Genomic DNA, 58,734 nt, shown 5'->3' with positions numbered 1-58,734 from the left:
CAGAAGAACCAGAAGGTTCCCGGCTACTGTCGCTGAACATTTTGATCAAAGAGTCCCTAGCAAAGCCCTGATCAAAAGGGGGAAAATGCAGAACAGAATTTCAGATTCTCATGAACCCTAGACTTTTTGGAGCCATTGAGGGTGAATGAACTCCTGAAACTATTGCCGTGAGATAATCTTTAAACATTACACCAAAAGCCTTCCCTTGAATCATCTTAAAACTGAAGTATAAAAAAGAAAACACCATACTGTTGCCATTGAGTTGATTCCGACTCAGAGACCCTGTAGGACAGAATAGCACTGCCCCATAGAGTTTCCAAGGTGCAGGTGGTGGATTCAAACTGCTCTTCTTTTGCTTGGCTACCGTATCACTTAACCACTGTGCCACGAGGGCTCCAGAACATTAGCTACTTAACTAATAAAAATGGTCTACCTTGAGCATATGCTCTTTTAAGAACTGTCTATATGGCATCAGATTGCCAACAGCTACTGAAAAGATTAGATAGGAACCTTAAGGAGCAGTGGGTTTATGCTAATGACAGAGGAACTACTCAGAAAAGGAGGGTAAGAATGGTTGCACAACTTGAATGTAACCGATGTCGTTAAATTGTACAGGTAGAAACTGTGAGTTGGTGTATGTTTTGCTGCATATATTCTCAACCACAAAAAATACATTTACAGGTAATAATTAACAAAAAATGTCAAGGAGAGCTAAATATTTTGAAAATAAGACAGAGTTGCATGTGAGGGAATGAGTGGGGTGAGCTGTTTTAGATTAATAGTTAGTAAAGGCTTATGGGATCAGGATATTTGAGGAGATAACTGACCTATATCAAAGGAGAGAATAGCTGTATGAAGTTCTGGAGGGAGGATATTGCCAATAAAGGAAAGAGTTGTTTCTGAGGCCCTTTAATAACCAAGTGTTCTGGCATGTTTTGAGGAAGCTCAGGAAATAAGTCATGGCTAGTGTGGAGTGAACCGAGGGAAGACTGTTAGGAAATGAGGTTAGTATGGTGGGCAAGCCCCGCATCATGAAAGACCATGGGAAGGATTTGGGAATTTTTCCTAATTGCCATGAGAAGCCACTGAGGTGATGCTGTTATGTAGACTGTAAGAGGGAAGATCGGTGCACGGAGTCCAGTTTTAACCAAGAGATGATGGTGGCTGTAAGGTGGAGGTAGTGAGAAGTGGATAGAGTCAGGATTTATTTTAAGGTAGAGCCAAGAGTCCAGAATATGTGTCAATGGATTGGATGCAAGATTTGAATAAAGGAGAGAAATCAAGGATGATTTCTAGGTTTTTGTCCTGAACAATCCAGAGGATAGTGAGAACATTTGCTGAGATAAGGAAGACTGGGAGGTAGGTAAGACACTTGGACGAAGAATTTTATTTGAACCACATTAAGTTTGAGATGCCTAGTAGACATTCAAGGGGAGATGTGAGGTCACCATTGGTGAAGGAACAGGGCAGAGTATGTAAATGAGGGTATCCTAGGGCTCAGGTGGAATTGACTGCCATGAATTGGCTCAGATAACCTAGACAGTGAGAAATGATGAGTGATGTTACTTAAACAGGGCATGGAAATCAATGAAAAAGGTGTGGGAGTGGCAGGGAGGCTAAGGTAGAGAAGTTTCTCTCTTCCTAAACCTGATTGGCTGGATTTGAAGACATCATAAGTTCCTGTATGAGAAATATCCAGCAAATTACCAGTTGATTTAATAAATTGATAACAAAGTCTACCTTTCAGCCAAAAATTGAAAAACAAACAAACCAATTGCCATCCAGTGAATTCTGACTCTTAGCAACCCTATAGGATGGAGTAGAACTACCCCATACGGTTTCTAAGGAGCAGCTGTTGGATTCAAACAGCAGACCTTTTGGTTAGCAGCTGAGCTCTTAACCACTGCACCACTAGGGCTCAAACCAAGAATAACACACATGAGGAACTTACTCCTTAGTTCAATCAAGTATGTAGAAATTGAAATTTGTAATTTTGGAGATTCCCCCTCTTTTTTTTCAAAGTGGGGGGCATTGAGATGCAGGATTTTCCTATGCCCACCATCCTAAGGGATTTAATTAACCCATAGTTGAGACATTGTAAACATCTCAAGAAATTATTACCTTTGAGAAACTTGAGGGTGAGTAGGCATATCACCTGGCTCCTCTTAAACTCCTTTTAAAAACCTGACTTGAAGACTCACCTGCCTTTTTGAATAAGTGCCAGCTTGAATAGGCAGGGTTCAGGGAATTGCCAACCAAAGGTATGGTTTCTCCAGAGGCCTCCAAGGGGTGTAAAAGAAGAGCGGAACCAGACCCCGTGCTTGGGACACACCCTTGGTAGGAAATATTTGAGTGTGTGTGTGGTGAGGGGAGCACTCGGTGTGGGAGAGTGGGGTGGGTGGGTAATAGGGAAATGCCTGTTTGTTTTTTTTTTTTCTGGTTTTAAGAAACAGTTTTTTACTTTTTTTTTTTTTAATTACAACGAACAGTTCAGTGGAGACATGTTCCTTATGTGCAGGGGCTAGTGGAATTGCTGATAGCTGAGAATGTAGCCTGCTCCCCAAGTGCGAGTTGGCATTTTAGAGAGAAATCTTGATGTTTGGAGCACTGACTGGCCCTGCCTTTTCTAAATAATTAAGGGTGGTGGGGTGGTGGTGAGAGAAAGAGGATGGTCTGTGAACACTGACCCTGGAAAATTAACTCCCAAGTGTGTGGGTTGTGGATAGCAGGAAAAGAACATCACCCGCAAATGACAGCAGTGCCTTTATTTATTTATTTATGCTTCTTTTTAGTTCTGAGTTGTTTTTAAGCCACAAATTAATGGGGCCACCATGAGTTTTCAGAGAATGAGTTTTACAAAAATCTAAGTGTTTTAAATATTGCAAGGATTTACTTATATATGCTGTATATGAGAAAAGTCCTTACAGTTACAGGGAGGAGAAAGAAAGTATATTCAGGAATTAAATTTTCACAGTTCTCTGAATTCTTATATTTCTCTTGTTGTCCATTTTTCTTTTTTTGTCCTTCATCCACCCCTTCCACCTTTACCCACTGTCTTCATCATCTAGTGCTGCCGTAACAGAAATACCATGAGTGGATGGCTTTAACCAAGAGAAATTTAATACCTCGCATTAAAGTAGGCTAATAGTCCAAGGCATCAGCTCTAAGGGAAAGTTTTCTCTCTCTTTCGGCTCTGGAAGAAGGTCCTTGTCCTTAGCCTTCCCATGGTCAAGGAGCTTCTCAGGTGCAGGGACCCTGGGTCCAGAGGACACGCTCTGCTCCTGGTGCTGCTTTCTTGATAGTCTGAGGACCCCAACTCTCCGCTTGCTTCCCTTTCCTTTTACCTCTTGCCAGATATAAGGTGGTGCAGGCCACACCTCAGGGAAAGGTGACCTGAGTGAGGGTGGTGTTACAATCCCACCCTAATCCTCTTACAGTAAAATTACAATCACAAAATGAAGGACAACTAGGCAATAGTGGGAATCATGGCCTAACCAAGTTGAAACACACGTTTTTTAGGGTCATAATTTAATCCAAACCAAATCAAACTTGTCACCATCAAGTTGATTCCAACCCGTACAGACCCTAGTTGATATTAACTCATAGAGACCCTATAGCATAGAGTAGAACTACCTCATAGAGTTTCCAAGGACTAGTTGGTGCATTCGAACTGCTGACCTTTTGGTTAGCAGCTGAGCTCTTAACCACTATGCCACCAGGCCTCCTCTTGATACACAGTCCACCCTAATTCACCACTGTGTTAGAAAAAGGTTTTGCTATTCTGAAATAAGAACTTTTTACTATACTTTTGTGTTCGTGGTTGCTTTGGGTATGTCTTTAAGCACTGAACAGTTAACTCATACCCATTAAAAACCCATTGCCACTGAGTCTATTCCAACTCATAGCGGCCCAATAGGGCAGAGCAGAACTGTGCCATAGACTTTCCAAGGAGCGCCTGGTGGATTTGAACTGATGACCTTTTGGTTAGCAGCTGTAGCTCTTAAACAGTACACCACCAGCGTGGGAGGGGTTTAATTGATAACAGGATGTCTGGGCTCCAGGGGAGATGGAATGGATGTGCAGGAGAAGGGCATGCAGAGTCAGCCTGTATAGTCCCCTGAACTCTGTTCAAGATCATAACACACCTCAGTAATCACTTGAATCTAAACATACAACTTTAACAGTTGATGTAAATGACTTTACACATGAATTTTGGAACGCAACTATTTCTCAATGGAAGTTTCTTCAACTAAGCTGTTTGTATTCCCTTAATAATTATGAAAGCTAACATTTATTGTGTTCATTCTGTGTGTAAGGCCTTTTTCTAAGTGCCTTGTGTGTTTTATTTAACCTGCGTAACAACCTTTTGAATAAGACCCATTTTAGAAATGGGAAACTGAAGCAGTGAGAGGTAAAGTAACGTGCCCAGATCACCCAGCTGATAGATTGAGTTAGGATTTAAACCCAGGCAGTTTGTTTCAGAATTTGCTTATGTAATCACTGTACATGACAGCAGTGAGCCCTAGTGGCTGTGTGGCTAAAGAACTTGGCTGCTAACTGAAAGGTCAGTGGTTCGAACCCACCAGCCTCTCTGCAGGAGACAGATGTGGCAGTCTGCTTCAGTGAAAACCCTATGGGGCAGTTTTACTCTGTCCTTTGGGGTCACTATGAGTTAGAATCGACTTGATGACAGTGGGTTTTGGCACATAATACTAATGTGCAGTGTATTCTGTATGCCGTGTATATGTTCAGAAACTAATTTTCCGAACATTTATGCCATATATAGATTACCAATCCAGTTGTCGTTGAGATTTTCACTCCTGACGACCCCGTGAGTTTTCAGAGTAGGACTGCCCTCCATACGGTTTTCAATAGCTGTGACCATTTGGAGTTAGATTGCCAGGCCTTTCTTCCAAGGCAACTGAGTGGATTTAAACTGCCAACCTTTCAGTTAGTAGCTGAGCACTTAACTCTTTGTGCCACCTAATACATATATATACTAGGAGGTTTTCCTCCTTATTTGTACTTTAATGTTTTGTAGACTCTTATGAATAGTTGTTCCTGGCAGTGAACTAGATGCTAAAGAACAGAATAGGCACATGTAACCCTCTCTCACCTTCTCCCTCCCCTTTCACAGAGATGAAATGAAAAGGAATTAATGAGGACAGATTATTGGATTAGGGCCCATACTCAGGGCTCTAACAGCATGGGGAGTTTCTCCTGTCACTTCAGTTCTTGTTCAGGAATTGGCACCTGCTTTTTGTGAATCACAAATACCAGTGCTTTATATCAAGCCATTTAGATTTGGGCTATGGAGCAGTGACTTAAAAAAATTAAATTTTATTTTCAGAGATTTTTTCTATTAATTGTTTACATTTATTTTAATTGTATATTCTGAAACTGCTACAAAAGGGCTTGAAATAATTGTTTAAATTTTAATTCGTATGGGTCAAAATGTATGTTAAACTACCTATTGTCGCCTTCACAGTCGTTGTTATGTTTGAGCCGGTTGTTGTGGCCACTTGTTACCAAGTATGACTTTCTTCTCCAGGGACCGATCTCTCCTGACAACATGTCCAAAATATGTGAGATGAAGCCTCGCCATTCTTGCTTCTAAGGGATATTCTGGCTGTACTTCTTTCAAGACAGATTTGTTCATTCTTTTGGCAGTCCGTGGTATATTCAATATTCTTTGCAAATACCGTAATTCAGTGCCTTCAATTTTTCTTTAGTCTTCCTTATTCATTGCCCACCTTTCGTGTGCGTATGAGGTGACTGAAAACACCATGGCTTGAGTCAGGCGCACATTAGTTTTCAAGGTGACATCTGTGCATTTGAACACTTTAAAGAGGTCTCTGGTAGCAGATTTGCCCAATGCAATGTGTCGTTTGATTTCTTGACTGCTGCTTCCGTGGGTGTTTATTGTGGATCCAAGTAAAATGAAGCCCTTAGTGATGTCAACATTTTCTCCGTTGTCATGATGTTGCTTATTGGTCCTGTTGTTAGGCTGTTGGTCTGTAGTCTTTGATTTTCTTCAGTAAATGCTTTAAGGCCTCTTCACTTTCAACAAGCGAGATTGTATCATCTGCATATCTCAGGTTATTAATGAGTCTTCCTCCAATCCTGACGCCTTATTCTTCTTCAGACAGTCCAGCTTCTCGGATTATTTGCTCATCATACAGGTCGAATAGGTATGGTGAAAGGATACAATGGAGATGCACACCTTTCTTGACTTTAAACCATGCAGTATTCCTTGTTCTGTTTAGATGACTGCCTCTTTTTCTATGTACAGGTTTCTCATGAGAACAATTAAGTGTCCTGGAAATCTCATTCTTCCCCATGTTATCCATAATTTGTTATGAGCTGGAGTAGGTCTCAGAAATAATGTGCCATTTCTTCCAGTTGGTCCTGCACGGCTGCCTACTTCCCTAGGTGGTAGCAGGTAAGGCCTGTCTCAGAAACACTCCCCTCCTCACTAAGCATGATTCTTCACACTGCTCCATCTTCTTTCCTGTGTGTGTCTCCTGCCCTCCTCAGTGGCTGGGGAAAATGATAGTAGTCCACTATGAGATTTATTCTTTTATTATACTTTATCATTTGTTTTTATAACATAGTTCCGTTAAAATCAAGGGTAATAAAAATGTTTGTGTGATGGAAGTGGATAATCCCACCCATTGTGTCCATCTAAAGTTTCATGAGAAAACTGTGCCCACAACAGAGGGCTCCCACTCCTCTGGCTCACTGTATTTTCTCCTTGTTTATTTGCTCTTCCCTCTTTCCTGATGCATGCATGGAACCACTGAGCTTCAGGACTCCACAATTCTCCTTTTCATACCAGTGTTACTGTAATCTTGGGTTCATGGGCTGCCTTGCCACAGATTTACTCATTCTGTTTCTGTTAATTATTTCATTACTTAAAAATCTCTCATGAATTTTTCCAGAAGTACATTCTATTCCTCAAAAAATTGGAAGCAATGGGAAAGTATGCAATAAATAACAAGAAAACATACGTAATGCATAGAATAAATTATTAACGTTCCGATATGTCTGTTATCTTACTTACATTGGCATGTATGCGTATTAGAGTCTCTGGTTGATGCAAATGGTTAATATCTTGAGCTGCTGACAGAAAGTTGGAGTTCAGGTCCACCCAGAATTGCTGTGAAAGAGAGGTCTGGCAGCCTACTTCCGAAAACTCAGCCACTGAAACCCCTATGGAGTACAGTTCTACTCTGGCACAGTGGTGTCATCATGAATCAGAACTGACTCAGTGGCAACTGGTTTCATGTGTGTATTAGCGCACACATTTATGTATATTAACACGGATATTATATCCTGATATTTTCATTCATCATTAGTCTTTTCTCATGATAAATTTTTTTTTTTTAATGAGGGCATTAAATTACTTTATAATATTCTGTGTGCATGTAGTATATGTTTTTTAACGATTTGACTATAGTTGCAATAATAAATGTGCATGTTTCTAGTAATCTTCAACGTATACTTACATCTTTTTAACATACATCTCTGCCATTAAATCTCTTTGTTTAATTATTGTTTAACACTCTTTACGCCTAAGAGATGGTCTCAGAAGCAGCCCTGATCAGTTTTTCTCCCTCTTACTCATGAAGCCCCTTAATGTATCCCAAGGTATCAACTACGAAGGATTTTACGTACTTATCGTTTGTTTATTTTTCTTTCAGTCAGTATATTCCATGGGCCAGAAATAGTCTATGTTATGCAGATACAGTGGTGAAAGGTACACACTGTCCCTGTCCTCATGAAGGGGACAACCCAGTGCAGGTGGGAGGAGCACTGGGGAAATGCAGCTGAGAGCAAGGACAGACAACCCTCCAGGAACCACACTGGACTTCAGAGAGGCTTGTTGGCTGCTGTTCACCTGGCAGGCTTCTAGATACCCGAGTACCCTTGGGCTTGGTGCCTGCTCCTCTCTCTGTTGACACCCTCCCTCTAGGATGCCTCAGTGAGTTTACTGCTATCTATTTGTAGCTAAGGACGTGAGGTTTATACCTCCATCCATTCAAACTCCTCCTGGGTCCAGACTCATATATTCAAATGTGAGCCTAACTCTCTGTATTGACCTCTTTATGCATTATAATGATACATTCCTCATATGGCCATCATGAAAGCAAACATGAAAGGAAAAGCACAGGAGTGCCTGACACCAGTGTAGGTACTCAATGAACATTAGCCGTTGGTATTATCCTTGACATCCCCATGTGGGGTGAAGTTTTATTACCTGACATCTCCATGTGAATATCTAACACCTACACCATGTTATCTAGGCTATGAAACAATTCTTGGTTCCAACCACCATTCTTTTCTTATCCATGAATTTCTCAAGGCTTTGGTGATGGGAGTGTGTGTTTTTCCACACAATGGATGTGATTAGGAATGGTTGGCCAGGTCCTACACAATAAATTGCTCCAGCATTCCTTTGGGTGACCATTGAGACAAGTTTCAGCCAACGAATGTAGCAAAGAATTGGAACCACTCTCAGCTGTTCATGCGAGTACTCTCAATCCAGAATATCTGGTAAGTCGACTGTTAGGGATTGAATTGTGTCCCTCCAAAATGTATGTGGAAATCCTAACCCCTGTACCTGTAAATCTGACCTTGTTAGGAAAGAGGGGGCCTGCTTTTATTATGTGAATGAGGTCATACCAATGTAGGGTGGGTCCTAAGCCTAACTCTTCTTAGTTATAAAAGGAGCAGAATGCACACAGACAGAAACAGGTGAAAAGGAAGACAGACAAAGAAGACAGATGCTTCTAGAAGGCCAGGAACACAAATGATTGCTGGCATCTACTAGAAGCTGAGGTAGACAAGGAAGGACCTCCCACTACAGCCATGCCCTGAATTCGAACGACTACCTGCTAAACTGTGAGAAAATAAATTTCTGTTCTTTAAAGCCATCCAGTTGTGTTATTTTTTGTTATGGAGGGACTAGGTAACTAAGACACATACCCGTTCTTATAAGTTCAGCCCAGTGCAGAATAATTTTCTTCCCTCCTTGGTCTAGACCACCCGAACCTACTCTTTCCCTATCAGTGTCCTTTGCTTTCACCTAAGAGCTATGATAGAGTCAGCTTGATGCTGATGCACTGAAATTTCAATTTATTTTTTATTTATGATTACTATTAATTCCAGTATTTTCTACAGTTTTCAATGGAGACAGTCCTATAATCTATGAATAGCAGTTATACTTTTTCTCTTTTTGTACTAGCTTACACTTCCGGTGTTCAATGTTTAATAAAAGTAATGATAGAAGCACCCTTATTTTATTGTTTATTAATTTTAAAGAGAATGTCCCACACGTCACCATGAACTATCATGCTAGTTGTAGTTTTCCACGTTCGGGAACTCCTTTTCTGTTCCATATTTGCTCCTAGTCCTTATCTCTCCGTGTGATTGGATTTTATCAACCTGCTTTGCCCCCATCTCTTGAGGTGAGCATATGTCTTCTCTTCTTTCACCTATGCATGTGGTGAGTGAAATTACTAAATCTTTAACGTTCACTCAAATTTGTATGCCTACAATAAACCGCCTTGATCATGGCATGTTACGTGGTTTACCCTTTGCTGGATTTCCTTTGCTGGCATCTTACGTAGGGTTTTGCATCTCAGTTACTGAGTGTGCTTGTCCTCTAACTCTTCTTCTACCATCCTTCTCTAAAATTTGTTATCATTTTTAAACTAGGCTTAAGGATCAAGTTACGGGAGTATCTCATGGTTTTCTAATCTCTGTTGACTATGTACAAGATTAAAATGACTGTTTCTTGCATGTTTGCTGGAACCTGACTGGAAACGATCTAGGTCTGCCGTTTTCTTTGTAGGGAGATCTTGAACTACTGACCCATTTTATTTAGTGGTTAAAGGCATCTTCTGGTGCTAATTTACTTAGAAAAAATTCTGATGCATGTTCTAGGTTGCTCGAATCTCATCTTCAAATATTGATTATCAGGGCTTGTAGCCTCATGCAAGGCAATTCATCAATCCCAGATTTCCCCAAAGTCAGGCTCTGCAACTCTTCCCGGTACCAAATTCCCTCATTTAAGACTTATTTGCAAAGAGACAACAGTATGCTATCTACGCAGTTGTTTATCCGCAACCTTCTTGAGTCCATAACGTGAGGATACAGTCTTCTAATACTTTTTTTGTAATTGTTCTCTTTCTTATTTTTTTTTCCTTTTTTCACTGCCAATACCCCCCCCCCCAGTCTAGTAGTTTTAAAGTTGTGCGTTTCAGGTTCAAGTCTGTAATCCAACTGAGCTTCTGTGTGTGCTGCATGTGTGCATCAAAAGAACGCGCTTCTAGAAGCAGAAAGCAGGCAGTGCGACTGCTGGGCGGTTGGTGGGGTAGGGGGAGGGGAGCTGCTGCTCAGAGAGGGCGCCCGAGGGAGGCAGGAGATGCCGGGCTGCCCACCGCAAGCCCACAGGCTCCAAGGAGGAGGAACCTGCGTTCGCCATGAGCCTTTTGAGACAGGCCCAAGCCCACCCAGCCGGGTGCTAACCTCGCATCCGCCAGGCTTGCAGGTTCCACCAGGACTAGGGGAAGCCTAAGGCCGAGGAGGGCAAGGTCTAGGGTCTGGACCTGAGAACTGGTTCTGCCACTTGTGATCGCAGCGCTTATGCTGGAAAGGAGGGCAGGAAGCATATCGCAACGTGTGTCCGGACGATGACCCAAAACGGGGGAGTTGTGGTCACCCACGGACTCTGGGTCTGCATATGGAGGCCCCCAGGGTGCAATTCCAGGAGCAGAAGGCAAAGCCACAGAGGCCAAAGTGCACCTCGCCGATGCTTCCCAGGGGCATTTCCCCAAATATGGGGAGCAGTCCCTCCTCTGGGCTAGGGACTTTGTTTCCTCCATTGTCATCACTGACTGTGAGCAGACTCTTGTCTAGGCAGACTAATGAGGAGTTATCAAAATGAGCTCCAAACTCCGGATTTGAGTTAAGGATCATAAATTAACACAGAGAAATACGACTTTAGCAATAAGTGACTGTTTGAAGCCCAAGTTGCCTTAAAACACGGAATTTCAGTCTTTCAGCTCCTCTGCTAATCTAGTGACTAAGAACAGGATCTCACTGGAGCTCAAAGATGTGGGGCACTGGGAATACTCTGGGTCTGTCTGCTCACGGCTGATTGCCTGATCCCAGTTTTATTATACAGCTTAAATACAGACCAGAAGAGGAGTTTGGGGCTTGACACCTGACATCTTAACACCAGTTCCTGTTTCTTGAGGAAGGAAGAGGTAAAATAAATCAGCGTTTACTGTGTCCTTCTCCATCCCCGGAAGTCCTGATGAAGACCCTCTCAGGTAAGGATTGACAGGGAGTGGCTTGGTTTACTATTCGACTTTGTCCTTCAGTCACTTTGTTTATGTCCTGTATGTAAACTATTATGCATTGACAGAAGCATTCTAATTCTTATGCAGAATGACTAGACCTGCTGCAGAATGACTATATTGTGCCTCCCTTGGGCACCCCTGTCTGCGCAGCACCCCCCACCCCCAACTGCCCAACCGCCTCTCTCCTGGCATTCTGCTTCTAGAAGCATGTTCTTTTGATGCAGAGATGCAGCACACACAGAATCCCAGCTGGATTACAGACTTGAACCTGAAGACCTTATGCAGAATGACTATTTATGAACCCCTAAGCTTTTTAAGCTTAGTACTAAAGCAGGTACTTACTCCTCAGAGAAGGCCCTGGGGGAGGTTGATACATGCATTCCCCAGCGCTCCTGCTGCTCTAGAAGTGCCTGAAATGCCTCTCTGGGAAAGGCCTTCAGATTAGGCTCATGGCCCACGTGGGAATTCAGGCCTATTTTTCTGTTAGAACATCTCATTTCGCTCTGAAAATGTTATTATCCAGTTTATTCACCAGACATGAGTACAGACATCTCATATTTTCAAAATAATCCCATTCTCTAATACTAATTTGCCACCAAGAGTATATTCCAAAGTGTTTCCAATAGGCTAGAAAGTCTTTCCAAAGAGGGGAGTCCTGCGCCATGTTGTGCAGTGACATCAGGGTTGGCATAATATGTTTACCCAGATACCTACCACTTTTTAAAAATTTTTTATTGTGCTTTATTTGAAACTTTACAGAGCAAATTACTTTCTTGCTCAGCCATTTATACACAATTGTTTTGTGACATTGGTGGCAATATTCATGATGTGTCAGTATTCTCTTCTATGCTCCAGTTCCCCGTTTCCATCCGCCATGATTCCTGTTCCGTCCTGCCCTCTTTTCTGTGCTTTTGGGCAGGTTTTGCACTTTTGGTCTCATACACACGATTGAACTAAGAAACACTTTCTTCACGTGTGTTATTGTTTGTTTTATAGACCTGTCTAATCTTTGGCTGAACGGCAAACTTCAGAAGATACTTTCGACTTTGTTGCTTTCCATAATTCCTGAAATTCCAAGTCTACCACCTGAAGAACTTCCTTTAGTGTTTCATTTAGAACAAGTCTGGTGGCGATGAATTCTCTTAAGCGTCCTTCACCTGAGAATGTCAATATTTTTCCTTTACTCATGAAGGAAATAACAGCCTATAGAACACTGGGTTAATGTTTCTTTTCTTTCAGTGTTGAAAAAATGTTGTTTTCACAGCCTTTTGGCCTCCATGGCTTCTGATGATGAACACAGAGTCATTCCAATTGTTTCTCCTGTGTGAGATGAGTTGTTTTCTCTCTAGCTTCTTTGAAGATATTTTCTTGGTCCTTGTTATTCCACAATTGACAGTGAGGCATTTGGGCGTAAAATTATGTGAGTTTAACTTGTTGGAGTTTGCATAGCTTCTTGAATCTGTAAGTTTACGTCTTTCAACAAATTGGGAAAGTGTTGAGCCAGTATTTCTTCAGATACTTTTTTCTACACCACATATTTTCTCTACACCATATGGAATTCCAGTAAATAAATGTTAGATATTTTTGGATTTTTTTGAGGCTCTGTTCATTTTTTTTTCAATATTTGTCCTCTGTTTTCACATTGGATATTTTCAATTGAACTATTTTCATCTCATTGATCCTTTTGTCTGTCAACAGCATTCTGCTGATCAAGTGAATTTTTTATCTCTATTTTTCCTGTCTAAAATTTTCATTCGTGAATGGTTTCTATGTATTTTTCTATTTTTCTAAGGTGTGCCCGTTACTTCTTTGAGCGTGGTTAAAGTAGCTTTTTAAAGTTTTTGTCTATGATTCCAAGACTATGTCTTACTTCAATCTTACAGAAAATGTCGATGTTGTTTGTTTTAGCAATCACTTGACCCAGTTATGTTCAGGCTGCAGGTTCTTTCCCAACTTCTGGATGCTGTGGCTCAGATGTCAGTTCAGATTTTGAAGACTTTGCGATGATATTTGGTTGTAATCTATGGGAGTGTCACTCAGTCTGGGACCTTGTTGGTGTTCTAACCCATAATGCAGTTCTCAAAGGATTGATCTACTTCTTAGGGTCAGAGCAAAGCATATGCAACTGTGGGAGTGGGGAGGGGTATGAAAAACAACTTTATGGTATCCCTCTCTTGAGCCACCTGGTCTCTGTCTCTCTGAGGCTCTCTGATGTCTGAGCAGCTACCTTCCTGGTCCACTGGCAAGAATGTTGGGGCTTTAATCTCTTCATTCTGCTGTGCAATTAAGTGACTGGGTCTGCCTATGAGGCCAAATAATGGTAAGATGGAGAAAATGTAACAGAGATTCCTCTATATTATTTGGTCCTTATATACTTAGGTCAGAGAGAAGGCACACTGTTTCTGGTGATACTTCCAAACAGGTATGGAGAAAAAGGCATTAACAGGTCGATAGCTGCATACTAGGTGTTACGGATTAAACTCTGTCTTCCCAAAATGTATATATCAGCTTGACTAGGCCATGCTTCCCAGTATTGTGCGATTATCCACCATTTTGTCAGCTGGTGTGATTTTCCAATGTATTGTAAATCCTACCTCTATGATGCTAATGAGCGAAGATTTGAAGCAGTTATGTTAAGGAGGCAGGGCTCAATCTACAAGATTAAGTTGTGTTTTAAGTCAGTCTCTTTTGAGATATAAAAGAGAAAAGAGCAGAGAGACAGGGGGACCTCAGTACCACCAAGAAAGAAGTGTCAGGAGCAGTGCATCCTTTGGACCTAGGATCCCTGTGTTGAGAACCTTCTTGTCCAGGGGAAGATTGGTGACAAAGACCTTCCCCTAGGAGTGACAGAGAGAAAGTCTTCCCCTGGAATTGGCACCCTGAATTTGGACTTATAGAGCCTCCTGGACTGTGAGGGAATAATTTTCTTTGTTAAAGTCATCCGTTTGTGGTATTTCTGTTACAGGAGCACTAGATATCTAAGACACTAGGTACCAGGAGATGTACATTTCCCAGCTCTTTCACTCCCAGGGCCACTATGACTAAGTAGCCATTGCCATAAATCCATGTGAGCAGACTATTCTGATTACTGCTTTGACTCTACTGTCTGTTATGGTAACCACACCCACCTTGTCTTTGTTGATTGAGTGCCACCACTTGGCTGCTACCACCACGGGGTCCAGTCAACTGCATTGTAGTTATGTGTCTTAATTCAGTTAGGGCAGTTCTCACTGTGGACTCTTACTTACATAAAATAGCAACCACAGAAGTCTTCAATAATGCTGGGGCTTGCTGCACAAATTTGTACCTCACCGCTATGGTACAAAGAAAGCCCTCTGGGCACTCTGTGTGTGGGTCTGTGGGTCCAGCCTAATAAATCCATTCTAACCTGCCAGTTTCCCTCAGCCTTTGGTTACCTTCTCCTACAGTATACAATGGCAGATCTGCCATTTCCACTTGATTTATTGTAGGCCACCACTTAATCCATGCTTCAGTAAACCAACCAAATAAACTATGAGATCCTTTTCTAACCTCTCAAGCTGAAACACTGAATGAAGAATCTATGCTTCCTGGGTCTATATCAATAAACTCAGACTAATCCACCTTTATGTTGCTTGCACCATTATCCCACACCCATAATAGCCATTCCCACACATATTCACCAGGTTTCTGTATGTATGTATATATTAGAAAAATCAAGCAGTTCTTTTGGAGTTTAGCATACCGTCTCCTGGGTCACACTTCATAGTTCACCTTTTGGGGCTTGTTGGGACTGAAGTCTAGGTATAGGTCTAGAAGCAAAAATGGGCAGTGGCAGTGGGATGTTCAGCCGTGTCTTATAAGGCATCTGCCTAAGGTGATGCCCCAGGCAATGCCCCAGATACGACCCTAGGAGATAACTCAAACAAGACACTTCAGGCACAGCTGAGGGTAATCTCATTAGATGGAGGTGGAAGGGATAATTGTTTTACTGGGAAGGGTGCCTTAGCAGGCAAAGTTAGAGAATCTCTTCAGATGGGAGTAAGAGGTCTGGTTCTGTTAGGAAGAGCGATTCAACAGAAATTGGAGGTTCATTGTCCCCCGCTTCCTGACTGTCTGCCCATATGTCCTCATCCCAAGTTTCAGGATCCCATTTCTTCCCAATCAGTGCCCTCACTCTAACTTCAGACACCATTTGAGGCTGGATATTCAACTGGCGCTTTAATTCAGTCACTCTTATGATAAGAATCTGAGTTTATTTTTGGCAGCATTAGCCTTGTTACTATAAGAAATATGATTTTCTTTCTGGGCACAAGTGGCAGCTTTCAGATCTTGTATGTGGTGCTTTAGCTTTGAGCCCATTTCTTTCATTCACCAGTGTGACTAGCAAAAGCAGGACTAACCAAGCAGCTTCCTTATTATTCTTATTCTGACAAAATTATAGAAAAGTATCAAATATGTAATCAGGCAGAGCCTTGTCTCTCACAAATATTTGATCCAGTGGTAGTAGTATTTTGCGTATTTCTATTGTCACCTCCCACCATGGATTAGCAATAGCCTGTTTACTACTGGAGACGGTCATCAGTGCCTTTAAGACTAGCCAGACTTGAGAATAAATTCAGAAAACTCATCCTTAAGATTTGGTTCCTCTAGAACCACAGTAGGTACCAAATGTCTTAACTGGGATCTCTAGAGATGCAAAACTAGTGAAGAGAATATATATATATGGAAAACCTAGTCGCATAATGGTTAATAGCTATAGCTGCTAACCAAAAGGTTAGCAGTTTGAATCCACCAGGCGCTCCTTGGGAACTCTGTGGGGCAGTTCTACTTTGTCCTGTAGGGTCACTATGAGTTGGAACCGACTCTATGGCAATGGGTATATATATATATACACACACACACATACACACATACATATATATATGCATACATATGTTAGTTGTGGCTGTTAGATGCCATCGATCCTGTGTAAAACAGAATGAAACACCACCTGATCCTGAACCATCCTCACAATCATTGCTATGTTTGAGCCCATTCTTGCAGCCATTGTGTCAGTTCATGTTGTTGAGCACCTTCCTCTTTTTTTCTGACCCTCAGCTTTTCCAAGCATGATGAGCCTCTCCTGGGACAGGTCCCTCCTGAAAATATGTCCAAGGCACGTGAGACGAAGTCTCGCCATCCTTGCTTCTAAGGTGCATTCTTGGTGTACTTCTTCCAAGATGGTTTTGTTTATTCTTCTGGCAGTCCATGGTATATTCAGTATTCTTTGCCAACACCGTATTTTAAATGAATCAGTTCTTCGGTTTTCCGTATTCATTGTCTAACTTGCTCAAGCATGTGAGGTGATAGAAAATATCATGGCTTTGCTCAGGCACACCTTAGTCCTCAAAGTGACATCTTTCTTTCTCAACACTTCAAGGAGGTCTTTTGCAACAGATTTGCCCAATGCAATACATTGTTTGAATTCTTGACTGCTGCTTCTGTGGGCATTGATTATGGATTCAAGTTAAATGAAATGCTTGATGACTTCAGTATTTTCTCTGTTTATCATGGTGTTGCTTACTGGTCCAGTTGTGAGAATTTTTGTTTTCTTTATGTTGAGGTGTAATCCATACTGAAGGGTGTAGTGGTTGCTCTTCATCAGTAACTGCTTCAAGTCCTCTTTACTTTCAGCAAGCAAGGTCGTATCAGCTGCATATCATAGGTTGTTAGTGAATCTTTCTCCAAAACTAATGCCATGTTCTTGTTCTTCGAGACCAGCTTCTCAGAATGTTTGCTCAGCATACAGATTGAGTAAGTATGGTGAAAGGATACCACCATGACACATAACTTTCTGATTTTAAACCACACGGTATCCCCTTGCCCTACTCAAATGACTGCCTCTTGGTCTATGTAGATATTCCGCATGAATACAGTTAAGTGTTCTGGAATTCCCATTCTTTGCTAAGCTATCCATAATTTGTCATGAGCCACACAGTTGAGTGTGCTTGTATAGGAAACAAAAATAGGTAAACATCTTACTGATATTCTCTACTTTCAGCCAAGATCCATCAGACATCAGAAATGATATCCCACGTTCCATGTCTTCCTCTGAATCCAGCTTGAATTTTTGGTAGTTGCCTGTCTGTGTACTGCTGCAACTGTTTTTAAATTATATTCAGCAAAATTTTTCTTGCGTGGGATGTTAATGACATTGCTCGATAATTTCCGCATTGCGTTGGACCACCTCTCTTTGAAACGGGTACACATATAGATCTCTTTCAGTCATTTGGTCAGGTAGCTGTCTTCCAAATATATTGGAATAGTCAAGTGAGCGCCTCCAGCACTGCGTCCCTGTGTTGAAACATCTCATTTGGTACTCCATCAGTTCCTGGAGCCGTGTTTTTTGCCAATGCCTTCAGTGCAGCTTGGAGTTCTTCCTTCAGTACCATCAGCTCTTGATCCAATGCTACCTCCTGAAATGGTTGAACGTCGACCAATTCTTTTTGGTGTATTGAGTCTGTGTATTCCTTCCGTCTTCTTTTGATGTTTCCTGTGTTGTTCGATATTTTGCCCATAGAATCCTTCCTTCAGTATTGCACCTAGAGGCTTGAATATTTCCTTCAGTTCTTTCAGTTTGAGAAATGCCAGGTGTTTTCTTCCCTTTTGGTTTTCTAACTCCAGATCTGTTCACATTATTATTATCATACTTTGTCTTCTCCAGCTTCCCTTTCAGGTATTCTGTTGAGCTCTTTTACTTTATTTTTCCTTCCATTCTCTTTAGCTACTGTACATTCAAGAGCAAGATTCAGAGTCTCTTGTGACATCCTCTTTGGTGTTTGCTTTCTTTCCTGTCTTTCTAATGACTTTTTGTTTTTTTCATATATGATGTCCTTGCTATCATCCCACAACTAATCTGTCTTCGATCATTAGTGTGCAGTGCATCAAATCTATTCTTGAGATGGTCTCTAAATTCAGGTTTGATATACTCAAGGGCATACTTTGACTCATGGACTTGTTTTAATTTTCTTCAGCTTCTACTTGAACGTGAATATGAGCAACTGATCATCTGTTCTGAAGTCAGCCCCTGGCCTGATTCTGACTCATGGTATTGACCTTCTCCATCATCACCTTCCACAAATTTGATTCCTATCTATTCTGCCTGGAATGGTTCACGAGTATAGTCACCATTTATGTTCCTGACGAAAGGTATGTGCAATGAATAAGTCATTGGTCTTGCCAAATTCTATCATGTAAGCTTCATTGTCATTTCTATCATCAATACCTTATTTTCCAACTGCTGATTTGTCTGCTTTGTTTTCAACTTCGCATTCTAATTACGTAATTATCAGTACATCTTGATTGATGAATGCATCACGTTTGATCAGTTTCAAACTGCGGAACTTGGTAAAAACCTTCAACTTCTTCATCTTTCACATTCATAATTTGTGTGTAAATTTGAATAATAGTCTTATTAACTGGTCTTCCTGGTAGGCCTGTGAATATTATCCTATTGTTCGTAGTGTTCTACTTCAGAAAAGATCTTGAAATGTTCTTTTTATCGATGAATATGATGCCGTTCTCTTCAGTATCTCAATCCTGGCATAGTAGAACATATCATTGTCTAGTTTAAAATGTCCAAAACCAAGCTATTTCAGCTCACTAATGCCTTGGATTACTGACCTTTATGCATTCCATTTCATTTTTGATGACTTCCAATTTCCCTAGATTCATACTTCCTTCATTCCACGTTCTGATTATTAAAGGATATTTGCATCAGTTTCTTCTCATTATGAGTTGTGCCCCATCAGGAAACGTCATTAAAGTGGGATCTACTTTGAGAAGGTAGCTCTTCCCCACTTGTATTTTGAGTGCCTTCCAACCTAAGGGGTTATCCTCTGTCATTCAATCAGACAGTGTTCCAGTACTATTTGTAAGATTTCACTGGCCAGTTGTTTTTAGAAATAGGTCACTAGGTCCTTTTTCCTAGTCTGTCTAAATCCAGAGCTCCACTCAAACCAGTCTACCATGGGTGAACCTGGTGGTATTTCAAATACCGGTGGCATAGCTTCTAACATCACAGCAACATGCAAGCCACCACACTACAACAAACTGACAGAAGAGTGGTGGGAGTTAAAAATAGGAAGAACCAAAAAGAGTGCTTCTTCCATGTCTGCTGATTTAGAGGAACCATGAGAAATTGTCAAGTGAAGAGTGATTCAGAGAAAAACATGGGTAGAGTGTGACCTAATTTCCATAAAAACAAACAAGTGAATGTACTTACATGTGTCCCGGCAAAAAGAAGTGTGTAAAAGGGTACATATGTATCTTTGGACACTGGACACTTTGGGGGAGCAGGTACAATATACTTATGTGGGGATGGCTCTTATTATAACTTCTGTATACAAATCTCTGTTGTTAAATGTGTTATAAGAATGTAAAACTTTTTAAAGTTTAATAACATCATACGTGTATGTGTGTGTATTTGAAACTTTTTTTTTTTTGACTATTTTATATATGTGTTTTTTCGTTATCTAGTGTGGCTATAGCAGAGATTCCACAAGTGGATGCCTTTAACAAACAGAAACTTATTCTCTCACAGTTTAAGAAGCAAGAAGTTTGAAGTCAGGGCACCAGCTCTAGGAGAAAGCTTTCTCTCTTTGTGGCTCTGGGGGAAAGTCCTTGTCATCCATCTTCCCCTGGCCTAGGAAATTCTCAGCACCTGGACGCTGGGTCAAAAGGACATGCTCCACTCCATGCACTTCTTCCTTGGTGGTATGAGGTCCCTCTCATTTCTGCTCACTTTTCTCTTTGTATCTCAAAAGAGACTGACTCAAGACTCACCCTTATCCTGTAGATTGTGTCCTCCCTCATTAACCTAACTGCCTCTAATCCCGCCTCATTAACATTACAGAGGTTAGAATTTACAACACATAAGTAATCACATCAGATCACAAAATGCAGGACAACCACACAATACTGGGAATCATGGCCTGGCCAGGTTGACACACATTTTGGGGGACACTATTCAATCCATAACAATAGAGAAAATACTGTCTTCAATGCCAGATTCAGAGACTTTTATCCATCTAAGAAGGGCAAACACAGAAATTGAACAAAATTCAGACCAGCGAATTATTGCTTGCTCTTGTAACTAATGACTTCTTCTGGTCTCTATGCCTCGAAATGGCCAAAAAGAATTCTGTGAGGATTAATTCAGTTATTGCTAAAACATCTACTGAATTTGCATGTCTACAGGTAAGGAAGAATGCTGGACACCATGTGTGATTCATTAAGTAACACAGGGACCCTTAGACTATTGTTCTCCTTCTCTGATATGCCACTATCACCTTCTCCCCTTGTTGCTCTCCTGAAAAACCCACACTTGTATATTCTAGGCTTTTTTTCAGGATTGAATTTGCAGGAAGTTAAAGATATATCTTTGAAAGATAAAGAAGACTTTGGCCACATTGTCTTTAGACAGTCGAACTTCCCAGCCAACCTCTGTGCAGGATGGGAATTCACAATCCCTCCTACTCAGTACCTCTGAGCAGGACGGGATTTCTGTTTCATTATCAGGAGACTGTGGAATTCACCCCTCTTCAGAAAACTTACTTTCCTTTGCCTCAAACTGTCCCTCTCAGGATCTGTCACGGTCACTCTGAGAAATTCACATGGGCAGCCTGTATGGAAGTGCCCATCCTAGAGGCCCTGCCCTCCCTTCCTTGCTCCATAGGGATTCCTCTGGCACTTGGGGTCGCATCTCCCAGGGAGTACACACCTCTGGCACTTCCAGGGATTCCCAGGCCCTGGGATACTGTGGATGGGACTTGGAACTCAATCTCTTTCTTCCCATCCTCACCTTTGGTTATCTGTGTTCTGTCTTCACCAGATTTAGGAGGCCTTGTCTTCTCTTTGCTCGTTTCATCTCAGTCAGGCTTTTCTATTCCAACTCTCTGATCTCAGAACAGATCAGGTTAGACCACAGAAAAGAGAAAGAGCAAGCAAACATCACTGATCTGTGCAGAAGCTGCTGGGAAGGGATTCGATTCTCATTGGTTTAGGGTTTTATGCCCACTGCTCACCGGCAGGCAGGTTCCCCCCAGAGTCTGGCTTCTGTCTAGTATCTTGTACTACAAAGAACTCAGTGACCAGCCAACCTTCACAATCACACCTCCCTTAGAGCTATCTTTGCAGAGGCTCTTTGTCAGACTTCCATGTCCCACTGAAATCCTATTTCTCTTTCCTTACAAACATTATGCTCATTCTCAGGGCCCTGAGACCTCATCTGCAGATGAGTCTTGTCCTCTTCTCTCCTTGGCGGGGGAAGCTTTTGAGTGGACCTCATGTCTTCAGACAGCTATCCTGGGGCTTCTTCCACCCTGGTGCCGTAGGGCTGCATCTCTCTTTGTACTAGAAGGGGCGTGGAAGGGGCACAAGGCTAAAAGAGGATGGATTTTCCAGGTGAGGTGGGTTTAAGAAGCTTGAATGAACTTCTTCCCTGAAGGGTGCATATTTTGCAGTCCAGACATCCTGCTTCTCTCAGTCTAAGAGTCCTAGCACGTCTTCAGGTGCTTTCTCCTTTGACCTTGAGGCCATGCCTGCACCCTCTGCAGCCAGGTCTCCGACATGTGTAGCAGCACCAGTAGGTGTGGTAGCCTCTTCAGCCCCTGTCTCCTCCTCCAGATGCTCCTGGAGGTGCCTGGCTCTTCTTGCCAGGACTCCAGGATGCTGACCAGGGACTCAGTGTTGGTTAAAGGATGTCGGCCAGTGACCACGTGTCCTCATTTCCTTTGAAGGCTTAGGCTCCTTGCCTGGGCAGAAGACAGCCAAGGTCAGTCTGAGCCTAGACACCTAGTGACCGACCTGTGACACTGCAGCGAGTGATAGATGTTAATTTCCATACTCAGGTATCCGCAGGTGGCCGACTCAGAGTGGTCAGAGGTGAAGTGTAACTAGAGATCACACAATCATGAGGGCACGGGCCAAAGGTCAGGGAAAATAGCTGAGGTCGTGGAGCTCTAGCGGAGCCAGTCTAGGGCACAGGCCTCCCTCCTGTATGTGGCAAAGAAGCGATCCATGTGCCGCCTTCTGCAGACTCTGGACTGCTGGGGCCCTGGTTGCCCGATTTCGGCCTTGTCTTTGGAGAAGTGACGCGCATGCACTGTGCCACCGGGGGCTGTGCCCCAACAGAAGCAAAATCTTGACAATACGGGCTTCAGTTGACTTTGCCTGTGCTCTCCTTTGGCTGAGTGACTTCGTGTGTTTCCTAGCAGGTGAAGGCATTCGTGGAGAGAGGCAATTTCCATGCGTGCAGGCAAAGTGTGTGCTGAGATGATGAGTTGCTGGAGACCAGGGTGGACTCTTCAGACCCAGAATAGGCCTCTGACAGGTATGTGTCAATGTTTTCTGCCCATGGCACTCACCCGGGTATTTGCATAGAATGTTATCAGCGGAATTAGTAGTCTCCGGAGAGGCTGCCACTTGTCAGCGAGCTTCACCTGGCCAGGTCCGCTGTGATGTAGCTCCCCAATCAATGACTACTCTCTAGACCTTCCAGATAGACTAGCAAATCTTCTCCGCCCATGGGCAACCAGTAGAGCCAGAGGCCTTCCCCCTTTGCTCTTTCGTCTCTAGGCACTCTGTCAGGCACTCCAAGGTGTGAAGTGACAAGGGGGAGAAGGAAGAGATTTCAGAGAACGAACACATCCAGAGAGACAGGCAAGAGATGGTGAGTGGGGATGTCTTGCCTACTGATATCCTCAGGAAAGTGGGAAAGAGGTACCTGGCCGTGCTCTGCCAATGCCCTGAAGCAGTCCGCACCAGGGGCTCCCTTGTGCCTACCTAGCCTTTCCCAGGGTGTGCTCAAATCCTGTGGCCACTAGGTGTCCTAGGTCACAATGGAGGGCCCTGTGTCATCTGCCTGTTGGGCTGGATCTCTGCCATTGTCTGAGTCTTGTCACCAGGCCCATCATAAGCTCCGCCCACTCTTCCTGTGGAGGTACTGTCTCCATGGTGATGGCAAAGAAGCCTGAGTTCCGCCCACCTGGCCTTCACTTCACCTACCTGGCCTGCTGACCCTCACTCAGACCTCTGTGTTGATCAAAATGAATGTCCGCCAGTGGCCAGGTGTCAGCATCTGGGATAAAGGATTCGGGACCTTGCCTGAGGCAGAAGGCAGCCTAGGTCTGCGGGTACTTGGAAGTCTTGTGAGTTGTGACACTGCTGCCAGTGACAGATGGTAACTCCCACACTCACATATCCCCTGGTGGCAGAAGGATAGTGATGGGCGGAGAAACATGCCTCCGGAGCACACGTTCAATGCGGCACCAGCCAAAGGCCAGGGCCAGGAGTGGACATCGTGGAGCTTAATTGCAAGCCAGTGAAAGGCCCAAGGATTTCTCCTATATGTGGCAAACAGGTCATCCGTGTCCCCACGTCCATAAACCATTGGACTGCAGGGCCAGACTGCCAGGATTTCGGCCTTGCCATCGGAGCCCGTCCACATACACAGCGTTGCACCGGAGGCAGGGACATGTAGACAGCAAAAACTTGGAAAATGGCATCATCTCTTCAATTTCCCTAGCGTCGGCCTTTTTCAGCGGCATGCTTTGTTTCCTAGTAGGATAAGGCACTGACGGAGAAAGGCATGAGTATGTGTGTAGGAAAGGTGTGTGCTGAAAGGGTGACGACATTGAGACCATGTTGGGATCCTTAGTCCCAGGAAAGGCCCCTGGCAGGTGTGGGTCAATGTTCTCTGCTCATCCGAGTTGGCGGGCGAGGTTTTCACCAAACAAAGCAGCAGTGGAATTATTCGTCGCCGGAGAGGTTGCATCTGTCCACAAGCTCCACCTGGCCAGGGTCCACCCCTATTGTATTGCCCATGTCAATCAAGAGAAGCTAAGACCTTCCAGAGAGACTACCTGCTATTGTCTACCCACCGGGAAGCGGTCCAGCCAGAAGCCTCCCCCGTTTCATCTCCAGGCTCTCTGTCAGGCCCCTCATACTTGTGATGTGTCTCAGGGGTAGAAGGAAGAGATTTCTCTGAATGAACACATACAGAGAGGGGCCATAGATGCTGAGGAAGGGCGCCTTGTCTACTGATATCGTAGCGTAAGTGGAAAAGAGGTACCTGCCTGCTGTCCCAGTGTGTCGAACGTGTCCACATCAGGGGTTGGCTACTGTGAAATTATTCCCTGGTGCCCTCGATTTTCTGGCCAAAGACACGAGGGGCCGTTGTGTGTCCATGGGTACAATGGGGGGCTCTGCAGAACTGGCCGGTTAGGCTGGACTTCTCCTATTGGCTCAGTGTTTGTGACTCGTCCCCGTCAGAAGTTCTGCCCAGCCTTCTGGTGGCTGTCTCCATGGGGATTGGGAAACAAGCCCTAGGCCCCGCACTCAGCCTTCACCTGGCCTACCTGGCCTCTTTCCCCTCATCTAGACTGCTCTGTGCATGAAAGAAAGGATGTCGGCCACTGACCAAACATCCTCATTTCCTTGGAAGGATTAGGCTCCTTGCCTAGGCAGAAGACAGCCAAGGTCAGCCTGAGCCTAGACACCTAGTGACCTGTGACACTGCAGCCAGCGATAGATGTTGATGTCCACGCTCAGGTATCCGCAGTTGACGGATTCAGAGTGGTCAGAGGAGAAGTGTAACTAGAGATCACACACTCATGAGGGTACGGGCCAAAGGTCAGGGAAAATAGCTGAGGTCGTGGAGCTCTAGCGGAGCCAGTCTAGGGCCCAGGCCTCCCTGCTGTACGTGGCAAAGAGGTGCCACCCTCTGCAGAGTATGCTGCCACCCGCAGACTCTGGACTGCTGGGGCCCTGGATGCCCGGATTGCGGCCTTGTGTTTGGAGAAGTGACGTGCATGCAGTGTGCCACTGGGGGCTGTGGCCCAGCAGAAGCAAAATCTTGAAAATGGGGGCTTCAGTTGACTTTGCCTGTTCTCTCCCTTGGCTGAGTGCCATCCTGTGTTTCCTAGGAGGAGAAGGCATTCGTGGAGAGAGGCAGATTCCATGTGTGCAGGCAAAGTGTGTGCTGACATGATGAGACCCTGGAGACCAGGGTGGACGCTTCAGACCCAGGATAGACCTCTGGCAGGTATGTGTCAATGTTTTCTGCCCATGGCACTCACCCGGGTATTTGCATACAATGTCATCAGCGGAATTAGTAGTCTCCGGAGAGGCTGCCACATGTCAACAAGCTTCACCTGGCCAGAGTCCACCCGTGGTGTAGCTCCGCAATCAGTCACTACTGTCTAGACCTTCCAGATAGACTAGCAGATCTTCTCTGCCCATGGGCAATCAGTAGAGCCAGAGGCCTTCCCCCTTTGCTCTTTCATCTCTAGGCACTCTGTCAGGCACTCCAAGCTGTGAAGTGACTCAGGGAGAGAAGGAAGAGATTTCAGAGAATGAACACATACAGAGAGAGAGGCAAGAGATGGTGAGTGGGGATGTCTTGCGTACTGATATCCTGAGGAAAGTGGGAAAATTGGACCCTGGCCTGCTCTGCCAATGCCGTGAAGCAGTCTGCACCAGGGGCTCCCTTGTGCCTGCATAGCCTTTCCCAGGGTGTGCTCAAATCCTTTGGCCACTAGGTGTCCTAGGTCACAATGGAGGACCCTGTGTCATCTGCCTGGCGGACTGGATCTCTGCCATTGGCTAAGTCTTGTCACCAGGCCCATCATAAGCTCTGCCCACTCTTCCGGTGGGGAGACTCTCTCCATGGTGATGGCAAAGAAACCTTAGTCCCACCCACCTGGCCTTGACTTCACCTACCTGGCCTGCTGACCCTCACCCAGACCTCTGTGTGGATGAAAATGAATGTCCACCAATGGCCCGGTGTCAGCGTCTGGTATAAAGGATTCGGGACCTTTCCTGAGGCAGAAGGCAGCCTACGTCTGCGGGTACCTGGAAGTCTAGTGACTTGTGATGCTGCTGCCAGTGAGAAATGGTGACTCCCACACTCACATATCCCCTGGTGGGGGAATGATAGTGATGGGTGGAGAAACATGGCTCCGGAGCACATGTTCAGTGGGGCACCGGCCAAATGCCAGGGCCAGGAGTGGACGTCGTGGATCTGCATGGCATGCCAGTGAAGGGCCCAAGGATTTCTCCAATGAGGCAAAATGCAGATCAAGGAAGGAACACAAAGATAAAGCAGCTGAAGAAATTAAAAAGGTTACTCAAGAACAGAGTTAAAAATTTAATAAGCTGCAAGAAACCATAGAGAGACTGCAATCAGAGATTCAGAAGATTAACAATAAAATTACAGAGTCAGAAAACTCAATAGAAAGTAAGAAGAGCACAATTGAGGAATTGGAAGGCAGAATTACTGAGATTGAAGATCAAACTCTTGGGACTAATATATTTGAAGAGAAAGCAGATAAAAGAATTTTAAATGAAGAAATCCAAAGAATCATGTAGGACTTTATCAAGAGAAATAACTATGAGTGATTGCAGTACCAGAACAGGGAGGGCTAACAGAAAATACAGAGGGAACTGTTGAAGATTTGTTGGCAGAACTTCCCTGATATCATGAAAGATGCTCATCGAATTCCACATAAGGTAGATCTCAAAAGAAAGTGACCGAGACACATAATAATCAAACTTGCCAAAATCAAATATAAAGAGAATTTTAAGAGAGGCTAGGGATAAAGGAAGTCACCAACAAAGGAGAGTAAATAATAAAAAACTTGGACTACTCAGCAGAAATCATGCAGGCAAGAAGGCAAAGGGATGACTTACACAAAATATTGAAGGAAAAAAATTGCCAGCCAGGAATCAAACCATAACCGTGGCCCTCTGGCCTTCGGGCCCTCTGGCCTTAGCCCTCTAACTCTAGCCCCTAAGCCCTGAGCCCCAAAGCCCCTAAGACCCTAAGCCCTTAGGTCCTAACCCCCAAGGCCCTAAACTCTAACCCTAATCCAAACCCTAACCCCTATTCCCTAAACTCTACAACCTAAACACCTACACCCCAAAACACTACACATCAAAACCCTACACACTAAACCCTATACTCTAAGCCTCAAACCCTAAACCCAAACCTCAAATCCCAAACCCCAAACCCTAAACCTAACCGTAAACCCTAAACCCTAACACCTAACCCTAACCCCTAACCACCCTAACCCTAATGACCCTAACCCTCGAACCCTAACCCTCTAACGCTAACATGAAACCCTAATCCGAAACCCTAACCCTCTAACTCTAACCTCTAACCCTCTAACCCTAGCCCTAATCCTAACCCCAACCTCCAAACCTAACCCCAAACCCTAAACCTCAAATCCCTAGCCCTAAACCTAAGAATGAGCCTAAGCCTAACCCTATCACTTAACTCTAAACCCTAAACCATAACAGTTAAAACCCTAACACACAAAACCCTAACACCCTTAGCCCTAACACATTTAACCCTAACACCCTAAATGCCAAAACCCTAAACACTAACACCCTTAACCCCAACCCCTAACCCCTAAACTTAAACACTAAACCGTCTAACCCTAATACCCTAAACCCTAACCCCAGCCCCCAGCCTTAACGCTCACTCTAAGCCTTAAACCTTAGGCCCTAAACCCTAGGCTCTAAGCCCTAAGCCCTAAACTCTAAATCCTAAAACCCTAAACTACTCTAAGCCCTAAGCCTAACCCTCTAATCCTAAACCCTAAAACCTTACCCCAAACCCATAAACCTGAACCCCTAAGCCCTAGCCCTAACCCCTAACCCTAATCCTCTAACCCTAACCCTCTAACCCTAACTAACCCTAACCACAACACCAACCCCAACCTCTGAATCCTGAAACCCTAACTCCCTAACCCCAAGCTTCTGAACCCTAAGCCTAAACCCTCTAACCCTAAATCCTAACCTTCACCCCCTCACACCCTCACCTTCTCACTCCCTCACTCTATAATCTTCTCAACTTCTAACCCCCTCACCCTCTAACCCCTCACCCTCTAACTCCCTCAATTTCTAACCCCAACCCTCTAGACCCCAACCCTCTAACACCCACTCTCTAACCCCAAACCACATATCCCAAACAGACCCAACACCAACCCCAACCCTAAACCTAAACCCTAACCCCTAAAACCTAACCCAAACCCTAATGACTAAACCCCAAACTGCAACCCCTAACACCTAACCTGTAACTCCAAACTCTAACCTCAAACCCTAAACCTAACCCTAACACCTAACCCCAACCAAAAAACCCTAACCCTAAACTCTAACCCCAAACCCTAACGACCCTAACTCTAACAACCCTAACCCTAACATCCCTAAGCCCAAACCCTAACCCTTTTTGTTAGCAGCCATAGCACTTAACCACTAGCCACCAGGGTTTCCATGAGCAGTCACAGGAATAGACACATGCACACCCGTGTTCACTGCAACATTATTCACAGTTGCAAAAAGATGGAAACAACCTAAGTGCTCATCCACAGAGGAATGGATAAACAAACTACAGTACATACACACAGTGGAACACTACACGACAATAAAGACCAATGATGAATCTCCGAAACATCTCACACCATGGATGAATCTGGGGCGCATCACACTAAGTCAATCACAAAACGACATATACAGTAAGAGACCACTATCATAAAAACTCATGAAAACATTTACGCACAGAAACAATCCTTGATGTTCACCAGGGAGACGAAGAGCGGGTAGAGAAAAGCCAACTAAACAATAACCAAAAAAACCAAACCCACTGCTGTCGAGTCAATTCCAGCTCATAGCGACCCTACAGGACAGATTAGAACTGCCCCATAGAGTTTCCAAGGAGTGCTTGGTGGATTCGAACTGCAGACCTTTGGTTAGCACCGGTGGCTCTTAACCACTACGCCACCAGGGTTTCCAACCAAACAACAGATCGGTGGTAACTCTGGCGAAGGAAAGACGGTACACAAGACTGGGGAATCAATCTCAGCCTCACTCTAACCCTAACCCTAAACCACTTGTGCCTGAGCCTAGTAACCCCAGCCCTAACCCCAACCCCCAACCACCTAAAACCTATACCCCTAAACCTAACTCCCAAACCTCTAACCCCCAAACCTGAACCCCTAACACCAAACCCTAACCCCTAACCCTAATCCTCTAACCCTTCTGCATCTCTGGGCCTCTCGAGTCTCCGTCTATTTTCTTCCTCCAAATCCTACTAACAGTCAGTGGAATTTTGAAGTTTGAGCTGTGCTTTGCTTCTTGTTGTCTCCACCGGTCCCATCAAGGCACTGCATCATTTCTTTGCTTTGCTTCACTATTCAGTTCCAAAACCATGGCTTAGAATCACCTGACACTGAACTTCAGCGATTCGGCGCAAGGGGGCGAGAGGGCGCGCGCACTGCCGGTTCTGTTCTGCCCACCAGACCCTCCGAGCATGGGAACCTCCTGGACCTAAGATGGGACGAACTGGGTACCGCTCCAGTGGCGACAGCAGAAGCTTTTCTTCCCGAGGGACCCAACGCCCCAGGGCGCTCTCTCAATACTCCCATTAATGCTATGATTATCCTAACCCACTCCTTCTGTGCGACCTAGTGGGTCCCCTACCAGGCCCAGCCTTCACGACCCGCACCCCCCCGCCGTGGTCATGTACAGGAACCTGCAGGGCCGCGCCCTCCCCGCCCAAGCTCTGCCCCTCCATACCCTGATGCCCTGCAGGCCTCTACTAGGTACCCGCCCAGGGGAGAGTTGTCGCCCCGCACGGGTCGGGGGACACGAGGGAACATTCGGAAACCACCCCCAGGCACGAAGCCGACTGCCTGATTGCCGGTATTGAGACCATGTGAGCAGGGCTGCCCCACCAACTGGAGCCTGCAGGACATCACTCACGTTTGTCAGCTTCTCACCGCCCTCTGGGCTCCGGGTCCCAGAGCAGCCAATCCCCCGGGGGGGGGAGGGGGGGGCGGTCCGTCCGCAGGTGCTGGAAGATCGGGTTGGTGCCCATGGCCGGAGCGCTTAAAACCCTTAGAAACCCTCATAAACCGTCAGCTCCAGACTTTCAAATGTCAGCCTGAGAGACACCTAATCTCCAACCTAAAAAAAAAAAAAAAACACACCCGTTGCCATCGAGTCAATTCTGACTCATAGCGACGCTATAGGACAGAGTAGAACTGCCCCACAGTTTCCAGGGAGCGCCTGGTGGATTCAAACTGCCAACCTTTTGGCTAGCAGCCTTAGCACGTAACCACTACGCCACCAGGGTAACCCACTAAACCTACTGCCACCAGGGTAGAGGCTCCAAATCCCGCCAGTGTGAGGAACCCTCAAATCCCCTCAGCACCAGAGACCGCGTCCACAGCGACTGCTACACAGCGCCGCACAAACGTTTAAGTTAACAAACAACATGGGCGCTCAGGACCCCTTCATGCTACCCGCACCCCCGCCACCCAGAGGGGGAGCGGACCCGGCATCCACACTGTTAACAGACACTGAATCGCTGCTGCATCCACAAGGAGTAGGATCCCCGCGCTGCTCCACAGATTCCCAGGACCCCTTCCTTTCCCGGTGGGGCCCCGCCGACGCCCCAGCCCCGAGAGTAGACCAGCCGGGCGCGGGCGCAGGGTGCCTCAGCCTCCCAGGCACAGTGCCCAAAACAGTAAGGGGCAGCAGGGCCTTGGGCGGGGGATCCCTCTCTCCCCGTCCCTGGCACCCTAGGGAGTCTGGTGGGGGTGGGATGACGAATGGGGGCGAGTGCCCCGTCCTCAGTCTGGAATCTCACCCCCCCGGGCGAACTCTGGGCCTTGGTTTCCCCTCTGGCACAGGGAGCAGGTGGGGGGCGGGGAGGCAGGAGCCCATCACCCAGCTTGGCCCGCAAACCCGCCCCGGGCAGAGGAGGGACCTGGGCGCAGCCCTGGACACGGCCTTTCTCCCCAAGCCCTTCAAGCCCCCAGGCCCGAGGGCACTCCGCAGCTGGATCCCGCGGCTGGACCCCCCCCCCCGCGCAAATCCACGGGGATGCAAATTTCGCAGACCAGCTGCGTCTCCCGGGCCAGAGGCTCCCTCTCGCAGCCCTTACAGTGGCTGCGTCCGCCCGGGCCCGCACCGCGTCCGCCCCTGGGGATCACTCGGGACGGGGTACGCCGGAGGGGGCGATGCCAGCTGCTAACCCAACGTCCGGACTCTCCAACCTCTGGAGCCCCCGGGATGCTGGGACTGGGACCCGCCCTCCTGGTGCCTTCCCTCCACACCTTCGAGGGGCCGGGCTTGTTCAGTCTGGGAGCCGGTCCCTCCAGCCAGGTGTCGGAGTTTCATACCTTTCAGAGAACACGGCAGGGAACGCAGCATGAACAGCATCCTCTCTAAGGCGCGCCATCAGGCCCGGGCCCCTCACCGCCCGTCCCAGCGCTTCCGGGAGTAACTGGCCGGACGGCGTGGAACATGGCTGCCGGCCCCGCCCAGCGGCCCCGGTGTGGGGCGGGCGTGGGGGGGTTGGGCCTCCAGAGGGGAGGGTGGGGTCTAGAAGCAAGGACAAGGCCTAGGTGTAGGGGGTGAGGAGGCGAAAGACGTCAGGAGAGGGCCCTCTCCGGCGCAGAGTTAAGTATTGGAGGTGCAACGGTTAAGTGCTTGGCTAACTGAAAGGTGGGCCGTTGGAACCCACCAGCTCAGGGGTTGAAAAGATCTGGAGATGGGCTCCCATAAAGATTCTAACCAAACAAAATCCAAACCAGTTGCTGTTGAATCAATTCAGACTCATAGTGACCCTATAGGGCAGAGTAGAACTGCCGCATAGGGTTTCTAAAAGTATAAGTCTTTACAGAAGCAGACTGCCATGTCTTTCCGCAAAGAACCAACTGGTGGATTCAAACTGTCCACCCTTTGGTTAGCAGCCGAGGTCTTAACCACGGGGCCACCAGGGCTGCGCCATAAAGACTGCAACCTAGGAAACCTTGTGAGGCAATTCTAAGTTGTCATACAAGGTTGATATGAGTCAGAATCTCTTGATGGCACACGACCATGATTGTACTAAGAAAAATTCCTCCAAGCAGCTGTCTACATGACCCCTGAAGCACACATGCATGCACGCTATCAAAGCAGTGCGGCCAAAGACAGGAAATTGGAATAGAGACATTATAGAGTGGACAGTGAAAAGTGATTTCTGAGGGGCATGCAGCCCAAGCGGAGGAGGTAGCATACAACTAAATGCCCTTCTCCTTCTATTGTTCAATGGTCTTGAGAAAGAATGTGTCCCAGGAATTAACTGTAGCCCAGGAGAACTTGAAGACAGCAAATACAGAGGACTGGTGAGGATGCTTCTGCAGTGGTCAGGGTGAGGAGTGATGGTGGTAGTGCAGGTGGGAACAGTGGGCAGGCTTGAGGTGAACTTTGGAGCTTGAGCTGCCAAGAATTGCTGGTGGATCAGATGTATGGGATGAGGGGAATGGAGAATCAAAGGTGACTTCTAGAATTCAGGCTACCATGAGCGCATGGTCACCAGAGCCATTCTCTACCATGTGGAAAATCATGGAGGAACAAACTTGAGAAAATGACCAAAAGATTTTTTTCCGGACATGTTAGATTTGGATGTCTGAGGTCATCCAAGTGTGGAGAACAGTTCCCAGCTGTGGATACCACTGTGAGGTTTTCCAGGTTCTAAGAATTTGAAGATCATCAGCCTATAGCTGATTTGAAAGCCACTGGTGGTGCAGTGGTTATGCATTTGGCTGCTACCAAAAGGTCTGCAGTTTGAATCTACCAGTCGCTCCTTGGAAACCCTGTGCGGAGGCTCTACTCTGTCCTGTAGGGTCCCTATGAGTGAGAATCCACTCGATACCAACTTTTTTTTGTTTTGTTTTGTTTTAATACTAAGCTCAGAAAAGTTGTGTGTCAGGGTTGTATTTTTTCACAATACTTATCCAAGCAGTTCGAATCTACCAGCCACTCCTTGGAAACCCTATGGGTCAATTCTACTCTGTCGTTTAGGGTCGCTATGAGATAGAATTGACCCAACAGCAATGGACTTAGAACTTGGACTTAGAGGAGCCCTTCCTTTGTCAAAGCTGAAAGTTTTAGTTCATACTTTTAAAAACTGCCATGTCTCATGTTACGTGGCTACCCTTACAGGAGCATTTTTGGTGCTAACTTGACTTGTCCTTGGTGAAGGGCTCTGTATTCATTTTCTAGGGCTGCCGTAGTAAATTACCAAAAACTCAGTGTCTTTAAAAAAACATATAATCCATACAGTCCAAGAAGCTGGACTATATGAAGAAGAAGGGGCACCAGGATTGGAGGAAGACTCATTAACAGCCTAGACATGCAGATGACACAAACTTGCTTACTGAAAGTGAAGAGGATTTGAAGATGAGGATCAAAGACTTCAGCCTTCAGTATGGATTACACTTCAACATAAAGTAAACAAAAATCCTCACAACTGGAACAATAAAAAAATCACGATAAACAGAGAAAATACTGAAGTCGTCAAGGATTTCATTTTACTTGGATCCACAATCAACACCCATGGAAGCAGACTTCGAGAAATCAAATGACATATTTTATTGGGCAAATCTGCTACAAAAGACCTCTTTAAAGTGTTAAAAATCGAAGATGTCCCTTTGAGGACTAAGGTGTGCCTGAACCAAGCCATGATATTTTCAGTCGTCTCATATGCATCCTAAAGCTGGACAATGAATAAGGAAGACAAAAGAACAGAAACTTGAATTATGTTGTTGGTGAAGAATGATGAATATACCGTGGACTGCTAGAAGAATGAACACACCTGTCTTGGAAGAAGTACAGCCAGAATGCTCCTTAGAAAGGTGGGTGGCAAGACTTGGTCTCATGTACTCTGGACATATTATCAGGAGGAATCAGCCCCTGGAAAAAGACATCGTGCTTGGTAAAGTAGAGGGTCAGTGAAAAAGACAAAGAGCCTCAATGAGATAGATTGAGACGGTGGCTGCAACAGTGGGCTCAGACATAGCAATGAGAAAGGCCCAGGGCTGGGCACTGTTCCGTTCTGTTGTACACAGGGTCGCTATGAGTTGGAACTGACTCAACAGCACCTAACAACAACATCATAAACTCACTAGATCTCCTGGGGATAGAATGTCATATTCACTGTAGAGTAGATAGAGTTTCTTTGTTTGTTTGTTTACCATATTTACTAATACTATGATTTACATTTGATAACTTCCACAATCAGTTGGATCGCTTTTCTTTGGAATGGACACAAACGTGCATCTCTTGCAGCCTGTTGGCCAGGTAGCTAGCTTCCAAATTTCTTTGCATGGTGGAGTGAGCATGTACAGGGCTGCATCTGTTTGTTGAACCAACTCAGTGGGTATTCTGTCAGCTCCTGGAGCCTTGTTTTTCGCCAGTGCCTTCAGTGTAGCTTGGACTTCTTGCTTCACTACTACCAGTTCTTCATCATATGCCACCTCATGAAACGACTGAAAGTCGACCATTTCTTTTGGTGCTGTGACTCTGTGTATTCTTTCCATCTTTTGTGTGTGTGTGCTTTAAGTGAAACTTTACAAATCAAGTCAGTCTCTCATATAAAAATTTGTATACAGCTTGCTATGTACTCCTAGTTCCTCTCCCAGTAATGAGAGAGCACACTCCTTCTCTCAGCCCTGTATTCCCTGTGTCCATTCAGCCACTTTCTGTCCCCCTCTGCCTTCTCACCTCCCCTCCAAACGGGAGCTGCCCACATAGTCTCATGTGTCCACTTGAGACAAGAAGGTCACTCCTCACCACTATCATATTCTATCCTATAATCCAGTCCAATCCCTGTCTGAAGAGTTGGCTTTGGGAATGGTTCCAGCCTTGGGCCAACAGAAGGTCTGGGGACCGTGACCTCCAGGGTTCCTCTAGTCTCAGTCAGATTATTAAGTCTGATTTTTTTATGGGACTTTGAGGTCTGCAATCTCACTGCTCTCGTGCTCCATCAGGGATGCTCTGTTTCGTTCCCTGTCGGGGCAGTCTTCGGTTGTAGATGGTTACCATCTAGTTCTTCTGGTCTCAGGCTGATGTAGTCTCGGATTTACGGGGCCATTTCTGTCTTTTGGACTCATAATTACCTTGTATTTTTGGTGTTCTTCATTCTCCTTTGCTCCAGCTGGGTTGAGACCAATTGATGCATCTTAGATGGCCGCTTGATAGTGTTTTTAAGACTGCAGACGCCACTCACCAAAGTGGGATGCAGAATGTTTTCTTAATAGATTTTATTATGTCAATTGACCTAGATGTCCCCTGAAAACATGGTCCCCCAAATGCTGCCCCTGCTACTCTGGCCTTCGGAGCATTTGGTTTATTCAGGAAACTGCTTTTGATTTAGTCCAGTTATGCTGACCTCTCCTTTATTGTATGTTGCCTTTCACCTTCATGTAAAATAGTTCTTGTCTACTATCTAAATTTGCGAATATCCTTCTCCCTCCCTTTCTCCCCACCCTCATAACCATCAAAGAATATTTTCTTCTCTGTTTAAACTATTTCTCGAGTTCTTACAATAGTGGTCTCATACAATATTCGTCCTTTTGCAACTGACTAATTTCACTCAGCATAATGCCCTCCAGATTCCTCCAAGCTATGAAATATTTCACGGATTCATCATTCTTCTTGATCTATGTGAAGTATTCCATCGTGTGAATGTACCACAATTTATTTATCCATTCATCTGTTGATGGGCACCTTGGTTACTTCCATCTTTTTGCTATTGTAAACAGTGCTGCAATGAACATCGTTGTGCATATATCTGTTCGTATAAAGGCTCTTATTTCTCTAAGATATATTCCAAGGAGTGGGATTGCCATATCCTATGGTAGTTCTATTTCTAGCTTTTTAAGGGAGTGCCAGATTGATTTCCAAAGTGGCTGTACCATTTTAAATTCCCACCAGTGGTGAATAAATGTTCCAGGCTCTCTACAACCTCTCCAACATTTATTATTTTGTGATTTGGGATTAATGGCAGCCTTTTTTTGCTGGAGTGACATGGTATCTCATTCTAGTTGTGATTTACATTTCTCTAATGGCATTTTTTTTTTAATGGCTAATGATTGTGAGCATTTCCTCATGTATCTGTTACCTGCCTGAATGTCTTCTTCGTTGAAGTGCCTGTTCCTATCCTTTGCCCATTTTTAAAATGGGTTATTTGTCTTTTTGTTGTTGAGTTTTTGCATTATCATGTAGATTTTAGAGATCAGATGCTGATCGGAAATGTTATAGCTAAAAACTGTTTCCCAGTCTGTCGGTAATCAGTTCACTCTTCTGGGGAAGACTTTGGATGAGCATAAGTGTTTGATTATTAGGAGTTATCTAATTTTTCTTTGGGTGCTTGTACATTGTTAGTAATGTTTTTGTACTGTTTATGCTATGTATTAGGGCTCCTAGTGTTGTCCCTGTTTTTTCTTCCATGATTTTTATCGTTTTAGATTTCATATTTAGGTCTTTGATCCATTTTCAGTTAGTTTTTGTGCATGGTGTGAGGTATGGATCTTGTTTCATTTTTTTGTGGAGGGATAGCCAGTTATGCCAGCACCATTTGTTAAAGAGGCTGTCTTTCCCCCGTTTAACTGACTTTGAGCCTTTATCAAATATCAGCTAATAAGTGAATGGATTTATGTCTGGATTCTCAATTCTGTTCCATTGGTCTATGTGTCTGCTGCTGTACCGGTACCAGGCTGTTTTGACTACTATGGTGGTATAATAAGTTCTAAAATCAGGTAGTGTGATGCTTCCCACTTTGTTCTTCTTTTTCAGTAATGCTTTATTTATCTGGGGCCTCTTTCCCTTCCATATGAAGTTGGTGATTTGTTTCTCCATCACATTAAAAAATGTCCTTGGAATTTGGATTGGAATTGCAGCATATCTATAGATCGCTTTCAGTAGAAGAGACATTTTTACAATGTTCAGAGTTCCTATCTATGATCAAGGTATGTTTGTCCACTTACGTAAGTCTCTTTTGATTTCTTTTAGTAGTGTCTTGTAGTTTTGTTTGTATAGGTCTTTTATGTCTCTGGTTACAATATTATTCCTAGTATTTTATCTTCTTGGGGGCTACTGTAAATGGCATTGATTTGGTGATTTCTCTCTTTGATGTTCTTTTTGTTGGTGTAGAGGAATCCAACTGATTTTTGTATGTTTATCTTGTATCCTGATATTCTGCTGAACTCTTATATTAGTTTCAGTAGTTTTCTTGAGGATTCTTTAGGGTTTTCTCTGTATAAGATCATGTCATCTGCAAATAGAGATACTTTCATTTCTTCTTTACCAATCTGGATGCCCTTTATTTCTTTATGTGGCCCAATTGCTCTGGCTAGGACCTCCAGCACACTGTTGAATAAGAGTGGTGATAAAGGGCATCCTTGTCTGGTTCCCCATCTCAAGGGAATGCTTTCAGAGTCTCTCCATTTAGGGTGATGTTGGCTGTTGGCTTTATATAAATGCCCTTTATTGTGTTGAGGAATTTTCCTTCTATTCCTATTTTCTGAGAGTTTTTCTCATGAATGGGTGTTGGACTTTGTCAAATGCCTTTTCTGCATCAATTGATAAGATCATGTGGTTCTTGTCCTTTGTTTTACCTATATGGTGGATTACTTTGATTGTTCTTCTAATGTTGAACCATCCCTGCATACCTAGTATGAATCCCATGTGGTCATGGTGAATTATTTTTTTGATATGTTATTGAATTCTATTGGATAGAATTTTGTGGAGGTTTTTTGCATCTAAGTTCATGAGGAATATAGGTCTGTAATTTTGTGTGTGTGTGTGTGGTGTCTTTACCTGGTTTTGGTATCAGGGATATGCTGGCTTCATAGAATGAGTTTGGGAGTATTCCATCTTTTTCAATGCTCTAAAATACCTTTACTAGTAGTACTGTTAACTCTTCCCTGAAAGTTTGGTAGAACTCACCAGGGAAGCTGTCAGGGCCAGGGCTTTGTTGTTGTTGTTGTTGGGAGATTTTTAATTTTTTTAATTACCTTTTTCAACCTCTCCTTCTGTTATGGGTTTATTTAATTGTTCTACCTCTGTTTCTGTTAGTTTAGGTAGGCAATGTGTTTCTAGAAATTCATCCATTTCTTCTAGGTTTTCAAAGCTGTTAGAGTATGATTTTTCATACTAATCTGATATGATTCTTTTAATTTCAGTTGGGTCTGTTGTGATGTTGGGTAATTTGCTTCTCCTTTTTTTCTTCTGTCAGTTTGGCCAATGTTTTAGCAATTTTGTTAATTTTTTCAAAGAACCAGCTTTTGGTCTTGTTAACTCTTTCAACTTTTTTTTCTGTTCTCTATTTCATTTAATTCTGCTCTACTTTTTATTATTTAATTTCTTCTGATGCCTGAGGGTTTCTTTTGTTGCTCTCTTTCTATTTGTTCAAGTTGTAGGGATAATTCTTTGATTTTGGCCCTTTCTCCTTTTTGAATGTGTGCATGTATTGCCATAAATTGACCTCTGAGCATGCTTTACCTGTGTCTCAAAGGTTCTGGTAGGAAGTGTTTTCATTCTCATTGGATACTGTGAATTTCTTTATTCCATCCTTAATTTCTTCTATAACCCAGTCGTTTTTAAGCAAGGTATGCTCAGGTTCTGAGTGGTTGATTTCATTTCCCTGCTTTTTTTTTTTGTTTTTGATTTCTACTTTTATAGCTTCCTGGTCAGAGAGGATGCTTTGCAATATTTTGATGTTTTGGATTCTGTTAAGGTGTGCTTTATGGCCTAATATGTGGTCTCTCCCAGAGAATGTTCCATATGCATTGGAAAAGAAAGTATACTTGGCTGCTGTTGGGTGGAGTGTTCTGTATATGTATGTGAAGTCAAGTTGGTTGATTGTGGCATTTAGATCTTCCATGTCTTTACTGAGCTTCTTTCTGAATGTTCTGTTCTTCACCAAAGTGATATGTCGAAGTCAGCTAATATTATTGTGGAGCTGTGTATCTCACTTTACAATGCTGTTAGAGTTTGTTTTATGTATCTTGAAGCCCTGTCATTGGGTGTGTATATATTTAATATGGTGATATCCTCCTGGTATGTTGTCTGTTTAATCATTATATAGTGTCCTTCCTTATCCTTTTTGGTGAATTTAACTTTAAAGTCTATTTTGTCAGAAATTGATATTGCCATTCTTGCTCTTTTTCGATTGTTGTTTGCTTGATATATATTTTTGCCATCCTTTGGTTTTAGTTTGTTTGTGTCTTTAAGGAGTGTCTCTTGTAGGCAGCATATAGATGGATCGTGTTTTTTAATCCATTCTTTCACTCTCTGTCTCTATTGGTGCATTTAGTCTATTTACATTCAGCGTAATTATGGTAGTTATGAGTTTTGTGCCATCATTTTGATATCTTTTTTTGTATGTTGTCGAGTTTCTTTTTTCTGCTTAATTTTTTGTACTGAGTAGTTATTCTTTGTATATTGCCTTTTCCTCTTATTCATTGTTGATTTTTTTTTTCCCGAGTTGTTATGTTTTTCTTGTATTTTATTTCGATGTGTAGGATTGTTAGTCTCCTTTTTGGTTACCTTAATATTTGCCATTATTTTTCTAAGTTTAAACCAAACTTTTACTTCTTTCTATCCCCTTGACTATCTCTCTGTGTGAAAGATCTATGACTACATTTTTCACTCCCTCTTTATTATTTTAGTATTGTCATCCTTTACATAATAACATCACTGTTTCCCTGTTCTGAGCATTTTTTTATCTTGATTTATTTTTGTAATTTCCCTGCCTGGGTTGATATCTGGTTGCTCTGTTCTGCATTCTAGTCTTGGGTTGATATCTGATATTGTTGATTTTCTACCAGAAAACCCTCTTTAGTACTTCTTGTAGTTTTTTTTTTTTTTTTTTTAACAAATTCCTTAATCTTCTGTTTATCTGGAAATGTCCTAATTTCACCTTCATATTTGAGAGACGGTTTTGCTGGATATAATATGATGCTGGCTGGCAATTTTTTTCCTTCATCACTTTATATAAGTCATCCCATTGCCTTCTTCCCTGCATGGTTTCTCTCAAGTAGGCTGAGCTTATTCTTATTGAGTCTCCTTTGTAGGTGACTTTTCATTTATTCCTAGCCACTCTTAAAATTCTCTCTTTGTCTTTGGTTTTGGCAAGTTTCTTTATAATATGTCTGGGTGACTTTCTTTTGAGATCTACCTTATGTGGGGTTCAATGAGCATTTTGGATAGATATCTGCTGCTCATCTTTCATGGTATCAAGGAAGTTTTCTGCCAACAAATCTTCAACAATTCTCTCTGTCTTTTCTGTTATCCCTCCCTAATCTGATACTTCAATCACTCATAGGTTATTTCTCTTGATAGAGCCCCACATGATTCTTAGGGTTTCTTCATGTTTTTTAAAAATAATTTTATCTGATTTTTCTTCAAATATATTGGTGCCACATTATTTATCTTCAATCTCACCAATTCTGCTTTCCATTTCCTCAATACTGTTCCTCTGTCTACTGAGTTGTCTAATTCTGTAATTTTATTGTTAATCTCCTGAATTCCTGATTGCTTTCTTTCTATGGATTGTTGCAGCCTATTAAATTTTTCTTTATGTTCTTGAGTAAACTTTTTAGTTTCTTCAGCTACTTTATCTGTGTGTTCTTTGGCTTGTTCTGCATTTTGCCTGATCTCCCTGATCTCTTGAAAGTTCTGTATATTAACCTTTTGTATTCTACATCTGGTAATTCCAGGAAAACACCTTCATCTGGAAGATTCCTTGATTCTTTGTTTTGAGAGATTGTTGAAGTGATCATGGTCTGCTTCTTTATGTGATTTGATATTGACTGCTGTCTCTGAGCCATCTATAAGTTATTTTATTTTATTTTTTTACTTTTGCCAACTGTATCCTAGCTTTTTGCTTTGTTTTGTTTTGATATGCCCAAATAGGCTGCTTGAGTGAGCTTGCTTGATCATTTGCAACTTTCAAGATTTAACATCCTGTCACCAGATGGCTAGGGCTGTTACCAGGTATATGAGCCTAGGAGTCCATTCACTTTTCTTGTATAGATTCAGTTCAGGTGTCTAGGTAGTTGGTCATCAATTGTAGGTCCTCACGTCCTATAGTCTTATATGGGGAGGGGTGATTGTTGTAGACACAGGTATCTGGTTGCAGCAGGGCGTCACACTCTGAACAAAGACGGGGGCTGAGAACCATCTCCCAAGTATCTGTGAGGAAAGTGCACCTCTGTTTCTATAGTGCACAGGTAGGTGGGTTCTGCAGTCAGACCACAGGCACCCTACGCTTTTGTTTGTAAGGACTGGGAGGCACCTGTTATCCTTGGACCCCTGTTGTGGGTGTCTAGATGATGTGGGTGGAGCCACCAGTCCTCAGGCCCCCAACGTAGGTAGGTGAGGACCCTGTTTAATAGGCAGAGCAGTGTCAAACATCAAAAACACACCTCTCCACTGCAAGGTAAAACAGTTGAAGTTGGATACCCAGCACATACACCATTGCAACAACAAGGGCCTAATCTCCTGAAATGGGCCTACACAGGTCCGTGCAGAGGTGAAAGGTATTCAAAGTCCGTGGACCATTTGTGCCTGGAAAGGAGCTTCTTCTGTCCTGAGCTCCCCAGCTTAGTGGAGCTGGCAGATTCTCTTTTCCCCCAATTGTTAATTTATTCCTTCTCCAAGGCCAGGAGAATGGCTCAGGCTGCACAGCAACACCTATCTCAGGTGCAGGGAAATCTACAGCTACTGAAGCCGTCTTGGGGGCTGAGCGCACAGTAAAACGAATGCAAGTACTTAGCTTTTGCCAACAGCACTGCTCTTCTCTGGTTCCGGAGTTGTGAGTAGACTGTGAGACTTGCTGTCTCCCCCTGAGGAAACTGCATCCTGAATGCTACTGTCAGCCCTGCCACTGTCCCTCCAGGGGACTGTGTCCAAGGGGTGCCCAAGAGACAGAAAGGGCTACATAAAGCAGAGACTCCATCAGCCTGAGACCAGAAGAACCAGATGGTGCCTGGCTACCACCAATAACTGCACTGAAGGGGAACATAGCAGAGAATCCCTGATGAAGCAGGAGAAAAGTGGGATGCAGACCTCAAATTCCAGTAAAAAGACCAGACATAATGGTCTGACTGAGATGGAGGTACCCCAGAGGTCATGACCCCCAGACTGTCTGTCAAAACTAAAACCATTCTTGAAACCAACTCTTCAGACAAAGATTAGACTATAGGACCTAAAATGATACTAGTGAGGAGTGTGATTCTTAGCTTAAGTAGACACATGAGACTATATGGGCAGCTCCTATCTGGAGTCAAGGTGAGGAGGGAGAGGAGAACAGGAGCTGGTTGAATGGACACAGGGAACACAGGTGGAGAGAAGGAGTGTGCTGTCACATTGTAGTGAGAGCAACTAGGGTCACATAACAATGTGTACATAAGTTTTTGTATGAGAAACTGACGTGGATTGTAACTTTTCACTTAAAGCACAATAAAAAAAAAATAAAAGAAAATCTAGTATATACTCACAAACAACTTTTATGACCTTCGGGAGATGATGCTTTTCTTCTAAACTTATATCCTAAGATTTGCTGAAGCAGTGCATCAGCTCCCGTTGAGGAGCTGTATTTCTTCCTTGGGTGTTCTGTGCACAATAATGCCAAAGCAAACTGTCCTGAAGTCAGGTATCATTACCTGGATCTTCTGCTCAGAAATCCATGATGAATTATCATTGCCAATTACTAGCTACACAAAGTTATTTTAATTCACATATATGTACATACATATATATCTTCAGTTTCTCTGCAATGCATTCCTTTCTACCCACTCACCCAATTTCCAAAGTTCTAGTTAACCAGCCCTTTTACTGGAGTGTCTATATGACATGGTCATTGTAGCTGCCATGACTCTCCTCAAGCTTTCCGCAAAGAAGAAGTGCATTCTGTCACTCTGGTTCCCTGATGCCCGGCTGACACAAAGTATTGCACAGTGGCACCTTCTCTTACTCATTTCTCTTTTTTTGAATTTAAAACTCAAGTTATATGATGATTAAGTAATAGAAATGTTATAAATTTAAAAAGAAAAAGTATTGAGAGTATAAAGAGATTAAGAATGACAGCATGAGATGAGACAGTGAAAGATTTCAGGCCCTTCCCGCCTCCCTGTCACAGCTGGCAACCCCCAATAATCTTCGGTTTCTATATATTTGCTTATTTCATATAAGTAAGATCATACAGTAGTTGTCCTTTTATGACTAACTTTCTTCAATCAGCATGATGTTTTCAAAGCCTAGCAAGAAAGAATTTTCAAATTCCAACTATAGCTAACCTCAGTTTCTGCTATCATTCCCAGTTCTCCATCCTTTCTCCAACTAGTGTACCACCTTTGTCTTTTCTGTTGCTGCCCCATTCTGCCCTTTGGTAGCTGAGCCCTGCTTCCTGCTCCCTCCTTGGTCTCTGTATCCCTCTAACACACTGCTGGCAGGTTCCGTCTCTGGATCTTGTCTCTGGAGCTTTCCCTCCATCCAACACACATGACCTAGCTCTATCTCTTTCTGGATCCTGAAGTCTACAGTCTTTCCCACATATTCACAAACATACACAGACCTTTAGGTTGACATAGGCAACCCACCCAGACACACCCAGTTAAGGTGGTTGTGTGCTGTCTGTCTGAGGTTTCTGGCATCAGGTTCTCAGATACGGACATCTCTTTCTGCCTCACGCTGAAGGAGTTCCTCTAATAAGGACAAGGGCTTCTATTCCGAGAAAAGCAACTTTAATCCCCTACTGTAGCTTGGTTAAGAAGGGTACAAGAAAGAGGTATACACGTAAGAGTCTTAACTAAATATATGCATTCTTCTCTTTAAGTATAACTTCTCCGTAAAACAGCCTTTCAGTAAAAGAGGTTGAAAAGAGGTGAGCATTGCTCTCCTTTGAGCGCTTACACCCCAAATTTACTAAGAAAAAAACCCTCATAGAAAACTTCTTTCAATGACGTCACACATTTATTATGAAGTTTCAGGGGAATGAGGTCATTTCTAAGTTCCGAAGGAACAAATTCATTGGAATTCAATAAATGTGGAATTAAAGAAAAATAATTTCTTAAAAAATGAACTACCATAAACAGTGCCACTTTACAATGGAGACTTTGTCTTCCACAGCAGTGCCCCCAAAGGGTGGTGGGTCTCTGGGGAAGAAGAAGGAAACCATGGGGTCTGCAGAGGTGGAGGATGTGGTGATGTAAATGCCTCCAGGGGTCCCTATGACCAAAGCTTTGGGGTCACAGGTGAGGATAAGGACCCTGAAAGCTCAACTAAATCTACTATTCTCAGAGGTCTCTATCCAAGAGGAAAATGCCCAAGAATCAACAACATCCCAAGCAAAAAGCCCAAGTTCCAGGCCCAGGAAGATTCCAAAAGCATCAGAGAGCTCTTTTCCTTCATCTTCTACCGAGCAGACCTCTCACTCCTCCAGCTACAGGGCTACTTCAGAGAAACAATGGGTAAGGTGCGCATATTTCACCCAGGTGCGCACAGTCAAGGGGGCGGCGGTTGCTTGGCAGACCAAAACCTCCTTTGCCCCCGTGGGCAAGATGCCCCAGGTCTTTGAGGCCGAGCTCTCTGAGGAGAGCACCATCGGCTCTGCCCCTAGTCTGGCCAACACTGAGTCCCTGGTCAGCACCCTGGAGCCCTGGCAGGAGGGGACCCAGACCTGTACTTCGGACCCCACCGACCAAGGGGAGAAGCATGGGGAGAGCCCCCGCGCAGCCACCCCGGAGTGGCTGGTGACCCGTGAGCGCGGCTTCCGCTGCGTGGCCTGCGGCCGCCTGTTCCAGTCCCCGGAGGCCCTGGTTGCGCACGCGGCGCATGGTGTGAGCCAGAGCTTCAGCTGCCGGGTCTTCTTTCAAGAGCTGCTGGAGAGGCCGCTGCCAGGCTCAGTCCAGGGGAGGCCCCAACGCTGCCACCTGCTGGCCAGGCGTTACCTGATGGCCTCCAAGAAGAGGGAGGTGAGGGAGATGAGAGCAGTCTGCAGGCGCCTGTAGGAGCAGCTGGAGAAGCAGAGAGAAGAATTGAAGAGGCTGAGGCACCAGCTGGACAGGCTGCAGAGGCAGGCCAGGCCGCAGAAGGTGCAGCACCAAGGCCAGAGGGGGAAGGACCTAAAGACCTGCTAGCACCCTGGGACTAGGAGGAGCAGGGCCTTTGGGCTGGAAACGTGGGCCCTTCAGGAGAGACCTCCATTCAGGTTCGTTTAACCCAGCTCCCCTGGAAGATCTTAACCTCCTTCCCCTGTGACCACCAGCCTTCCACCCTAAGGGCACAAAGACCTCCAGCCCTAAGGAAGAAGCCCCAGATAGCTGAACACAGACACCAGGTCCCCTCAGAGGCTCCCCTGGCCCAGGAGAGGACAGGACAGGCCTCATCTTCATGGTGAGGTCTTGGGACCCTTAAGGATGAGCACAGAGTAAGTAGGGAAAGGGGAATGGGATTTCAGTGGGACTTGGGAGGCTAAGGGGGACCCTGGTGAGGTGTGATGGTGAAGGGGGTATCAGTGAGTTCTTTGGAGGAGAAAGAATCAGAGAGATGGCAGGGTGTCAGGAAACCTGCCTGCAGGTGAGCAGTGGGCATAAAGCCCTAAACCAAGGACTCTGGGTCCCTTCCCAGCAGCATACAGGCAGAGAAAGAGGTAGGGCTTGGCAGGAGGAGAGGAGGGCCCGGTGAAGGAAAATGAATTCACCCCAGCCATGTCTTCTGGTCTCCTAGGGTGAATTTGGGGTTCTGATTAGGATACATTGTTGTTGCCTCATTAGGGGAATGTAACTGGGAGGTGGTGTAGAAAAATCCCCCTGGGTGTTAACCATTTCTGGATAAGAGTTGATCCAGTGCTTACAGGGTATTTCTTGTAGAGTATGTCCTCGGGTAAGGGGTAGAGCTTTGGAACTTTTTCTTCTCCTTTAAATAAAGCTGTACATTCCAGTTCTTGACACGTCAATAAATCTCGTTAATCTACCCCCCCCCCCGTGGTCAAATCTGTTCTGTCCCGAGGTCAAAGAACTGGAAGAAAAAGGCCGTCTGAGATGAAAGAAGCAAAAGAGAGGAGAGGGTTCTTAACCTGGGGAGAACAGCGAGAACACAGGTATGGATGTGAAGAGGGAAATTCAGGCCCAGGCTCAACAGTGGACAAAAAAGACCAAGTCTCAGTCACAACATCAAATCTCAGGTGTGGGGAAGCCCTGGACATGACAGGGATGCATCCATCTCTCTGGGAGATGAGACCGCAGAGGGCAGAGGAAAGGAGGGCAGGGCCTCTAGGATGGGCACCTCCATCCACAGGCTGTCCTGTGTGTATGCCTCAGAGTGACAGAGACAGCTCCTGTGAGGGAGAGGGCCACAGGCAGAGAAGAGCCAAGGTGTTCAGACCAGGTAAATTCTGCAGTCTCCTAAGGATCCAGAACAAAAAATCAGAGATTCTCAGAGGTATCAGGGTGGGAGGGGTTGGCATTCCCAGGCTGGGGAGAGGCTGGCTGGGGAGGTACTGCTTTCTGAAGTCTTTTGATCAACATCTTTCTTCTTAAAAGCTACTTTCCCAGTTGATGTCCTCTATGCTCTAGGCTCAGACCTGAAAAGGGCCTCGAATGCACAAAGGCGGGTTATACAGTGGGTCAAGGCAGGGAGGAGGTGGTACCAGCACATCCAGGAAAGAGAATTTTCCGGAGCCTCATGAGTTACCTAGTGAATCGCACATGGTGTCCAGCCTTCTACATTTAGCTGTAGACATGTGCTTGCAAACGTGTTTGAGGGGTAACTCTACTGACTTCCCAAAATTATTTTTGGTCATTTCCAGTTATAGAGACCAGAAGAGCTCACTGGTTCCAAGAACAAGAAGAAATGCACTGGATCTGATTATTACTGTCTGTGGTGTGCTCTCCTTCAAGTGATTCAAATCTTTTGTCTGTCATTATAGAAAATTTTCACCTATTTAAAATATCTAACGAAACACATTAAAATATACATGTATCTATGATGTTTATCAATTTCCGAAGTTCTGAAATTGTTTTTTATTACATTTTCAAGATTACAGATTTGTATGACAAAAAAGTTACATCAGGGTCCCACCCTCGTATGTAATTTGCTCCCACTCCCACAAGGTATCCAATGTTAATAGACACATATGTGTCCTTCCCTACACTTCTCTGCAGGGACACATATACACAGTCACAGGTACACAAGTACATCTGCTGGGATGTTTGCTTTTATGGAAACTTGGTCTCACTCTATCCACATTGCTCTTGCCCCTTCTTTCACTTGACATTCTACCTTGATTCTCTGTAAGTCATTAGATATGGCACTAACACTATATTTTTGGGTCTTTAACTTACATGAATAATTTAAATAGATGATATCAATTCAGTACACTTTATCGGGACTTGTACATGTTGTTGTTAGAAGCTATCAAGTCAGTTCTGACTCACAGTGACCCTAGGCACCACAGAACAAAACTCGGCCGGTCACTGCAATCCTAATAATCGTTGCTATATTTGAGCACACTGTTGCAGCCATTGTATCAATCTCATTGAGGGTCTTCCTCTTTTTCCCTGGACCTCTGCTTTACTAAGCATGATGTCCTCTTCCAGGGACTGGTCCCTCTTGGTAACATGTCCAAAGCCATCCTTACTTCTAAGGAATATTCTGGCTTTCTCTGCTCAAGACAGATTTATTTGTCCATACATAACACCACTAAAATGGAAACATTATTATCCATGCTTTCTAAGTCCACTCTTCCTGCATGTTCTAACTCTCCTCCCCCTGTTCTTTCCCACAAGTGAATCCAAGGTAATTCAGGTTAACAATGTGGTAAGTAGTCTCTCTTATCCTTCTTAAACAAGCCCACACAGACTTGCATGTACCCTCGTCTTCTCATTTATACACACACATAAACATAAACAGGTATTCAAGCATATTCAAACAATTGATATTGTTTAACCCAGATGTCCTCATTTTATATACATTTCTCTGCACCTTGATTGTTTCAGTAATACTTCCATAATACTTCATAGAGATTTCTCCCACTCAACTACTACAACTCTTTTTCATTCTAATGACTCCCTGTTTTATTGAGGATGTAGCTTTACCATAAGTTATCTATCATTCCACCATCAATGGACAGTCAAAGTTTGGTCATATTAATAATAACTATCCTTTGTGTACTACAGGATTTGTTTCTGTGGAATAGACTCCACAGAGTGAGATTTCCAATTCAAAGAATGTTAAAAGTACAGAGCCACGGCCATATCTTTCCCCTAGAGGCTGCCATAATGCACCTCTCCAGCCACCTCTCAGGGCATCCTTCTCCCCACAGCCCAGCCAGCCATAGGTGGTGCTGATTTTCAAATTGTGCCAGTTTCACTGGCAGTTTGATATTTTCTGAACTTGGACTATGTTTACTGGGCATGTGGATTTACTCTGAATGAACTGTTTGAATTCACTGCTCATTGTTCAAGTGCGTAACTTTTATCCTTCTGTGTAAAATGGAAATTGTTATTAAGGCTTGTCATCTCCATTTCACATGATTTCCCAAATCTATGATTTGTGTATCACATTTTTGCAAGCTTTGTGCCCCAGAACGATCACTTGAGTCAGCACCATTTATTAAATAAATATAATTTTCTTGAAATACGACCTTTGTAAGTTATTGTGACTTCTTAACAGATTTTGTTTCATTGGTCGACTTGTCAGCTTCTATGCTATGTAATATCAATTTGTTCTGTTACCCGAAGAGGTAGACACCTGTCACTATCCTGCTTTTTCATGTTTTACTTTGGTAAAACCGCCCTGGTTTTGCAGCGATTAAGTGCTCAACTGCTAGTCCAAAGAAAGTGTGGCAGGTCGAACCCACCAGGTGTCCCCAAGGGAGAAAGACCTGGTGTTCTGCTCCCATAATGATTACAACCTAGAAAACCCTATGGGGCAGTCAAATGGGATGGCTTTGAGTCAAAAATTGCCTCCAAGTCTCGTAACAACAGGAATATTCTTTGTTATCTATTCTTTGTTATCTACTGTAGTATTTGTAGCATATGATTACTGTATACAGTTCAAAAACAACTATCTTAATATTCTGGCTAGAAATGCATTCCACTTATATATTAGTTTTAAGGACCTCCATTTAATCGACAAGACGTTCCATTTGAAAATATGGCATATTTTTGCATATATTCAGGTTTCATTTTATGTACTTTAATACACTGTTTTCCCTCATAGAGGTCCTTTGCTGCTCTGGTTAAAACAATGTTTTGCTAAATATTTTACAGTTTTGGACACAGTGTGGTACAGTCAAGTAGTAGGGGAAAGAGAACGGTCTGCCCTTCCCACCCTTGCCAATTTTAGACCCTTATTCTATACTGGAGAGAAACCATTGATTTTGATGCATTTGTCTTTTATGCAGGTATATATCATCATTATTTTAAATATCTCTTTTAATACTTGTACTAGTTATTTAAATTTTCTAGTTTATTCCTTCACCTAAAAACTATGTTGAGTGATAGCAAAATTTTTGTCTAGTTCCAAATTTATCGGAATGGGTTTAATATTTTTCCATTTATCTCACACCTGATAAGTTTGGGGAGAATTTGTTATGCACCAAGAGATAACTAATACTCTGAGCTACTGACCTTTATGGTAATCTACACACGACTTGTTTCTGACAGTTAAGTACTTCCACCTGGCCTCTGTTCAGCTGGGATACCATGATTTACATTGCTACTAGGCTGCCCAGCTCCCACTAAAACCTGAGCCTATAGAGAATTGTTCTTGTTAGCTGTCATCAAGTCCTTTCTGACTCATGACCACCCCATGTGGGCATAGTACAAGTGTTCAATAGGGTTTTCAAGGCTGTGATCCTTTAAAAGCAGATCGTCAGGACTGTCTTCTGAGGTTCTTTTGGTTAGGTTCAAACCTCCAAACTTTCAGCTAGTATAGAACACTTAACTGTTTGTGGCACCCAGGGACCCCCTGCAAAGGATACATATTGGGTAAGCTCCATGTTGCTGGTGCTCCCCTCATCTCCACGTTCCTTATTCTTTTGATGAAATGGGTGTCCTTCAGGACCTCCAAGAAATGCCCACATATTGGAGGCTTTTATTTCTTCTTCCAACACCCGACACAGTAGGTCTGGCATTTCAATTTCATAGAATTTGGGCCGTTGCCTTTTCCAACCTTCCAAAAGCAATCCCACAGCATATTAAACCCATTTCCAGAACCCTTGCTACGGCAATAAATCCTTGTCAACAAACTCTCCTTGACCCAACTTTATATTAAACTCCCCTTGACTCAGTACCTTCAGCACTCGTCCCTCAGCACACCCCCGTCCTGCTCACACAAGGCAGCCAGGTCTTGCAGCTCCTTCAGTGTACAGTCCCTCCCCCTCAACCACAACCAGCACTTCCCCGGTGGCTATGCTGGTATCTGACAGCTAAGTATCTGGACAAATGCATGGGACACTATCTGAGGATTCTGCAAGGGAAACTGTTGAAGGTGGATTGGGGAGGTGGCGGGAAACCGGAACAAAGAGTATGAACATTCCAGAGGTTGAAATTAAATGAGCCCAAATCCCAGAGCTGCACATCCGTTGTGGACAGAAACAGCTCCAAGAGAAGCCCTCTCTCATATAAATGGGATAGAGGGTCCGTAAAGGAGAGAGACGGGCAGGTGGGCAGGTGGGCAGACACCTGAAACTCTGGCAGAGGAGAATCCTTCTCTCTGACCAGAGTATGGAAGAACCAAATATTGTAGAGAAAGCTCCATTACATTTTCTCTCTCTCCGCTGTTAACTGGCACCTAGTGAATTCTACCTCAAAGGCTGAGACTTTTCAAAAGCAGATCACCAGGCTTGTCTTTTGAGGTGCTTCTTGACAGGTTCCAACTACCAGCCTTTTGGCTGGTTGTCCATCCAGTGCTTTGGCCCCATAGGTAGAACCAGTCACTTATGTGTACAACAGAATGAAGAGATTAAAGCCCCAGCATTCCTGCCAGTGGGCCAGGAAAGCACTCCTTCAGAACTCAGACAGCAGCAGAGAAATAAAGAGAGGAGACTGTGCAAGAAAGAGATTCTGCAGACTTGCTATGAACTCCTGGTTCACCCCCCAGATGCATCTGCATTGCCCTGACCCTAAGAAGCATTATCAAATCCTTTACGAGGCGCCCTATGGGTTAGAACGCCATCAAGGTTCCAGACTGAGTGGGGCTCACGTAGATTAGATCTGAATACAGCTGCAAAGCCTTCAAAAATTGAACTTACATTTGAACCATAGAATACAGAAGATGGGACAGAACTTGGAGCCTGAACATAACTGGGTCAATAGACTGCTAAAAACAAAAAACAAAAAAGAAAAAAATTCTCATAAAATTAAGCCAGACTTGTAGTCTTGAAATCATAAGACACAGATTTTAAAATGCTATTCTAATCATTCTCCAAGAAATAACACGGACACTTTTTAAATAAATGGAAAGATAATAGGTGCTATTTGCAAAGGAAAATTTTACATGGTAAAAATACATGGTAGAAATAAAATTCATTTGATAGTTTCAAGAGCAGAATGGTGATGACTGAGAAAAAAAGATGAGTTTAAAATATTTACTCTGAAAAGAGAGAAAAAATATGGAAAAAAATGAACAGAGCCTCAAGAATTAGAGAAAAAGTCTGTTTATTTATTAGAACTCCAGAAGAAGTGGAGAAAATGTGTGCTGTAGGAAAACATATTTGATGAAATACTGGGCAAACACTTTCCAAATTTGATGAAAGACGTAAACTTACAGCTTCAGAAGGTCAGCAAACCCCAACAGGTTAATCCTAAAGAATTCTATGTGAAAATATATTTTTATGCAAATATTGTGTTACGTGTTTTTTGCAAATCACATGCTCCCCTCCCCCCAAACCGGCATATTTGCAAGTATGCTGTGCTAGTTTTTTACACTAACATATAAAAAAAATAAATAAAATTAGGCACCATTCTCATAAGAGTACCCGGGAAGGGGAAGGCTCAGTTGGCAAAGAATATCTATAATGTATGCATTATTTGCACAAAAATACAGTACATCATAATCAACTGCAGAATAACAAAGATCAACAAAATACCCAGGAAGAAGCTAGAGAGAAAACAATAGATTTCACATGGGAAAAATAATTTCACTGACTCTTTCTTCATTATCAGAAAACCACAGAGGCTGAAATGTTGTGAAAAAACATTTTTTCAACACTGAAAGATCAGAAACATTACCCCAGATTTCTATATCCAATCCTTACCTTCAGGAGTAAAGAAAAAATAGTGCCATTCTTAGCGAAGGAAAACTGAGAGAATTCATCGCCACCAGACTTCTCCCAAATGAGACGCTAATGGAAGTGCTTCAGGAGGTAGACTTGGAATTTCAGCCGTATTTCAGGAAAGCAGCAAACATGGGAACTATGTGGGTAAATATACTGTGTTAATACTGTAGTCACTGCACAACATGGCGCTGGACATGACTCTTTGGAAAGTTTTTCCAGTCTCTTGGAAACGCTTGGGAACATAATCTTGACAGAAAATCATTACTAGAGAATAGAATTAATTTTGACAATATCTGAAAGATGTCTGTAGTCAAGTCTGGTGAATAAAATGGAAACTAAATTTTGGGAACCAAAATAAGGTGTGGTAACAAAAAATGAGTCTCAATTCCGATGTGGCCATGAGCTGGCTCTGAAGGCCGGCCTTCCCCAGAGAGGCGTTTCAGGCACATTGGGAGCAATGGCTTGTTGTTCTTGTTGCTAGGTGCCATCGAGTGGATTTCTGAGTCATTGAGGCCCAGAGTGAAGGCAATACTGTCCCAACAGGGTTTCCTGAGTTTTAATCTTAATGGGAGAGGATTGCCAGATGTTTACTCCTTTGAGCCTTTGGGTGGGTTCAAACCATTGACCTTTAGGTTAGCAGTCAAGCATTTAAACTTTGCACCACCAGGGCTCCTTGGAATAATGGCAGCACCACAGAATTTGGTACAAACTTCCCCATGGGCCTTCCCTGAGAAGTAACCTCTTTGCTGAAGTACCAAGTTTAGTTTTCATACATAGTCATTCTGTACAAAGTCTACATAAGAATTAGAGTGTTTCCTTGAATAGACAACATTTTACATGCCCTCCATGAAGAAAATGCCTCAAGGGCAAATTTTAAGAGTAAACCAAGGCATTTCCCATCACTCCTTACCTGAGAGGCTCTTCGTGAGGATTTCCTAAACACATGGAAAAGAACATAGTAGACACTGCCTTCTTTTACCTCTTCCCTCCTAAACAAACAGAAACCTTTGCTGAGATGTCAGGTGTCAAGCCCCAAACTCCTCTTCTTATCCTGTATGTAAGTTCTGTAATGAGACCAGGACCCAGGCAGTGTTTCCCATCTTCCATAGTTTCGAGGTCCAGTGAAATCCTGTTACAAGTCACTAGATCAGCCCAGGAGCTAGAAGACTGAAATTCCTGGTCCTCTGACAACTGGGAAGGGCAGGGTGGGATTGGGCAGAGCCTCCTTGACCATCACTTGCCCCAAGAGGCTCTGGAGGCTGCTTCATGTTATAAGTCAAAGGCCCTTCCAGCCCAGTCGCATAAGAGCAGGGGAAGGCTTTTTCCATTGAAAGAAGAAATGGGCTCAGGAGCACCAGGTTTGAGGCCATTCAGCTTCTGTCAGCTTTGTGGCTTCGGACATCTTGGCCGCTGGTTGCCTTCACAACTGGGTCTTTATACCTCTCCACCTCTCTCTCCCTCCCAGTTTTCTCCCAGTACCATGGGCTGTGGCTTCTGCTAGTTTTAATGATTTCAATGTTTCAGTAGCTCCTCGCCCCACTCAGAGGAGGCAGGTTTGCAGGGTGTGAGGGACAAACCCATAGTACTGCTTAGGTTTCCTTCAACAGAAACACTCCTGAGGTGACAAGCTGTCCTGACTGATCTTGAGACCAAGACAGACAGAAACTCAGTGAGAGGGTCATTGGCTTCTCGAAGTGTCAGCACTCTCAGAGACATGTCCTGGGGTCATGCCCAATTGCAGGAAAAATGAAGTGGCTCTGAACCTCGGTGTGTTGATCGTCCAGTACACAGGACCCGGAAGCCTCTGGAGGATTCTCAGTCTTAGTCTAACACAGCACTGGGGAAATCCTCACAGGGTGGGAGCAGTGATATTCCTGGGTATCTTTATTCTAAAAATCTCAGAGCAGTTGATACAGTCTTGGGAGGTGGGAAAAGAGAAAGCTTGGGACCACAGGAGGGCGGCAAAAGAAGGAGGGTCCTATCACTCACTCCTTCTGGGATCTTGTTCAGGTTTTTTTGTTTTTTAATGCAACTTGGGCTCCAGGCAGGCACTTATTGCTAAAGTTGTATTTCTCTGTTTTAATTTATGATATCTAAGTCAAATCTGGAGTCTTGAGCTCATTTTGATAATTCGTCTTTAGTCTGTGCAGACAAGAGTCCACTCACACCCATGATGAGAGCAAAGGAAATAAATTCCCTAGCCTAGACCAGGGCGGGCTCTCTTGCTCCTCAAACTAAGAGTACCACACGTGGGGAGCTCTCCTAGGGCAGCGCAGGCGGTGAGTCCAGTCTGGGGCCCTGGGAAGGGGACAGGGTGGGTGCCAGGCAGTGTGGCCTCTGTGGCTTCACCTTCTCCTCCAGGAAGTGCATCTCGAAGGCCTCCACGTTCAGATCCTGACGCTAACCACAAGTTCTCACCCTTCTGTGTCCACTGTCTGGACCCAAGTCCCCATATGCCTCCTCTGCCCTCCTATCCCATCATATGCGCTGTGATCAGGCTCAGGTATGTACCCTGGGTCTCGCCCTCTATGGCCTTAGGGTCCCCGAGTTCTGTTGGGACCTGCCAGTCTGGCCAGTCTTAGGTGTGGGTGGGGATGGGTGGGCTGGGACTGTCACAAAAGGCTCCTGAAGCCAGCTCTTTCCTGCTCCCCGCCAGCTTGTGGTAGGGCTGCCCAGGACCCCGCACCTCTCCCGGGTGCCCCTCTCTGAGCATCCCTGCCGCCCCCTCCCCTAGTTCTTGAAGCGCCTTCTCTTGATGCACAGATGCAACTGAGCACCTCACCACACTGAACCCGGAGTCGGTTCTCAGCTAGATTAAAGATCTGAACCTGAAATGCACAACCTTAAAAGCACTAGAACCAATAACTCATTGTTGTCTAATCCATTCCGACTCATAGGGACCATAAAGGACAGAGTAGAACTGCCCTATAGGGTTCCCAAGGAGCGCCCGGTGGACTTGAACTGCCAACCTTTTAGTTAGCAGCTGTAGCTTTTAACCACTACTCCACCAGGTTTCCTAAAACTGCTAGATAGGTGGGAAATGAAAAAAGAAAAAAAAAGTAAATAAAAAAATTTTAAGAAAAAGAACAATTACGGAATATGTAAAAGAAAAAAAAATAAAACAAAAAAAAACTACAAAAAAAATCACATAATATGAGACTGTAACCTCACATTATGGACTCAAGGCTGGGTTGTATCTTTCTTTGCAAATAAGTCTTAGATTAGGGAATTGGTACCAGGAGTAGATACACACTCTCACTTCAGAAAAACGGAAAATCTGGGATTAATTGACCTGGATAAGGCGGAAAACAGTGATAACCACATAATATTTAAAGATGAAATCCTAACAGCCTAAAACATGCAGTGGAAAATTTTCTAAGTAAAGTAGCATCAGAAGAGGCCTTTAATCACTACACAAAATGGGTCAGTAGTTCAAGATCTCCCTACAAAGATGGAATCAACTCGATGGCCAACTGGTTTTGGGTTTGGTAGATCACTTTCAGGCAGGTTCCAGCAAACACGCAAAAAACAGATCATTTCAATCTTGTACACAGTCATTAAAGAAGAGAAAACTATGAGATGCTTCCCAACTTGTTCCCTAAGGCCACTTTAATATTGATACCAAATTAGAAAAGGAAGGTGTAAGAGGAGTTACAGGACAAGCACACTAAGCAACTGAGATGCAAAAACCTACATAAAATGCTGGCAAAGAAATCCAGCAAGGTATAAAGCGGGTAATACGCCATGATCAAAGGGGTTTATTTAAAGGATGCAAGCTTGAGTGAACATTAAAGGTTTAACAATTTAATTCACCACATGTGTAGGTTAAGGAAGAAAAGACATAGGTTCACCTCAAGAGACGGTGAAAAGGCAGTGATAAAATCCAACCACACTGAGACATAAGAACTCTGAGCAAACACGGAACAGAAAAGGAGTTCCCGAATGTGGAAAACTACAACTCGCATGATAGTTCCTGGTGAAATATGGGACATTCTCTTTAATATTCATTAGCAATAAGGATGCTTTCTCTCATTATTTCTATTAAATATTTAACCCTGGAGTACAAAAAGAAAACGTATAACTCTTATTATTCATAGATTATAGGAATGTCTCCACAGAAAAATTTAAAAACCATAGAAAATATTAGAATTAATATTAGTTAATCAAGTAAAAAATAAAGTTAATGTCTATGCAGCGGCATCAAGACAACTCTGTCACAGCTCTCAGTGAAAGCAGAGGACACTGACAGGGAAACAGCGGGATCCAGGTGGGCTAGACCACGGAGGGGAGAGCACTATTTTACACTGGGCTGGATTTATAAGCACAGGTATGTGTGTTAGTTACCTAGTGCTGCCGTAGGCAAAAAAAAGATAACACAGTTGGGTGGCTTTAGAGAATAAAAATTTATTTTCTGGCAGTTCAGGAGGCTACCTGCCTCAATTCAGGGTATGGCTCATGTCTACTCTAGCTTCTAGCAGCTTCCAGCCACCCTTTGTGTTCCTGGTCTCGTAGGTGCATCTGCTCCGTTGTCTGTCTTCCTCTCCTACTGAGTGTGTCTGTGTCTATTCTGCTGTTTTTATAACTCAGAAGGGACTAGGTTTAGGACCCACCCTACACTGGTATGGCCTCATTAATATAATTTTAAAATCCCCTATATCCAAATCAGGTCACATTTACGGGTACGGCGGTTAGGATTTCAACATACCTTTTGGGGTTATACAATTCAGTCCATAATAGTGCCCTCACCAGATATTCTGGACTGAGAATACTAGCATGAGCAGCTGAGAGTGGTTCTATTTTTTTCCCGCATTAGTTGGTTGTAACTTGTCTCAATGGCCACTCATATGAACTTTGGAGCAGCTTATTATGAAGACCCTGGCCAACCTTTCACACCCATGTCCATTGTGTGGAAAAACACACAGACTCCCATCACTGAAGCCTTGGGAAATTCATTGATAAGTGTGGAATGGAGTTGGGACCAGAATTGTTTCGTGGCCTTGATAACATGGCATAGCTGTTAGATATCCACATGGAGATGTCAGGTAATAATACTAACAGCTAACACTTACTGAGTACATGCGCTGGTGCCGGGATTCTTGTAAGGGCTTCTCCTTTCCTAAGATATTTGTTCTGCACGATAGCCCTATGAGGAATGTACCATTATAATGCACATTTTATACATGAAGAGGCCGATACAGAGATTTAAGCTGATATTTCACTATAAGTCTGCACCCAGGAGGAGCTGAAATGGCTGGAGGTGTAAATCTCACGTCCTCAGCTACAGACCAATGGCTGTGGACACACTGAGGCATTCCAGACAGAGGGTGTCAATAGAGAGAGAGGACTAAACACTGAGCCCTAGGGCACCCTGACGCCTACAAGCTGGCCAGGTGAACCACAGCCAACAAAGCTCTCTGAAGGTCAGTGTGGTTCCTGGAAGGTGGTCTGTCCTTTCTCTAGGCCGAATTTCCCCACTGCCCCTCCCACCTGCACTGCCTTGTCCGCTTCATAATAGCAGGGACAGTGTGTAACTTTCACCACTGCCCAAGATCCCAAGGTTACAATAACATTGGTATGGAAAGCAGAATGATGGAGTCAGGAAGCCTGGTGGTCATATGCAGCCAGTTGGAAACAGAAAAGAGCAAATAAACAAGGGGAGAAGACCATGAGTCAGAGGAGAGGGAGAAATGAATATTTCCTGAGTGCTAAGTAAGGCTGGGCGTCTGCTAGAGGCATGTAGCTCCTCATTTAAACTTCAGAGGGACACAATGGGTGGAATAGTCATTGCTGTCCACTTTCATCATGCAAACGTTTTATTTCCTTTGATTTTAACAGTAACTTCTTATAAAAACAAATGAGAAAATAGAGAAGAGTATAATAAAAGAATACATCTCATCAATTCAGTACTATCATTTTGCCTCAGCAGCTATACATTTTTGTTGTTGATGTAAATATAACACAAACCTTTGCCAAGTGAACAAGTTGTACAGGTGTACACACTATTGAAAGGAATTAATCGGTTGTGCAACCCTACCCTTAATCAGTGTGATTTTTCAATCATTGTAAACAGAAACTCAGTTTCCATATGCAATAACACCCCTTTATTCCCTCCCTCCTGCCCCTGGGAACCCTTATAAACTTTCGTCTCTATACATTTGCCTGTTTTTGTAAAAGGCATGCTTTTTAATTTGAAAGATGATGACAAGCTACAAGGGTGAATTCATG

At 44.0% G+C, this 58,734-nt stretch overlaps 1 long non-coding RNA gene across 5 annotated transcripts; it reads left to right on the top strand.

Annotated features, from left to right (window-relative positions):
- The first annotated feature begins 5,102 nt into the window (after positions 1–5,102).
- On the top strand, positions 5,103–50,533 carry LOC135230011 (uncharacterized). 5 transcript variants are annotated; one of them, XR_010320644.1, is made up of 5 exons: positions 5,103–11,339; positions 18,365–18,539; positions 22,604–22,722; positions 25,316–25,434; positions 46,236–50,533. It is a non-coding gene; the product is annotated as an uncharacterized LOC135230011 (long non-coding RNA). The 5 variants fall into 5 exon arrangements; XR_010320646.1 differs by having other exon boundaries at positions 5,103–18,539; positions 46,236–46,326; positions 47,035–50,533; XR_010320645.1 differs by adding an exon at positions 22,968–23,061 and having other exon boundaries at positions 5,103–18,539.
- Positions 50,534–58,734: the final 8,201 nt, after the last annotated feature.

This window comes from Loxodonta africana, unplaced genomic scaffold (genome assembly GCF_030014295.1).
Source record: "Loxodonta africana isolate mLoxAfr1 unplaced genomic scaffold, mLoxAfr1.hap2 scaffold_693, whole genome shotgun sequence".
NCBI classification, from domain to species: domain Eukaryota; kingdom Metazoa; phylum Chordata; class Mammalia; order Proboscidea; family Elephantidae; genus Loxodonta; species Loxodonta africana.
Note: the sequence above shows the minus strand (reverse complement) of the source record. Positions and strands in the feature narration are given on the sequence as shown.